Here is a 72,089-nt window from a genome sequence, read left to right as displayed (position 1 = left end):
TGATGACTCCCATTTCAACTGAGAAATAAACGAGGACGAGAGTCGCATCTTTACGACTGTCCCCCTCTATGACCACCATAGAAACAGGATGACTGCTAAAACTGCTTGTCCATCGCCAAGATATCACGAACATCTCTTCATAAAGGCTATATTACAAAGCACTGACTGAGTACTCATAGGCAGTCTTTGCAGTTCACAGGGAAATCCTGCATCAGACCACAACAGTAACTGATACCACAATAGAAACCTCAATCTGATTCCGGCGCAGTCATCCCCCATCCCAAGGACCTCGTAAACTGCCAAATGTGATGAACCGACCAAGATCTTGCAGCCTATCGATGAATGCTGCCTCTTTCCCTTATTAACCAGTTTGTTTGTTATTTGGTTTTTAGGAGCATTAGCAACTATGGCCATATTGCTCCGGGAATATGCGGTGGTCATTCCCTAACCTTTTCGCATCCTCCGTATTTGGTGGTGACGGGCTCCAACCCCGGTCTAATCAAGAAGAGTGTGCTACGCACTGCTGCTCCTTCCCACCTGGCTACGGAGGCGCCGATTATTAACCAGAATATGTGTGTGTGTGTATGTGTATGAGAGATCAAATTGTGGCAGTCACTAAAAATTAGTTGTTCGAAGGTATATATATATATATATATATATATATATATATATATATATATATATATATATTTGTATATCCGGAAAGCTGAAAAAAAAAAAAAAATACATCAAAATGTCAAAAGAAAGTTACGACAGCCTACATCAGATAAAGGCGGGAAAAATTTTGCTAAATACAGTACTCTGAAACGGGGAAGAAAAGAAAATATGAAATTAATAAATAATAGAATCTGATGTCAGTAAAGTGAATATTGATGCTAAATCAGGTATTTCATCGGGGGACTACACCTGACAGCATCAAAGAACTGCGTTTCCATACTTTCCCATAGTTATGCAAGAGAAAATTTATAAATGTAAATAAAAGTAATAATAATATATATATATATATATATATACATATATATATACACACGCACACACACGTTTACCCTCTAGAATTCGATTAATAAGCACAGTATACTCTATGCATGCGTAACATTCACAGAGTATACCTTCTGTTAATTTTATGACTACAGTACTGGCTACAATACTTTAAGCTTAACTGGACCTGCTGTTGTCGTTGTAATTGGGGCTTTTGGCACAAGGGCCACATTGTGCTTGTTTACTGAGAATCATGTTGTGAAATACTGTAATAGTGCTAGTCACGGGCACCTGCATGAAACTAAATTAGAATGTAAAAGTCCCCGCAAAACAGAAAATATTATAGTGCGTTGGGTGCAACTTGAACTTTTCAAAAATACCTCCTCCTGCCTTCCCCTGGTCTTCGGCGGTGGGAAGGAAGCTACCCTAGAACTTTTCCCCACTCAAGTCTGCGCAGTAGCACAGTGGTATCGTCACTGTACTCCCCACAGTGAGTGGAAAAGGCGCGGGTTCGAATCCCGTCGATGATGCAAGGAGCTTTTATGAGTCTTTTTCACAATGTGGCTGAGTTGATTAGTCTCAGGCAAAGATAGCAAGGTTTTTTCTCCAGAAACTTTTTTTTTTTTTCGTCCAGCAAAATAGGCAAATCCACCAGAGAACACACCCAATTTACGGACACAATACACATGGGTATATGAATTAACTTTCGGGATGACACTAATGTAATAATTTTTTTACATTAACATTTTTTACACTCAATACCAGGGGAAGGCAGGAGGGGCTATTTAAATTCATAGAAATTAAATTTGACCTAACTGGTGAAGCAGCGCGTCAGGAACTTTGCTGTCTCCTTCACGAGCAATGTCGATCCAAATATTAAATGAATTTTGTTGGCAGGCCTGCCAATACGTTTATATTGGCAGGCTCGACCCATTGACTGAATTTTAGACGGTGGATGGGGGAATCCCTTTCGGCTCAAAGCGCGATGAGAGACACTGGGGAACCAGATGATTGTTGCTGGAGAGGGTTAAACTATCGTCCTGAGTAAGATGAAACTATTACATTTATTTAGGTACAACCCTCTTCTCTCCTGCTTCCGGTGACCATTCCCGGTTACACATTAACTTATGGTAACTTGTGTAGGTGGTCACTGGTTAAATTTGTCATGAGAGGAAGATCCAGACAACGAGATAACCACAGGGGAAGACAATTTGGAACACTAAATAAATTCACTAACAAATAAAAGAAATAAATAAAAATCAATCCCCCACCTTCTCCCCATTTCTATAGTATTCTGTGATTATACTGGATGGGAGCCTCTCCCGTTTTGACTTGAGGGGAACATAGGGAAAACAATTATTCAACAGAGATATTTCCCAATCCTGATAAGTACCCCATCCTCAGTAATAAATTTCAGCCCCCACCTCTCACCACTGCTCCTTTCCCTCGGTTCCCAGTCTTTCCTAGTGCCTGTGACTAGCCAAGTATGATTGCACAGGGCAGGCGAGCATAAGTGAAAATGATGAGGTGCTTGGTGGCTTGCACACGCTAGGACCCCCCCGCTCTGTGGGCCCCCAAGTATGACAGTAAATAGTGTTTTTAACCTGGTTAAAAAAAAAAAAAAAACAGCGTGTGTACCCTGTACGCACGAAAGATGTTTTATTTTATGTGAAAACATCCTTGGCTTGGACGAGGTTAAAGGGGTTTAGCATGAAAAGAATCCGAACACGTTTAACATTTTAAAGCATTTGTTTCCCCCGACAGTTTCATGAATTTAAGGTAGCAATAGATGCTCAATAGGTAATTTGCTTACAATGGGTTTGTGATAGCTAAAATATGATACATACACATGAGATTTTAAATGTCTTTGAAACACAGCATTAATTATAGTTCCATGATTAGTAATCGATACAGATCTAGAAGTATTTAACATTAGTCTAAATTTATTTTTTTAAGAAATCAGTCAAAGGTTTGGATTGAATATCTGCAAAATTAACGTTGAAATCTCCACTAAGCATCATTGGTATTCGGTCGCATTTCTTGTGAGAAAATCCTTGTAGCAATGCAGCTCCTTCAATAGTGTAAGGAAATAAAACGAAATGGATGAATTCAATGATGTGTTTGACTTTTTGGTTATGTGAAATGTAAATGACTACCGACAATATCATTTGACCATCAGGAAGAAGGCATTCAGCTGCACAAATGTCTCCAACAGGTCTAACACTCACAGATTTGCCAACAGTTTGTCGATAAATCACTTCCATATGAGAAGTAACAACATGAGTACGATTTTCTCTCTTATGATAAACTGCTATACCGCCAGCTTGTTGATCTTCTCGATTGAATTGAACCACACAATCGAAGTTAGGTTGGCTTACTTCTTTGTTATTTTGCCACTTTTCAGAAAGTAGAAGTAAATTGGATTGTTGGGTAACTGCATCAGTGAGATCGTCACTATGAGCACGTAAACTTTGACAATTTAACGTTAGAATGGAAAGATCCTGTCGTTTATTGATGAACTCGTATAAAGTATCTTGCATAGGGGATTACTCGACAACCTGGTCATTTCAGCTTGAAGTGCAAGAGTGGATGTAGCGTTTCTCAGTCCATGATAAAATTTCTTTTCTCCATTTGCAGTAATAATGTAAAGATCACTGATATCGGCAACTCGAGATAATGCAACATAAACTAGTTGTTAGTGACATTTCTCGTATTCATAAACTATGGAATCGAAAGTACCTCCCTGATATTTATGGATGGTAATAGCACAAGCCGGTATTGATATAAAATGATTTCATGTAGCCTAGATCGTTCTGTCGTTATTCAACGAAACACTTACTTCTTGCGATCGGTACGGCTTCTAAACCGATTTCTCTAGTCATACAAACCGACGAACCTTCGTTTTAGCAGGTCCCTCAAAGTCGAAGCTGGTTGTTGCAGTATACTCTGTCTAGACACTTCAGGAATCAATTGAACATCCTCAGGTAATTCATTTAAACTCAAATCTTCTGGATCGAAATCTTCAGGAAGTTCTTGAATATAATTTCGTGATGTCGACGGTCCAGCTTCTTGATGAGAAGTCGATGTAGAAGGTTGACGTTGATCAAAATCTTGAGAAGCAGATTTTATTAAACTCTGCATTTTTTTTTTTTTTTTTCGTTCTCTGTTTTTGAACTTGTTCTTTTGTCGACATGGGAAGCTTCTTCGGTGGCTTTTAAGCTTTTATTCTTGCATATTTCTCTCGATTTCCCTCAGCTGGAGTTTGTCATCTTCGAAATACTTTTATACGTATTTTTACAATTCAATACTTAGCGAAATCCATTTTGTAGATTAGTATGACGTCATAACCAAAACTACTGCTAGAAGTTGCTTGTCTAAGTGATTGTTTTATTGTTCTTGAATCAAAGCTTTAAAATTTTAAGCAATGAAATGGCCTTATGTGAACGAATATTCTTTAATAAAATCTGCAGATTTTATTTCAGTCTGCATTTTTTTCGTTCTCCATATTTTTGAACTCGTTCTTTTTCGACACGAGGTTTCTTCGGTGGCTTTGAAGCTTTAAATTCTTGCATAATAATATTACCCGCTGCTTACTCTACCGAATCAATGTTAGTGACTGAGTTAGTGGCCTTTAGGAAGTGACGGCATTTACGTATCGTAATATGAACTTACTCTAGTGCAGCGATTTCCAAACTGGGAGGCGTGGACTAGTGAAAAAGGAGGCACGAAAAGTTTAACTGAAATGTAATTTTCATAACATATATAGATAAAAAAAATATATATACATATAAATAAACTTTCATAACATAACATTAAATTTTATAACCTATTTTTTAAAGCATTTACCGCCACCTATCTCACTCTAACTTCGATATAAACATTTATTTGGGAAAAAAAAATATATTTTGCTGAAATGGATTGATGACATATGATGTAATGTAATATATATAATTTAGTGCGTACTATGTATGACATATATAGGTAGATTGTATTACCTGCATGGTTGAAAATATGGTTTCAGCGGTGTGCGATTGTATTTTTTATTGTTTTTGGCGTGATTACTTACAGATAATAATCGTTAGTAATTTAGAAGTTGTATTTTTTAATGATTAATGTTTACATTAATATTTTTTAAGAATAAAATAATAATCGGATTATTATTTCACGTATTAATTATTGTATTAAAAATAAGAAATTGCATAATTATGAATGTTTTACTTCACGGGAGGCGCCTGGAAAATTTTACAGGTCAAGGGAGGCGTGGGCTCAGAAAGTTTGAGAAACGCTGCTCTAGTGAATCAACATTAGTGACTGAGTTAGCGTCGTTAGCGCCATTTATGAAGTGAAGTAATTGCGTCATTTAAAATCTAAACGGTCAGTTTTCTTCGTTACCAATCAATTGCGTCATTTCTGTTACAAGAAAATTTTGTTACCAATCGATTTTACTCTAGTGCCTCTATAGACGTTTTCGCATCAAAAATAATAATAATTAAAAAAAGTGTGTGTAGGCTGTCAAATATTCAAAGTGCTGTAAGGGCTGAGCAAATGTTGTTTAAGTGAGAAAGCACCAGAATCTCGTAATTATCTGTTTCGACTGTTCTTGTTTATAGCCCCGCAACCAAGAAGAATGGCACGGGTGCACAGCGTCTGTTAATGAGTGATTTAATAAAGTGATAGAACGATACTATTAACTTTTGTACTAACTTTGTCAGTGCTTGTGATCTTCTAGGAGGTTTCCACATCCACGTTGTGCGGGGTGGGCGACCAGGATTTTCCTGGCCGGCGAAGAGAAACCGGTGCCGTCGAGTACGGCCGAACTGAGGTAAAAAAGGACTTGGGTTTCTGTGTTTTTAACAAGTGAACTAGAGCAGTCAGTGTTTTCGCGGAGTGCGTGTGTTGATCTTGTGAATATTGAGGAGTGTATGTTGGCCCACAAATATATTGAGGTTAGTATTAATTTCTGTTAGAATTTGTGGTGTGCTATTTTGCATTTTTTGGTGTTTATCGGGGTGGACTAGTGCATTATCCGTGTCTTCACGGGGTGCTGACACTTTCTTGCTTGCGAGTCAAGCGAGTAACTTAATAGCACAGGTTGTTATCATATTGTCTGTATTATATTGTTTTATTGTTGTTTTATTTCTGCTGTGACCGTGGCTGTGCTGCCATTGGGTTAGCGGCCTGTGAGCATGTCTGAACCAGAAGTGTTAATTATTGATTCCTCTCCACCTGGAATGGAATCTGTTCCTGTCCAGTCTCAGAGAGATGGAGCAAGCTCATCCATTGAGGGTGAAATGGAGGTTACAGAAAGTATACAGCGTTCTGGAACCAAGCGAATTCGTGTCGAAAGTGATAATGAGGATGAAGTAGGAGAAGTGTTCAGGGAGATTAAGGTTGTTCGGAAGGAGCTTCATGAGTATGTTTAATGACAGTCATAAAGTGAATAGAGCAGCAATGAATGCTATTCTGGAATTTTGGGACGTGTTGGAATCGAAAGCTATTGGACTATATGTGGAGAATCAGGTTCTCAAGGCAAGATTGAAGGAGAATGATTCTACAGTGCAAGTAAAAAAGACATTTGCTGAAGCATTAAAAGTGGTAGGCAAATCGCCAGAAAGAGTGGAAAAGGAAAAACATGTGTTGTTTATTAAGGCTGATTCGGAAAAATTCAAGACAAGTGACGAAGTAAAGACTGAAGTTTTGAAGACAATACGTCCAGAATTGCAGGACATAAAAGTGAGGAACTTTCGGACAATTCGAGATAAGGGAGTGATGATGGAGTTAGACTCCCGTCACGATATGCAGTGTCTGATTAATTGTCAGAAAGTAAAAGATCAAGGAATGAAGGTGGAAATTCCAAAGAAAGCGGGTAGTCGGATTATTATTTATGATGTTGAAACTGATATAGAAAACGAGCAATTTCTTGAGCAATTATATTCCAAAAATGGATATGAAACAGGAATGGACAAGGAGCGGTTCTTAAAGGATATCACAGTGAGGTCTATGGCTAGAGTTTTAGACAAAGAAACTAAGAATTGGATATTGGAGGTTCCAGAGAGACTTAGGAAATTCTTGGTGGAGAGGGGACGAGTATATATTAACTGGTGTTCTTATAAAGTGAGAGAGATAATGTTTTTAACCAAGTGTTTTAGATGTTTGGCGTTTGGACATATTTCACGAAATTGTAAGGCCAAGCTGGTGGGTGTGTCGGCATTGTGCGGGAGAGGGCCATCTTTTCAATGACTGTCCTAAGAAGCGGGATGTACCAACGTGTGTAAATTGTAAGAGGAAAGGTGGGAGCGCTGACCATTCTGTTTGTAGCAAAGAGTGCCCTGAATATTTGAGATATAAAGAACAAGTTAAAAATAAACCAGGAAATGGATAAAAGTTTTGATTATAATAAATATCAAAAGTTGAAATTGGTGCAAATTAATGGTCAGCGCTCTTATCAGGTTGCGTTGCAGCTGGCTGTTAGGACAAGAAAAGAGGGTTGTGACCTGATCCTTGTACAAGAGCCGTACAGAATAAATGAAGTGGTGCGAGGGTATCCACTGGATTATAGGGTGGCACAGCACGGGCATGGTTGTCAGGCTGCTGTGATCGCGTGCAACCCTGACCTCGTGGTAACACAGATCCAAGGATTGACCTTCACGCATGGTGTATGCGTGGAGGTCATAGGTTCTTTTGATAGTGTTTACCTGGTAAGTCTGTATTGTCAGTTCAGGGATGACCTAGGAGTGTACTTGGGGTACATTAATAGAATTTATACAGAGCTCCAAGGTAAGCGAATAGTGTTTGGCATTGACTCCAATGCTAGCTCTGTGCTGTGGTATGCCAATGAGACTGATCCAAGGGGAGTAATGATGGAAGAGTGCTTAACTGCAAATAGGCTCTGGGTCGTGAATCGTCCGATGAACTTAAGTACGTTCTCAACAGTAAATGGTGAGTCGAACATTGATGTGACAGTATGTTCGGAAAATATGTTAGATAAAACTCAGGGTTGGGAAGTGCGAGAGGGATGGACGACAAGCGACCATAGGGCTATAGTATTTGAATTGGTGGACACAGTGCGGAGTGATGTGGATAGTAGATCCAGCAGATTGGTTAGGAAGTCCCTGGACTGTCAAAGGCTGGTTAGCGGTATCCAGAGTAGATTGCGAGGGAGGGATTGTGCGTGGTCCGGCGGCTCAGTTAATGAGAGAGCGGAAATTTTAACAAAGGTTCTGAGGGGAGCCTCGTACGGCTCCATGATAAAACAAAAGAAAAAGTTAAGGTGGAGTGGGAGTCTTGAGGCATCTAGGAGAGAGGTGATTAGGCTAAGACAAGTATCAGCGTGCAAGACGCTTGGGATATGAGGATATGATGGTATACAGGCAACAATATCAGGATAGGAAAAAATAGATATGTGGGGGAGATTCGGAGGGCAAAGTCTCAGACTTGGCAAGATTTTGTTCAGGTAGAAGGGAATAAAGATCCTTGGGGTCTCCCCTACAAGATTATGATGGAAAAGGTACATGTTGAGCAAATAGTGTATTCTATTCAATTAGAAGGATCTGAGACAATGAACTGGGAGGATTCTATGATTAGAATCTTGAATGTCTTATTCCCAGGAGATAATGCTCAAGACGACTCACCGGGCCAGGCATGTACTAGGCAGGCAAATTTGGATTATGTTGCTAATGAAGAGGAGAGCGATTTCACCCTGGAAGAGCTTAGTAACGCCTTGATGTCGGCTAAGAAAGGAAAGGCTCCAGGCGGTGATGAAATCTTTATGGAGGTTTTACAGGAAATGGCAAAAAATTGGTCCTGGCTATTGCTCTCAGTATTTAATTCTTGTTTAAGAGAAGGGATATATCCAGATTGCTGGAAAAAAGCGACCTTGAAGTTGCTATTAAAAAATAGGGATAAAGATGTCTCTAACCCTGGGTCATATATGCCCATAGCCTTGTTGTCGGTGTTAGGAAAGACGCTGGAGAGATTGATGATAGGCAGAATTAATAAAAGATATTGGGAAGCAGGGCTGAATTCTCAAAAACAGTATGGATTTAAGGCTGGCAGGTCGACCGAGGATGCCTTGTCGGAGGCGCTCAGAGTCATTAAAAATAGTGAGAGTCGATATATATTGGAATATTTGTTGACTTTAGGGGCGCCTTTGATTTCTTGTGGTGGGAGAGTATATTGGCAAGACTTAGGCAAATGAGATGCCCAGGAAACTTATATAGGCTGATGCGTAGCTACTTCTCCAACAGAATAGTGGAGGTGCGGAATAAATTTAGAGTGGTAAATAAAGTCATAGAGCGAGGTGCGCCACAGGGCTCGATATTCGGGCCTGTGGTTTGGAATCTCGTGCTTGATGAAATTTTGAATGAGGATTGGGGTGAGGAGGAGATAGTGGCTTACGCAGATGATGTATTAATCATGGTTCAAGGTGATTCCAGGCTTAGTCTGGAAACAAAGGCACAGATAGCTTTGGAAAAGTTGGATGACTGGGCTCTCTTAAATAAGTTAACTATATCAAAAGAGAAGACAGTTTGTATGTTACTTAGGGGCAGATTGAGTGGTAATAGAAATCCCACTGTAAGGGTGAAGGGGCGGTCCCTTAAATATTGTACTCAAACCAAGTATTTGGGGATAATGTTGGATGAGCGACTTAGTTTTCTTCCCCATGCGAAGTACTTGCGTGAGAAGGTGAAAAAAGTATATGGAAGAATCAAAAGAATTGTACGAGTTGAGTGGGGTTTACGAGGGAAGGCTATAAAGTTGTTATATCAATGTATATACAGGCATACCTCGGTTAACGTTACCTCTGATAACGAAGCTTCGATATAATGAAGTCCGCAATTTCAAGCCCCATTTAACATAAAAAATATTCCAGTTTAATCACCTGAAATCTAAACAAACTGAAGAAATTACGGAAACCTTTGGGGCTTCTCGTGGTTGGTTCGAGAAATTTAAAAAACGGGCCAGGATTCATAGTGTAAAATTAACAGGAGAAGTTTCCAGAAAAACTAAAGGAAATAATTGAACGTGAAAAATTTCCACCAAATTTGGTGTTCAATGTTGACGAAAGCGGTTTGTTCTGGAAACGGCTACCAACAAAAAGCTTCATTTCTATTGAAGAAAAATCAGCTGCTGGGTTCAAAGCAGCCAAAGACCGTTTAACGTTACTCTTTGGATCAAATGCCTCTGGCGATTATAAATTAAAATTGTTATTAGTTTACCATTCAGAAAATCCGAGGGCATTAAAAGGTAACATAAAAATGAATTTACCTGTAATATGGAAAGCAAATAGAAAAGCGTGGGTTACCAAGGAGTTATTCACTGATTGGTTTGTTAACCACTTTTGTCCTGAAGTAAAACGGTATTGTCAAAAAAACAACTTTGAAGAAAAAGCTCTTTTGTTGTTAGACAATGCTCCGGAACATCCTACTGATCTTAACACGTTGGACACATGCATTCCTGTCAAAGTTGTGTTTCTTCCAGCAAACACAACTTCCCTGATTCAACCATTGGATCAGGGAGTAATAGCATCATTTAAAGCTTATTATCTGCGTCGAACATTAAGCAGTTTAACTGAACTAGAGGATAAAGAGGAAATGACAGTTAAAACTTTTTGGAAAAACTACACCATTAAAAACGCAATTGAAAACATTGATAGTTCTTGGAAAGAAGTCACTAAGAAATGCTTACATGGAGTTTGGCGCAAAATATGGCCAGAAGTTGTACTAGAAGAAGAAAATAACATCCAAGAAATTAGAAATGAAGTTATCCAGATGGCTCAATCAATAGGTTTCGAAAATGTCGATGAAGAGGATGTTAGAAATTTATTGAATGCAGAAGATGATGGTTTTTCAGTGGAAGATTTAGAAAACCTTTTTAGCGACAAAGATAATGAAGACGAAGTTAAAGTTCCTGCTGAAAAAGTGTTAACAACCAAAGATTTAAAAAGGTGTTTAAATGACATTGAAAACGTTTTAAATTTTTTTTAGTGAAAATGATCCTGATTTAGGAAGAAGTTTTATTGTTAAGCGATCAGTGTTAAATGCAATAACTCCGTATAGGCAATTGTTAAATGAAAGAGAAAAAAAGCATAAGCAATCAACTTGAGACTCATATTTTAAAATGTGATTTCACTTTGTATATAAGTTGACTGTTTATTTAATAAAACTTTTCTTTGTTCGAAAAAAAAAGCTTTTCATTTTCTTTACGTAGGAACGTATCCCTATTCTGGCCATAGTATTTTTACCTCTGAAAACGAAGTTTCGCTTAACGAAGTAATTTCGTGGAATGCATCCTATTCGTTATTCGAGGTATGCCTGTATTTACCAATTGTCAAGTATGCGTGCGGAGCGTGGGGAACGGCTATTGCTCATTTATTTGTTAGAAGACATCTGAGCGCCTCACAAAGACTGGCATTGTTAGCGGTTTCTCGGGCATGCAGAACTGTGTCCACCGAGGCTTTGCAGGTTATTACAGGAAAAATGCCAGTTGATCTGGTGATTGCAAAGCGGTTTTTGATATACCATACAAAGAAGAATTCTCCTGCAGAGTTATGTAGTATTAGGGCTTGTCCTGATGAGGGAAAAACTTATGGATTGCAGGATTTGAAACTGGAACGCAGGCGATTCCAGAGAGAAATAGAAGATGTATGGCGGAGCCGGTGGGCACAGTCTGAGGCCGGTAGGGATACTTACCAGTTTCTTCCTGACCTTGACATTGGTGAATAAAGAGAAGTGGCCTATGTTAGGATTGTTTCCGGCTATGTTGATAACTGGGCATGGACTCGGGGTTAAGTTGCATAAGTTGGGACTGAGGAAGAGCGATAGCTGTGATTGTGGACAGCCAGAGTCTAGTGAGCATATGTTATTGAGATGCCCTCTCTATGAGCAACATAGGGAACGATTAAGACAAAAAGTTGGTGGAGGGATATTGGAGCCGTGCGGGCTCCTTAGGAACTTAGCAATTTACAAAGAATTTTTAGATTTTGTCAATGAAGTGTTTAAAATTAGAAATGTACAACATTATGGATGATGTATAATGTTATAAAGAAATTAGATTTTTAGAGAAATGATTAATGGTGCAGAAGTTGATGTTTTAATGAGAGATTTTATTCTGGAGTTTATGGGCGTATATACAATTGATAGTAGACGACCCACCTCCCCGCGGAAGGGGCGGTAACTGTTCCCACAATGGTTAAATTTTTTAGCTGGTAGGAGCAGGCTAAGTGGTCGATTTTAGTTTTTCTTATGAAAAGTGGTTGTTTTTAAATTTAGTTACTTTTGTTGATGAACGTTTGCTCGTGAAACAAATTAGTATAATATGATGATGATGTTCTTGTTTATACTCCTGCACGACCACTAGTTTACAATAAATCATCAATACAACCGTTAATCGTATTCAGCAGTCACGGGCTTGAACCCCCTTCCACTCAAAGAGCGCGTGCTACTGCACTCGCGCTCCTGACCACTCGTCTATGTGTTGCACTCTGAATACAATTTAAAAAAAAAAATTCTTTAGATACTCCTTTGCAGGTTAAGGTGTATATAACTGTTTCGGCAATGTGTGTAAACTGTGCGATGGCCAAATGAGCGCTTGTGATCTGTTAAAAAGGAAAAAAAAAAAAGGAAAGTGTGTGTGCTGTTCATATTCATTGTTCTGTGATCTCTTCAGTGTGCAAGATAGCTGTTTAGTGAAACAGGGCAAATGTAAGAGTAAATGCTGTGCTTTGTCTTCTTTGCTGCACTCGTGTGTGTGTGTGTGTGTGTGTGTATATATATATATAAAACGAAAAAAAAAATAAAATAAAACGTTCTGTGTACTTGTATAATGATAGGTGTGTGACTGAAGTGTGCTGTGCTGTGTGTCTTGTTGATAGCCACCCAAACATCAGAGCAGTTGGAGAATGTACCCAATTGGATATCCCCCACTGCTTGTGGTGAATGCCATGCTGACCCCGTGGGTGGCATGGTGTAGGATACTCTGCAGCTGGTCTTTAACTTGAAATTTCCCGATAGCGGCCACTCCTCCCACATAGGGCGCCCTGACCCTATAACCCCAAGAATGCCCAGGGCATTTTTCCCCACTCAAACAGTTCGCCGTGGGGCCGCCACACTAAATGCTTTTGCTTCTCTTAATATTCCCCCCGCGGAGGGCGATTCCTCCTCAGGGTGCCCTCTATCCCTTTAACTTCCAAATTCTTGGTGGAAGCCTCCATAACATGCACCTTCTTCACCTATACTCCGTAACTTATATTATCACCTCCACGCTCTCTTCCAACAAAAACTTGTACTTTTTTAGGGGCCTTCCCTTATCAAACCCATGCGACGCCAGGTTTCGCCCCAGACCTTACACCCTACTTCCTGGCCCACCTCCTCGTGGTAGTGGACGGGCAATGGTGGACCTTGGCTTTCTAAAGGCCCACAGCTAAGAGGCCAGATGAACAACATACCAACACAAAACTACGCAGACCAGACAAAACAGCACACTATCTGGCCTTGACAGAGTTAGTTCTGTGACACAAAGTACACAACGCGAAGTTGGGGGAAGGGGGGATCCCCGGTGTCGATTGACCTGTAATAATATAAGTCCATGTGGATATTGGTCTTGCTGTTTCTACGTTGTACTGAGTTGTTAGAGGGGCCACTGTACTGTATCGCTGCTTAATGAGACAAGACACGATTCCTGTGGTGAATCTTACCCCACAATAATTCCACATTCGAAAAAGATCTCGCCGCCGACCCATTCTTCCTCGCAGATACTCAAAAACTGATCATCAAGTGTGCGAACAAAACAATTCACAATAATATAACTCACCTGAAATGAAGCGCTGCGGCTGATTATTAAATAGATAATCAGTGTGAAACTGTGGAAACATCAGCATGAAAAACGTCATTATTCTTAAGCTTCAAAAATTAAAGAATTAACAATAATAACAGCCAAAGTAAGAACACGTCTACTACAAATGGCTGCCAACGTGAAGGCGGAACAGGATGTCGGAAAGCAAGTGGGAAAACCGCAACGCCACTCAGAATTTCTCAAGTCTTTAGATGTCTTGTATTTACAATTCTAACTTCATTTCCTACACTACATTAACCATTTTATAACGGTTTTACAACTGTAAAACAATTAACAAATCCGAAACTCGATTTTGAACTTGAGAAGAAACCTTGGATTTTTAACTTGTTTGAGAAGAAAACTTGTTTCTTAGCCAAAGAGTAGAAGAAAATCTTTATTGTACAGTAAAGATACAATAATGTGCCCGCCACAGCCAGGAGGCCAGGGGCTTGACAATGATATAGAAATATAAAAATATGTACAGTATAAAAATTTGTGCAGTATAAAATATTACATAACAATTAAAAACGTAGCATTAGCCATTCAATAGATATGAGTATGGACATAGTTGTGAGGCAGACAGTACACCAAGGTATGTGCACGTTCATATGTACAAAGCACATATTTAAGCATATTCACACAAGTCAGAAAATTTCACAGTGCCACATTATTGTTCGGTATTGCATTTTCTTGTGAAGACAGTTCATCGATTTGCCTGCGACGTGCCGTTATGCACCTCATAGGAGATAGCAGATGGAGATATCAGTATGAGTCGACATCAGGGGCCAAACAAAAGGGGAACAAGTTCGGCCAACGACTGCCTGTAATTGCGATCAGAAGCGAATTTCTGCAGGTCAACTCCGATCATTAGCAGGGCTTGTACTGTAGGAAGTACTTGTCCAGGTACGAATCTGTCACTGATCTTCAGCCTGTTCCGTTGTAGCTGAAGAAGAGGGGTGGCTCGTAAGGACGGAAGTGGAACATGCCACTGGCATATATCCAGAAGTCAGGGAGTTGATTTTGCCAACCAGCAGTTTGACTGTGGTCACAGTTCTCCTCATGCTGATTATTTGAGGCAGCCGCGGGATTTGGAGTTGGTCGGCCATGCTGGTGGTCCTCTGCTGAGGGGGGGAGTCGATGTTTGTGGGTTGCCCACTTCAATATCCAGTATTCACTGGCGAAGATGGGCTTCATGAGAGAAGGTACTGCGGATGCCCATATTTCAGAGGCATACAGAAAGGTAGGATACACAATGGTTTCCAGATATCTGATTGTGGTTCTTGCGTCTGTGTTATGAAGAAGATGTTGACGGGCAATCCAGCGCATTCGGTTGATCTTGCGTAGAACACATTCGATGTGACAGTTGAACCTAAGGTTTGGGTCGAAGGTTACACCGAGATCTTTGTGTTTAGTAACACTTGGAATAACTGCACCCTGCAGTGAGGGTTGTATGGATGTGGGACACTTCTTCAGAGAAAAAACCATAATAACGGATTTTTGGGGGTTCAGTTTGAGACCGAAATGGTTGAGATGGCTAGAGAAAGCTGTGATCTTATTACAGATTTCCGATGTGATCACTCCCCTGTCGGCTGATGGTGGTAGGCGAGCATTCTGATCTCTTGCCAAAGCTACTGGCCATGACTTCTGTCCATCAATACTTCCACCTCTGTTACAGCTTGATGGTTCTATTACATCGTCAGCTAAAGCAGACTTTTTTTTTTTTTTTGTATGTTCTTGAGTGAGAGTGGCTCCTAGGCAAATGTCCATCTCCACCTTGATCACCTGCGACAGCGTAAAACCTATGTGAAACGGCCTGAAAAAAAGTTGTCAGGCCTCTTCGTACTATGGAGCAGCCAACACCTGGGCAGCTGTGCTGCCTAATGCCCGTCCCAAGCTCGAGGAGCCCGGTCCGGGCCATTATTCGCTGTCAGTGCTCAGCGCACTAAAATCCTGCACCCGCCGGATGTAGTGCAATACCGGCGGGTGCGAGCTAAAGCAGACTTAATGGCGTCGTACGTTTCTTCTAACTCTTGTATCGATGGTCTTGGCAAATCATCTCATACCATACCATTGCACCTGTTTTGTGTCGCCTTTTTAAACTTTATTGTTCCACTGGTGATCTTTCTACAAATTTGTATATGAAAATTCTCACATCAGACCAGTTCATGAAAAAAAAAAAAAGGAAGAAAAAAATCCCAACTTTCCAATTATTGTCCCATTGAGGTTACCTCTACTCTTTCCAAAGTAATGTAGAAAACCTTTCACAGCCAACATTTAATCTGTCACAAAATCTTCCATTTAATTAATGATTGCCAATGTGGGTTCCATCGGTATTGATAAATTAGTGATGGGTTACTGATATGGCTTATGTTACTTATCTTTGGGCAAATTTGATGGAAAAATTTGGAGAAACCCATGCAATCACTCTTGATATTTCTAAGACTTCTGATGGTGTTTGGCATAAAGGTCTTCCAAACAAGCTCCCGCTTTACAGTCTACGGACTGTTTTTAGCAATATCCAGTTTTCTAGTTTTCTCCCGGATCATTCACTGCAGGTGATGGCAGCGTCGCTTTATCTTCCAACTTCTTCACAAATGCTGGTGTTCTTCTCCAAGGTTCAATTCTTTCTCACACACTCTTCCTGTTGTATATTAATAACCTCTTCCCACTGTCTGGAAATCCTGTTCATACTTTTGCCGATGATACAGCACACTACATTCTTCCTCCCACTTTGAGGAACTTCTCTGGGTAAGCAGCTTCAACTTCGCGAATATCCACCGCCGATTCCTTAATTCTGATCTCCACGTAATTCTTTAATGGGGCGAAGAAAATGTAGTTAACTTTCAGTCCTAATACTCAGTCCCGTCTCATTTCTAGCAAAAAGAGACTACTGCTCCTATACTCATCTAACACTTTTTTTGTGTGTGCTTTTTTTTTCACTCCGTGGCTGAGTTAGTCGGTCTCAGGCGCAGATAGCAAAGTTTTTTCGTCCAGAAAAGCAGGCAAATCGACTAGAGAACAAACGCAATTTACAGATACAATACACATGGGTAGTTGAAAGTAATTTTCCAGGTGAAAGTAATTTTCTTGAGCACTCAGCCCTTCCGAAGGGCTGAGTGCTCAAGAATGACAAACTCACTAATTAATAAATAACAGTTTATTTACATATATATATACAACATGATAAAGTGATCAAAACTCAAGCACATACTAATATTATTCAAATTTTCCTATGTCGCATCAGATATATATGCAATTTAGTACATTGGGTTATTTCTTTCTACACAACAAACTTAATATCCTTACAAAAAACTGCTATAGTTTCTTCTTTCTTCACATATGAACAATAAATACTTAAGAGGTTTAGTTAACCCCCTTTCTCCTATGTAAATCAAATTCTTACCTTATAAATTGATTTAGGAATTTCACTCTTAACTTCTGGTTTAGTGCCCCTTTTTGCCTTGGGGAATATAATTTCATAAACTTTCTCTAATCAAGATAAATCGTACATTTGACATCAATTTCTGGACTAATGCTTGTCCCAGGGGTTAGCTACATTAAGAAGACTGTTCCTTTCTCTGTATTTCTCTACCCTTCCCTTACATTCCAAAATATATCATACATATATGTTAGACAATAACTGATAACAAATATCCAATTTCTCTCCTTTGCCTTTCTACATATGTCTAATTATACATTAATCAAAACCCATAACTATCATCTGACTTATCTCTATATATTTATATTTTTGTACATCCTTCCTTTAACATCATTTTTTTACCCTTAACATCTTTCTAAACTTCTACTAATATTATATTAGAGTTTCTACAGTCCTTTATAGGTAAGTGAGAATACCTTATTCTCACTTACCTATAATTAAGTCACTTACTTAATTTTTCGAATCAGACTTCTGTTTTGGGGCCTTCCGCTCCTTGTTTGGGACTGTCATCATCTTTTGCCAAGGGCATTCATCTCAGGACTTCCAGAGGATTTTCGTGCGGGTCACAATTCTGCTGCTCTGCTTAAACTCACTGTTACATCTGGTCTGGGCTGGCTCTTTGCCGTACGGTCCTATTCCGTCGTTACGGGGACTGCTATCTTTCCTTCTTCGGCCTTTCCCACCTGATCGGGCTACTTTCCATTCGCGGCTTCGCTCTGTCTGATCGGGTTACTAATTCCGCTTACGACCTTGCTCCATATTTTTAAAAACTCATTCACAAGAACGAAAATTTTCACAGGGCATCTCTCTCTCATTTCTTCGCTCCACCTGTTCAGAACTCATTTACAAGAAGAAAATTTCACAGGGCGCTTCTCTCAATAACCCCGACAAAAATCTCTACTCTGTCTGTACTAACTCGTTTTAACTAACTCCGACAAATACCTCAACTTTGTCTCACTGCCTAACTCATTAACTAACTCAGACAAAAATCTCAACTTTGTCTCACCTAACCGATTTCCACAAACACCAACAAAAACCTAAACTTTGTCTCACTCTAAACCATTTTTACTAACACCGACAAAAACTCAACTCTGTGTGTGTTTTTCTCTCCCCCGGTTCTCTCTTTTTGTTCATCTCAATCCCGTACCGCCTTCATGTATCAGGCGCACCTCAGTTCCGGGTCTTAACCAATCTTCTCATTTTATCAAATCTTTCTCTCTGTTCTATTCTCCCATGTTATCCTTTCCCAAGCTGTCCCTTCGGTGCTTGATCCAACCTCTCATTTTAATAAATTTGAGAATTTCTCAGGCTGCCTGCCTCTTTGAAGTCCTCCGCCATTTCCGCAACCCCTTGGTTCAACTTAGCACCTTTTCTTCATAAGATCCACAAAACTTGCCATTACAGACAGCCAGACGCCAGTTTTAATTCTAATCCGAGTATTTGTCAAGTATCCACTTCCGTCTCGTCTCCTGGTGTTACCGATCAAAGGAATGTACTGACAAACTCTGTCCTCTGCCCTTCCCTTCCAGAGCTACCCTTTTCACACCTATTTACCAACAGCCGTTGCTACCTTTCCTGTTGTTTTGGTTTATTCCCGTGTGCTCGGAGCTGAAGTGTACCCCCGTTTGCTACTAGCCTTTTCTCATGCTTACCCCTCCCTTCTTGTAACCTTGTCTAATTTAATCCCTAGCGAGTGACCCATTATATTTATAATTCTTATTATTGAAATCAGACGATATTACTATCTTATTCAACTAGCGACAAGAATTCCTCAATTAATAAAACCAGCTTCTCCGCATTACTTCTAATCTGTAATATTTTGTATCTTACAAGGCGTTTACAATTAATCATTTCGTCAATGCATGCAATCGTTAACCGTATTAGCAGTCACGGATATTGAAAAACAATCCACTCAAGCGCGTGTGCTGTACACTTTGCAAAAGTAATAGTAGTGGCATGTGATGCAAGAAAGCAAGTGTATGAGCTTATGCAGCATCAGCCAAAAAAAAAACACCATTCCCTCCAAATGCCTGTCCAGTTCCTCCTTAAATTTATTCAACCTATCAACTTCCACAACGACAGATGGAAGTTTGTTCCAGCAATTAACCACCCGCTGGCTAAAGGCAAAATTCCGCCCATCTATTCTACATCTGTCCTTTCTTAATTTGAATTTATGCCCCCTTAGGTTCGTAAACTGAACAAGTGGAAGGATCCCATCAGAATTCAGCGTGCTCAACCCATTCAAGGCCTTATACACCTCAATCAGATCACCGCGCAGGTGCCTAGTCTCCAGCCACTGCAATTTCCAGAACTTAAGCCTCTCTTGGTAAGAGGATCCCTTCATTCCCCTCACCAATCTTGTTGCCCTTCTCTGTACACGCTAAAGTAAATCTACATCCGCAGACTGGCTGAGAAAAATTTCCAATAAAGCAAAACGAATCAATGACAAGTGTTTTTCGCAGAACCACTCCACGGAACAGTACTGATCTCTCAAACGCAATGCTATGAAGAGAAATACGCTATTGCGAAGTGATATCGCTATTTATACTACATATCAATTCTTTCTGAAAGTCTAAACTGTAAATGTAAAATAAAAGTTCGCGTTCTATATCTGTTTTTAATCCTTTTCTTTCCTTTTTTCCAGAAATGACAGGTTCTCTGGCAATAACCTCAGGATTGGTCCTTATGTCACTTCAGGTAAGCAACCCTAAACTTGATCGAAAGTCAGGATTATTAGTTTAGTATTTTTGGAGGATCACATATTGCAGTGTGTCTTAAACTCTCGTAGTTCTATGGGAGTTGAGACAAACACTACTTTTATTGCAGCCCTGCGAAAATATGATTCACGTTTACCGCAAAACTTGCTTGGTTTCATTCGAGGTTATGCGTACGCGATAGTTCCCCCCCCCCCTATTCAAATCCTGCTCGGAAATAAGAGTTTGTAATTAAGATGTGTGGGAGGAGTTTCGTTTTCAAATTTTAATAAAGATCTGATATCATTTCTGAAAAATAAATAGTTATACTGAAAGAGCTATTGATTTATAAAATAGCTGGTGCTAAAAATGCCAGAATACATTTATTGGTTTTTTTTTTTCATAATCAATGTTTCACGAAGCATCTCAACGGAAAAACTGAAAACGGATAAATCGCAAATGCATGTAATTTAAAATATCTCCGCCTGAGATGCATGACTCTGAAATTGCAAGGCATAAGAAAACATGGCAACTTAACCGGGGAGATCGACAGTACTTTTGGAACATTTCTGTAGATATTGGAATGAATTTTCAACCGTTTAATACCATAGGTGAAACACAATGCTGCACATCTAAAGGAATGATAACTAGCAGTGTTGTATCCCATTTCATTAAGATGTGTTTGCACACAAGTTTTCAATAGCAGCTGACAGCAGAGGTACGCGATTTGAACTACCCAAACGTCAGCCTTGTTTTTAGATATGGTTTTCACATTTGTTTGTTCCCAAATCTGAAGAAACATGTCCTCGACAGTTTCTTCAGTTCAGAAGGTACTATGCTTGCTGCGAATGCCTAACTTATCACTCATACATAGCAAAAAAAAAGTCTGTTTGTTTTCAAACTTTGACCACCTAGTCCCTCCGTAATTAGTCCTTTTCCCTCTTAACCTTTTGGCCAGTGTGCATACATTAATGCCCTTTAAATGTACTTCACTTGAAAGCCTGTCACAAATTAAAACTATTATTACTACGAAGCCTTTCATTCTCAGAATATTAGCCAGTCGTCATATGTAGAAATCTGAAAGTTAAAGCTACTGAATGTTTGAATCGAGATTCATAATTCGTTTTCTCAGCAAAATTCTAATGCGCTAAAATCATGAATATTGGGTTAACTATTTATATGGAGTAATCGGAGAAGTAGCTACCACAGTAAAGAATTAGCAAGGTCACAAAGACGTAGTGCTCACCAGTCATCCCAATGAATGAATGTTTTGTTTATTTTTATAATTAAACATAAATATGAGTAATTATTATTAATCGATAAAACAACATGGTTATTAAAAATAAGAATTAGCAATACTTTCACGCACAGTGCTTGAATTGTAGATTATCTTGATTAACACTGGCCAACGCGATTTTTACCTTCATTAATGTATACACACTGGCCAAAGAAAAAAAATACAAACCTTTATTCAGTAGGTCACACTTTATTTCGAATAACAGCAAGTATGCGACGTGGCATGGATTCTATAAGTTGTTTAATGCGTTTTGGTCTAATTGTAACTAACTATTCTATCATCAAATTATCGCGTAGCTGCGACAAAGTTGAACGAAGAGGACTTCGTTGTCGAATAGCTCTCTAAAGTATATCGCACACTTTCTCAATAGGATTGAGATCAGACGAATGTGGGGACCAGGGAAGTTGGCGGAAATCCAGGTTACGTTCTCCGAACCATCCTTCCACGATTCTGGCACAATGCGCTGTTGCATTGTCATCCATAAAGTGGCCACCATCTTCGGAAAAAAAAAACCATAGCATTGAAGGATTCAGTAGAAGTTGTTATTGGGTTTTAGGAGCATTAGCGACTAGGGCCATATGCTCCGTATATATTGTCTGTAAATTGCGTGTGTTCTGTGGTCAATTTTCTGTTTGATGGACAAAAAACCGGAGTTTACAGGAGAAAAAATCATGTTACCCTCGCCTGAGACCGACTAACTCAGCCACGTTGTGAAAAAGGCCCGTAAAAATTCCTCTCGTCATTGACGGGACTCGAACCCAGGTCTTTTCCACCTGGTGTGGGGGAGGACGGCGATTGTACCAACTGTTACCCACGAGGACAGGATTCAGTAGATCTGATACTCACTGGATGACATTCCACCGGTGTCAACAAAACATTACCCATACCATGATATCACCTCCAGATGTTTGAGTTATCTTAACAAAGCAATCAAGGTCCATTACTTTGTGTGGTTCTCGCCACACTCTCTGCCTACCATCAGTGCACAACAAAGAGTAGCGGGATTCGTCTGGCCGCATGACTTTCTTCCATTGTCTCACTGTACAAGCACGACTCTCTCGGCACTGCTGCCAGCGGATTTTTGTTTTTCTTTGAAAAAAGTGGCTTCAGAATAGGCAGTCGACTGCCAATACCCAATTTCTTCAGTTCCCTGGGCATGGTATAGGTTGAAATAGGCAGTTCGCAGTTTCGGACATGGTTGAATTTAGATGTTATTTGCTGCAAACTGAATGTTCTATTTTCCCGTACAGTTTTCCTTGACGACGGCTTCGCTTTTGAAGCATTGTGTTTGTGCCACATTTACGCCTTTGAGGTGGTGGAAGAACCGCTTGCTTTCCAGTCATTAAAAACATCTGAGATGGTTGCTTTTGAGAAACCAATTATGTCTTTCGTTTCTTGAATCGTGGCTCTTGCTAAATATGCATCTACGATATGACTTTTTTCAAAGTCTAATGCGCATTTATCCTATTTCGGTTTGAGATTACTGCAGTCGAGCAGCTTATGCAGTCTTTATACTCAATATTACCCCACATCACAACTTTTTCTTTTTATCTATTTGCATTTCTTCTGTCTGTAACTGTCTTAATAAAAAGGTTTGTATTTTTTTTGGCCAGTGTATGTATGAGTATTTGTTATGCATAGATTTCGAAAATAATACTTCAAATTTCACATCACTATTTCTATATACAGAGAGGTTTTTTTATGTTTACTCCTAATACGTATAGCTCACTATAATTTAGGCAATTAGCTACGAAGCTGATCTGTTGCTAGTCGACAAAAAAAAAAAAAAAAAAAAAAAAAAATTTTCACTCCATGTTAAAATTCAGGGTATTCTTATAAATTTGACGTTACTGAATTCAATTATGGCAACAATACTGCTGTAACACCCACCAATTTTAAGGGAGAAGGGATTAAAGTAAAAACTAAGTTTCTAGTAAAAAAAATATTTCATATATTTTATGAAAAATGTTACCTACAGTATAAATATTGAACAATGGGTCTATCTATTAACCTTATTCTATTTACAAAAATGTTTATCTGATAACAAAAACACTTATTTTGCCTTTTATAATCGTCCATTGGCATCTCCCAGACGAGATTCCAACAGCAGTGTGCCAATATATTTAGGCTCCACTTTCCCTGGTATCTTTTTTTCCATTTGAGAAATATCTTTGTGAAACCTTTCACCATGTTCATTGGAGACCGCTACCAAGTTTCCAGGAAAAAGTCTAAATGGGAATGCAGGAAATTAAGCTTTAACGACATAAATGTTGCATCCCAACTCTCTAAAATTAGTTTATCCACAATTCAACTGTAATTTTGTGTTTTATCACTGCCCAAAAAGTTCCGGAGGACTTTTTCGAATGCCTTCCAGACTTATTTTTGTAGCATTTAAATTTTTGGCGAATTCCTCATCTTGGAACAGCAGTTTGATTTGAGGACTCACAAAAATTCCCTGTTTTATCTTGGCCTCAGATTCGAGGAAGCTTTTGCCTCAAACAGGAAAGTCCTTTTTTTGTTCATCGCTTTCACAAATATATATATACAGGGTGTTTCAGTTAAACGTTTCAGAACTTCTAAGCGGGGTAGGGTACATCCTGACAACTCGAAATCATATAGCAATGTGGGGTCGGAAATGCTTTCCTGAAGCGGTGTTGTACACAGAAGCACCATAAAGAAAAGAGACCGTAAGTGAGAAATCGTTTTAATAATACATGAAAAGAAGCAAAAGGGACATGGATTAAAGTAAGTGTTCGAAGTTTCTTCCACGAGCTACAATGCACGCCTCACATCTCCGACGCATGGACATCCGAACATTCTGGAATACTCCAGGCGAATTTCGAATTTCTTGAACGAGAACGCCAAGTTAGTAGGATGGATGATTACACGAACGCAGAGTTAGCCGATATGCATTTGGCGTACGGGGCTGCAAATTGTAGTGGGCCAGCCGCACAGCGTTTGTACGCGGAACGATATCCGACGAGGCGTATTCCCAGTCATAATTTCTTTGCAAGACTGCACCAGAGGTTAGCTGAGAGAGGTTCATTTGAAAGTGCTGACAGGGACAGGGTAAGAACAGCACGGACTCCAGCCGTCGAACAGAATGTGCTGCAGCATGTACAGGGGAATCCAAGAACGAGTACACGAAGTCTAGCAAACGCAGTCGGGGTTTCCCATTGCAGCGTCTGGAGGATTCTCCGAGAACAAGACATGCATCCGTTTCACGTGCAGCGTGTCCAGACACAGCAACCGGAGGATTATGCACCTCGTATTGCTTTCGCACAGTGGTACCTTGGAAAATGTGCTACAAATCCCCTTTTTCCTGCTGAAGTGTTGTTTTCCGATGAGGCATCCTTCACAAGGGAAGGAATTTTCAACACGCATAACGACCATATCTGGGCGGTCGAGAACCCGCATGCAATACGACGTCGTGCAGCACAGATTCGATTTTCGGTCAATGTATGGGCCGGTATTATGGGAGATCACCTCATCGGACCTTACCTGTTACCGTGTCGTCTAACCGGACCTATCTACTTGATCTTTCTGCAGCAAGTATTGCCACAACTTTTGAGAGATGAACAGATTTCTGCATCGACGCAACAGACAATGTGGTTCCAACACGATGGAGCCCCTGCCCATTATAGCGGAGATGTTCGTAACTACCTGGATGTCACATTTGGTCAACAGTGGATCGGACGTGGTGGTCCCGTGCGTTGGCCTGCTCGGTCACCCGACCTATCATGTCTTGATTTTTATTTCTGGGGTCATATGAAATCGCTAGTTTATGACACCCCTGTTGACAATGCTGAGGAGCTGGTTGCAAGAATCGCAGTAGCTGCCGAAGAAATTCAAAATTTGCCTGGAGTATTCCAGAATGTTCGGATGTCCATGCGTCGGAGATGTGAGGCGTGCATTGTAGCCCGTGGAAGAAACTTCGAACACTTACTTTAATCCATGTACCTTTTGCTTCTTTTCATGTATTATTAAAACGATTTCTCACTTACGGTCTCTTTTCTTTATGGTGCTTCTGTGTACAACACCGCTTCAGGAAAGCATTTCCGACCCCACATTGCTATATGATTTCGAGTTGTCAGGATGTACCCTACCCCTCTTAGAAGTTCTGAAACGTTTAACTGAAACACCCTGTATATATATATATATATATTTTTTTTTTTTTTTTTTTAAATCAAACCTAGCTTGATTTGCAAATGGAGATAAACAGATTTTTGACTTATCCACCAAATGAGGATGTGCTGCATTTTCTGAATTGGTGAACTTTCTAAGCGTTCTGGCCATTTTTTACCCTATGGTGGCAATTCTTCGCTCGGCTGTCCCATTCACATAAAAAAAGCAGCAGTATTTAGTGTTATCCACCTTGCAATCCAGTCAGCAAAGCTACCATTTTTAGGTCAGCACATATATTCCATTTGTATTCTTGATAGCATATTTTTTGCAAAAGAACCAGTGAGTTCTCGTACGTTTCCCTCATGTGAACCGCATGGGCCAATGGTATGTGGATACTTATTTCCATTATGGAGCACAACTGCTTTCAAACTGACCTTGGATGAATCAGTGAAAAGCCTCCACTTCTCGGGGGCACGCTCCAGATGTAACTCTTTCATTAATTCCTGGAAATTGTTACAATAAACCAAAGCACCATCCATGGTGTAATGGGTTATGTTAGATTGCCTCTTCCTATAACAAGACACCTTGACAAAATTTTCAAGAAGATTCCACTGCTGAAGCAATGGAATCTTCCTGGAAATTTCCAGGAAAATTCCTGGTAATTGAGCCTTGGTTTGGGAGAGATCCAAATCTCTGACTAAATCGTTCAATTCTGCCTGAGTAATTAGATGCGGCTTTGCAGCATCAAGAGTTGAAGAGTCTGGATCAGCACTCTGTCTGGGTTCTGCCTCTTCTAGAGATTCCTTTTCCGATCCTGTCAAGTCCATAAGTTTCTGGTGACTTTGGCACTGTATCATCGTGAGGAAATGGCCTTAGAACAGAAGGTATGTTGGATACTCTACTTTATGCTTGGATTTCCCAGAAAAACCAGAAATATTGGTCGTGCAAAAAATAACAATCGTTTATGCGGTCTCGACGTTCCCGCCATATCACCGGAACAGCAAAAGACATCGATTTATGACTACCTCTAAGCTAGATTATCCTTGAAACATATGAGCTACAGGAAATCTCTGGAGCCCATACTTCATCTTGATCTCCGACCTTACATCCAAAATAGAGTTCATAGGCTTTTCTCACAAGTTGTGATAATGGCTTCCGCTGCGATTTTAATGCCACTTCTCCAAGTGGCATTAAAATCAAGTGTAGCAAAAGCTATCAGACTTATTTCAGCAACTATTTCATTTACGGTTGAGATCCGCACACATAAGAACAAAATAGAAATTGTAGATTTTTATTTCTAATTTAAACACAGTTCACGATTTACACTTATGCGCACAACACTTGTTTACAAACACTAATTCACAAAACACTTTATCACCACTCGCTTTCTAAACTTTTTTAAATACGAAAATGCTTGTTTGGTGTGCAACGCAATCTTATATATACAGGTACAGAAGTTTCTAGATGGCTCACAATGTTTCTAGAGAACTCCATCGAAAGTTCTAGAACCTTCCAGAAACATCCCGACCTTTCTTCCGCAAGTAAAAATATTCTGGAACTGTTCGGAACGTTCGCGACTGTTGCAGAAAGCTCCGGAATTCTAGAAAAAAATAATAATAAATAGACAAAATAGCTGGAAAAGATAATTAAACCAACTACAGGTCTTGGTTTTCGGTCATTAACCTACCGTATTTGAAAATCGAGGATGAGAACGTTTTAAGCACATGAGTTTTTGAACATATTTCCTACGGAATTTGTTGAAATTATTACACGGAGGACATTGATGCCGACTAGTATTACATGCAAATAATAATGCTTGCATTATTATTTGCTCACTGACGGAAATTATTATTATTAGCCATATGGTGCAGGGAAGCCTGAGGCTTATATTGCACCAGCCAAAAAAAAAAAAAAATTCCCGAGTTACCCTGTGAGAGAGAGAGAGAGAGAGAGAGAGAGAGAGAGAGAGAGAGAGAGAGAGAGAGAGAGAGAGAGAGAGAGAGAGAACTAGAAAGGAATCACCAAGAAAGAAGAATGATGATATCCACCTCGGGACCCTGAGTGTGCCAAGCCCATACTCACCAGATATGAGCCCATTGGGATAAATGTTTGAGATGTTTAGCCTTGTAGTGAAGCGTTACTTATTCGAGGTAATGCAATACATGGCAACTCGTAAAGTAGGTGCACAATATGAGATACAGATAAAATGATGCCTTTTTACACTACTATCGTAGTTTTTCGTTTAAGAATTATCTATGGTGTATTTACACAGATATTACCGGTATATAGATAATTTATACTCTTGAACATATGATGCGGTGTTGCTTTTAGTTTGACTTAAACATTGTCATTTACACCTTTTGGCATCTCTCATATTGTGGGATTATCTTGTCTGCAATATCAGATTACCTGCCCACCCACCGATGACAGGCCAACTGGTCTTGAAACGGTCACCACGGGAGCCTGATATTCAAGGAGTTTCTGAAAATAGGTAACAACAGTCTTCTCTACTGGGGAATCGTTCCCTATTCGAGGAATTTATGGGTTTTTGAGTGGTGTGAGTTGGAGTTACTGTCCGTTTCATTCTTCTACACCGTTTCTTTTCTTCTTCCACACCTACTATAACTTTCCCTCTACTTTTTGCTTTTCTAAGTCTAATAGAGACAAGTGGATATTAGAATTATTATCCCACACATATACAAACTACGCTTGAAACGGTGCCGTCTGGGTGGTGGTGCCCACTGAGAATAAGTAACAATAGTCTTCTCTTTTAGTGAAGCGTTACTTATTAGAGTTAGTGCAATACATGGCAACTCGTTGTGAAGGAGGTCACAATATGAGATACAGATAAAATTATGCCTTTTTACACTACTATCGTAGTTTTTTCGTTTAAGAGTTATCTATGGTGTATTTACACCGATATTATATAGATAATTTATACTCTTGAACATATGATGCCTTGCTGCATTTAGTTTGACTTAAACATAAGAGGACATAAATTTAAATTGAAAAGGATGGCTGCATGGATAAATGTGCTAAAATTTATTTTCAGCCAGGGTAATTGATTGTTGGACAAAAATACCAATTGGTGTTGTGGGAGTTGGTAATTTGGTGAAATTTAAGGAAGAATAAGACAAATTATTAGAGGCAATGGGCAGATAAGTTGAGCAGGTTTTTTTTTTTTTTTATGCTGTATAAGCTTGCTTCCTTGCATCATTTGCACACACTACTACTAAAACTAAATCAACTGCTGGCCCGTAACATTTACTTGAAGGAGTAACGGTGATTCCCTAACATTCTGCATACACTTTCGAATCTGAGACGTTTTACACAACTTTCGAGGAAGATTTAACTTTTTTCTCCCCTCTTACTTCTTCCCCATATTCATGACATTTCCGTCAAACTGATCTTACCAGTTTAGCTTTGCTGTCGTCCTTGAAGTGGGTCACGTGCTTTGCTGCGACTAAGTTCAGGTCACTGGGTGACGCTGCCACTCAGAATGCTCTGCCTTCCCTTGAGGTTGTCATCTCCCAAAGCATTTATTTTTTTTTCTCAAGATGACCCAATGCACGTAAAAAGCAACTGTCGTAGCTTATTCTTCCTGTTTACTTTTGTTCTCGGAATGTCAGATTTCTAATGATGCAAACGAGATAAATATAATAGTTCAAATATTTGGAAACTCGCTGTTTCTACCATAACTTAATTTCACTACTGAAAATGTTCATTTTCCGCCAAAACTTCATAATACAGAACCAGATTCTTTTATGGTTCTGTTCATAACTAACCGCGTCTGTTTTCTCAGTTGACTATCAAGAATTGCTGGTTGATTAAATGTAGGAAGTAAATCTTTACTACTCAACCTGCGAATTTGCAAATTCCTCCTTATGAGAGCAAAATATTTATTTAATATCATACAAACAATGCCAAAATATACAGATAGTCCCAACTTACGTAAGGGTTAGGATCCTCCTATACGAAAGTTGGAGTTCAGTAAAATCAAGCACATTGCACTGGTAGTGTTAGTAGGATCGCTTATTTTTCACTTTCTGGCATAGTTATTTGGACTGACGCGTGGACAGCAAGGTTCACTCCCCTTCCCCCGAAAACTCAGGTTTTCATTCCATAAAAATAGGCAAATTAAAGACCGCACTCGCAATTTACAAAGGGTACTAGGAAAGTTTTGCAATACAGCTTTGTTTATTTAATTTTTTCAAAGTAATTTCCTCTACATTCAATACACCTCTCCATCCTCCGAAACCAATCTTTAAACCAGTTCTGCCAAGTTTCACTAGGGAGTAAAGCACACTCGTTGTCCCAAGCCCGTAGAAGGTCCTCATCACTGGAAAACCGCCTCCCTTTTAGCTTCATTTTCACATGCGGGAACAGTGCAAAGTCGCAGGAAGCAAGGTCTGAACTGTAGGGATGGTGCTCGAGAAGTTTCAGTCCTGTCGTGGTCAAATATTCGTTGCAGGCTTTGGCGCGGTGAGCTGCAGCATTATCGGGATGGAGGTACCAGGTGTCCATTCTTGACTTTGGCCGCAGGTTCTTCATAGATCCAATGACTTTAGGCAGGCATTGTTCAGTATACCACTTAGCTGTGACTGTCTTCTGCGTGTCCAAAACGACACGTTCCACAATTCCACTCGATTTGAAAAATACAGCTATCATTTTCTTCTTTACAGATCGGGATTTTCTGACAATTACGGGTGTGTCGTCGTCATCAAAGACCCAAACTTTGTTTTGAGCCTTGGTCGGCAGATCGTAATAGTACAGCCAAGTCTCGTCACCTGTCACGATGTTGTTCACATACCGAGATTGTCCCTTATCAAACTTTTTTAACATCTCCCGGCACCAAGTCACACGTCGTGTCATCTGCTCTTCAGTCAGTTGATGCGGCACCCAGAGAGAACAAAGTTTCTTCACGTGCAAATGATCTTGCAGAATCGAACGAATTGCTGGTGCATTTAGGCCCAAAGTATCCTCTATCTGTTGGTAGGTCACTCGCCTGTTTTCGTCAAGCATTTTCCTCACAGCAGTAACGTTTTCCTCCGTAACTGACGTTCGTGGCCTTCCCGGCCTCTCAGAATCCTCCAGAGTGAAATTTCCCCTTTGGAATTCTCTATACCACCTGAATATCGTTGTACGATGTGGACAATCATCATCTAGTGCAAGAGTCATTTCTTCTAAGCACTGGTCTATGGTTAAACCACGCACGAAATTATACCGCAAAACTGTCCTTATCTCATTTCGTGACCACGATGCCATCGCAAGCACTTTACACTCTCACTACTAATGAGGCGCCTCCGTAGCCAGGTGGGAAGGAGCAGCAGCAGTGCGTAGCACACGCTTCTTGATTAGACCGGGGTTCAAGCCCGTCACCACCAAATACGGAGGATGAGGAAAAGTCAGGGAATGACCACCGCATATCCCGGAGCAATATGGCCTTAGTTGCTAATGCTCCTAAAAACTAAATAACAAACAAACAACTACTAATGAATAACTGAGCCCATCGACTTGGCGTGGCGGCTACTATGCACGTATGAACATGTCTCAACATGCAGCAACAAGCAGCTTCCTGTGATTCATTGTTGCGTCATATTGCAAAACTTTCCTAGTACCCTTTGTATGGACATATTATACACGGGCAGATGTGTTGGTTCTCGAGTGGCCCTAATATGACAGTTTTTTTTTTTTTTTTTTTGGTGGTGGTGTTTGTTTTTTAATACAGCACTTAATGGCTGGCGTAGCATTATTCATGCTTCTTCACAGACAGACATTCAGTGGGTTTGTGAGAAACTCTTGGCACTATCCAGACAAGTAAAACGTCATGTGGTAGTTCTGTTTTGGCTATCCTCTACAACGTTGAGCCTCCAGCTCTATTAATTCTCCATTTGTCAACTGCTTACAATATAAACTGACTGTCAGCATCTTCAGCATCACATTTAATGTCCATCTTCTGAGCAAATTCGACGGTCTCTTCCCCAAACCTTGGAAAGCCGTTGACAAATTGAGGACCCGAGGCCGACTAACTCAGCCATGGAGTGAAAAAAGGCCATTAAAGTTCCTCGCGTCATCGACGGGATTCGAACTCTGGCCTTTTCCACCCGGTGTGTGGAGGACGGTGACAATACCACTGTGCTATCCGCGCAGACAACCTATCCATACAGTGTGTTAGTTGTCTGACGGAACTAGGGGGTTCCATCTCCGCAATTTATCCATACAAAAATAAAAAAATTAAATTATTATATTAGGGCCACCCGTAATTTCTTACGTATACCCATTTATGTAATGGGTCTGTAAATTGTGTGTTCTCTGGTCGATTTGCCTGTTTTTCTGAAAAAAACGCAGTTTCTTGGGGGAAAAAACCCTTGCTATCTACGCCTGAGACCGACTAACTCAGCCACGGAGTGATAAAAGCCCATTAAAGTTTCTCGCATCATTGACGGGATTCGAACCCTTTTCCACCCGGTGTGGGGAAGACGGTGACGATACCACCGTGCTACCACGCAGACAATCTATATATATATACAGATTGTCTCAAAAATATTGGTACAAACGTTTAGGGGAGGTAGGTAACATCTAAAGGAATGTGAATCGCATAGGAACCCATAACCGGAAACGTCACGGGAAAGTAGTAGCAGAGGCACAAGAAGCAGAAATGACACAAGACAGTAATTAGTGGCAAACATTTATTTGACATAATATTAACAACGGAGTACGAGATGGATGCATTTCATGATGTTACAACAGATGCTCGAAGGTTCCACCATGAGACGCGATGCATGCGTGACACCGACACAGCATGGAATGGCGGACACGGTCGAACACACCTGGAGTTTCTTTGACAGTAGCAGCAGCGCAGACGAGTCTCGCCACGATCCATTTCAGTCTCCACAGGCGATTTATACACGATAGATTTGAGGGCTCCCCGCAGAAAGAAATCAAGGCTCGATAAATCAGGTGAGTGTTGGGGCCAGACAACGGGTCCATCTCGGCCAATCCATCGACGCCCAAAACGCCTGTTCAAATGGTCACGAACACACCTTCCATAATGGGCAGGCGCCCCGTCATGTTGAAACCAAATGTTGCGTCTCACATTTGCTGGAACATCGTCAAGTAACCCTGGTAGAACTTGTTCAAGAAAGATCCGATATTTAACGGAGTTCATGCGGGATGGTAACAGGTATGGGCCGACTAAGCAGTCACCGACCATACCTGCCCACACATTTATTGCGAAGCGATGTTGTGCCGCATAGGGGCGCACACCGTGTGGGTTGTCGTGAGCCCACACATGAGTATTGTGCTGATTGAATAAGCCTCATCCGTTAACAAAACATAGGCTGGAAAATTCAAGTCTTGAACACTTTCTTGGAGAAACTACTGCGCAAAAGCCACACGTGCAGGATGATCTTGGGAGAGCAGTAACTGAACCCTTTGGAGAAGAAAGGAATCGTCGTGCCAGACACGCTGTACACTGCAACGAGACACTCCTAAGGCAGAGGCAACGGTACGTGTGCTGGTAGTAGGATTACCAGCACACGTACCTATTATTATCCAGGAAAGCTTTTCACACTGTTGCGCATGGAAGACTATTGTACAAATTGGAGCAGAATGGTATTAAGGGTAAGTCGCTACAATGGATAAAAGGATGGTTAAGTGGGAGGAGACAGAGGGTGGTAATCAATGGGTGCTGCTCTTCTTGGACTAATGTTATTAGTGGAGTCCCACAGGGTTGGGTGTTAGGTCCACTGTTGTTTTGTATATTTATCAATGATATTGATGAAGGTATATCAGGCTTAGTGTCGAAGTTTGCAGATGATGCAAAGGTTGGCAGGGTTGTTAATGACAGTGTGCTACTGCAACAGGATCTAGATAATTTGGGCAGATGGGCTAAGAAGTGGCAACTGAAGTTTAACCTTGACAAATGCAAAGTACTGCATATGGGTAGAAGTAACCCCAGAGAAACGTACCAATTGTGTGGTATTACACTTAAGGTGGTAGAAAATGAAAGACCTGAGAGTAATTGTGCAGTCAGATATGAAGTTCTCTGAGCAATGTAGACAGGCTGCCAGGGCAGGTCATGGGGTTTTGTCAATGATATATAGGAATTTTGCTAGCAGGGAAAAGGAGGTGATTATCCCTCTGTATAAGGCAATGGTCAGGCCACGCCTTGAGTACTGCGTACAGGTCTAGAGGCCTCATTTTAGGAAGGATGTAGATTTACTTGAGCGTGTACAGAGAAGGGCAACAAGATTGGTGAGGGGAATGAAGGGATCCTCTTACCAAGAGAGGCTTAAGTTCTGCAAATTGCAGTGGCTGGAGACTAGGCACCTGCGCGGTGATCTGATTGAGGTGTATAAGGCCTTGAATGGGTTGAGCACGCTGAATTCTGATGGAATCCTTCCACTTATTCAGATTACGAACCTAAGGGGGCATAAATTCAAATTAAGAAAAGACAGATGTAGAATAGATGTGCGGAAATTTGCCTTTAGCCAGCCGGTGGTTAATTGCTGGAACAAACTTCCATCTGTCGTTGTGGAAGTTGATAGGTTGAATAAATTTAAGGAGGAACTGGACAGGCATTTGGAGGGAATGGTGTGATTTTTTTTTTTTTTTTGCTGATGCTGCATAAGCTCATACATTTGCTTTCTTGCATCACATGCCTCTACTACTACTACTATTATTCTGGACGGCATTCAACACACTTTCTTCCGTGGTGGGGGTTCGCGTCGAACGTGGTCTGCCCGCACTACTCCTGTTACCTCTGAATGACCCATAATCACAAAAATTTTAATGCGCATGCGCAACCAGACGGTGGTCCGGTACCTGTCTGTCTGGGAAGAGTTCTCCATAAATTCGTTGAGCGGCTCGTCCATTGCCCTCTGCTAATCCATACACTAGATGCATGTCTACCACCAGCTCACAGTTTGTATATCGATGCATGCTCTTTGTGCGGCGACTACTGCTTGAATGAGTGAACCAGAAATTTTCCCTCTTGTGAACTGATGAACAGCGCCGTGTACCGACTTACGGTGACGTTTCCGTTATGGGTTCCTATGCGATTCACATTCCTTTAGATGTTACCTACCTTCCCTAAACGTTTGTACCAATATTTTTGAGACACCCTGTATATATAGCGCCTCCGTAGCCGGGTGGGGAGGAGTAGCAGTGCGTAGCACACGCTTCTTGATTAGACCGGGGTTCAAACCCGTCACCACCAAATACGGAGAATGAGGAAAGGTCAAGGGAATGACGACCGCATATTCTAGGAGCAATATGGTCTTAGTTGTTAATGCTCCGAAAAACCAAATAACAAACAAACAGACAATCTATCCCTGCGTTACAATGGGAAAAGATCACTTTTTAATGTGCTTCAATACTTATTTTCCCTGTTGTACACGAATAGTGGTCTCAATTTACAATCTTCCACCACATTACCCCCTAAGGAGCACAGTCAAACGATAATTGGACAAAACCTGTAGATTTTTCATTCTTTAGCAATGTACGTAGGGTTCGGCATTATTTTCTAAAATAAAACGGTTTCATCAATATTTCAAATATTAAAAACTTACTCCACCAAATAACTACCCTCCTTAAATGCTCAACAAATTTAGAGACAAGGCCTCACAGTACGAGAGAACTATAAAAGAATTGTAAAACTACAGACGTTACTGAGCAAACTAAATTTGCAAGGAAATTCTTATATTCTGGAGGCTCTTCGCTACGAACTTTATTAATACTGCACTACACACTTTAAATATACTGCTCCAATGGCAATGTACATATTGTTATATACTTAAAGTGTAGAGATTTAAATAAATGACCTAACTGTCCCATTTGAGCAATTGTCTTCAGCTTGCTCACAACATGAAACCCTATATTCGATTTGGTAAAGTCGTTACTGTCTGTATAGCCTTATTTACTAGTATGAACCAGAGCTATAATGTTCAATAGGTTCTATGTTGATATCAATATTGGAAAAAAGAATAAGAGCAGTTTACCTCAATATGATACGTAGAACACTTCCGCATGATACTCTCCAGAACTTAAAACGAAAACAATTAAAAAAAAAAAAAAAAAAAAAACTTACATTACAGTAAGAAATAATTAACAATAATTAAAAATCAAACGAACACAATTAAAATTCAAATGAACACAAAAATCAATTTTTTACTTAATTTTTAAATTTCATTGATTTTTAAAATTGAAATTGTTCATTTGATTTTTAATTGTATTCATTTGATTTTTAATTATTGTTAATTATTTCTTACTATAATGTAAGATTTTTTTAAATTGTTTTCGTTTTAATTTTTTTTTTTTTTTTTTTTTTTTTATGAGAACCCCAAACACGAGAGGTATTAAACCTATAGTACTTAGTACCGTGCTTGGGTTGGAGGTTGAGAAGACGAAAGAAGATATTTGTTGATATTGGACTTGAACTTCTGTAGATTGTAATTTTCAGGAAATACGTATGAAGGAAGGTTGTTCCAGAAAACGGCAGTTGAATGAATAAATGAGGAAGATGAAAAGTTGGTTCTGTGGGTTTGAAGTTGGACAGTAAATGGATGTTGGCTGGTGGCGGCACGTGTTCGGACTGTTTTGAAAGAGAGAGCGGGAATTATAGAAGCCAATTCAGAAGAACAGTGCCCATGGAAGTATCTGTAGAAGAGGCATGCAGCAGAAACAGTGCGTCTATGAGACAGCGAGTGGAGAGACTCTGTTAGAGATGAATCATTAATTAACCGAATTGCCCTCTTCTGAATGGAATCAAGAAGCCTGAGAGGTTTTGGGGGCACCACCCCAGATGTGGGAACAATATTCCATGGCAGGGCGGATTTGCGATTTATACAGAGTGAGCAGCTGTTTGGGAGAAAAGTAACGCCGAGAGCGAAAGAGAAAACCAAGTTTTTTAGATGCAGAGGAAGCAATATTTGTAATGTGCTTGTGCCAAGAGAGATTAGAAGTCAGGGTAATCCCCAAAAGAGATATATCATTTTGCCTAGAAATCGGAGTGTCACTAAAGATAAGCATAGGAGCAGAAGAATCCTTTTTGCGAGATATAAGACAAGATTGAGTTTTAGAAGGGTTGAAATCAACTAAGTTGTCTTTGCCCCACTGGAGAATTACCTGAAGATCGGCATTTAAGGAATTGGCAGCAGATTTTCGAGAACTTAAAGCTGATTGAGCTGGACAAGGTTTCTCAAAATGGAAAGTTGAATGCAACGTGCTATCATCGGCAAAACTATGGATAGGATTTCCAGTCAATGGAAGAAGGTCATTGATATACAAGAGGAAAAGAGTGGGAGAAAGAACTGAACCTTGGGGGACACCGGCATTAGTGGAGAAGTTAGAAGACAGAGAGCCATCTACCATCACCCTCAGTGAGCGATCAGAGAGAAAACTGGATAACCAATTACTAAAAACAGTTGGCAAACCATAAGATGGAAGCTTGTTTAGAAGACCTTTATGCCAAACACGATCAAAAGCCTTTGAGATGTCAAGAGCAACTACTTGTGTTTCACCGAACCTTTCCATTGAATTAGTCCATAAATGGGTAACATAAGCCAGAATATCACCAGTGGATCGACACTGACGGAATCCATACTGGCGATCGTTGATCAGACGGAAAGTTTCTAGGTAGTTTAAGAGTTGGCGGTTAATTGATTTCTCCATTACTTTAGAAAGAGTAGAAGTAATTGCAATGGGACGATAATTGGATGGGAGGGATTTGTCACCCTTTTTAGGAACTGACTGGATATGAGCAAATTTCCAAGCAGAAGGAAAAACACCTTTGGAATAAGAAAGTGAAAAAAGGCGGCAAAGAATAGGAGTAAGTTCGGGAGCACAGGTTTTGAGAACAAGTGGAGAAATACCATCAGGACCTGGAGCTTTCTTAGCATCAAGATTCATCAAAATCCTTCTGATATCCTTTTGACGGAAGACCACAGGAGGCATTGAATGGAGCGTGTTAGGAATGGTGGGAGGTGTTTTACCAAGATCATTAATACATGAGCTCAAAGAAAAATGGGATGCTAGCAGGTCAGCTTTATCCTTGGCTGAAGTGACAACAGAACCATCTGGTTTGGACAGAGGTGGGAGCAGAGATGGGCAAAAGTTGCGGCCAATAGCTTTGGCAAGAGACCAGAATGCTCGGCTACCATTAGGGCAAGAAGCAAGTTTTCTACTCTTAGCCTGTTCAAACTCTAGTTTGGACTGATTAATAACTGCTTTACAATTGTTGCGAGCTTTGGTGTAGGCAGAAAATGAAACTGAAGAATTAGAAACAAGCCAATTACGATATGCAACGTTCTTCTCTTGGACAGCCTTAGCACATTTATTGGAAAACCAAGGTTTAGATAAAGGACGAGATTTTAAAGTGGAGTGTGGGATAAAGGATTCCATTCCTGCAAGAATAATTTCACTGACACGATCTGAGCAAACGTTGACATCAGAAGTTTTGAAACAGTAATCGGACCAAGGAAAAGAAGTCTCGCAGGTCATCCCATTTTGCATTCTTGTAATGCCAAACACTACGAGGTTGGGAATAGCCATGAGATAAAGGTTCCATTGGAGAAGAGGCAATCACCAAGTTGTGATCTGAAGTGCCTAAAGGACCTCTCACTTCAACCTTGTACTTAGAAGGGTTGTTTGTGAGAAAAAGATCAAGCGTATTGGCTGTATGATTAGGATTGTCCAGTATTCTTGTTGGTAAATGAACAATCTGTGCTAGGTCATTAGTAATTGCAAAAGCCTCAGCATCTCGACCTGCTGGGTCGGTGTGACTAGAAAACGGAAGCCAGCTGGAGTTGTGAACGTTAAAATCACCAAGGAAAATTATCTCACTGTTAGGAAAGTTGGACTGGAGAAAGTCAAGTTGCAAAGAGAGGAAGTCAAAGAGCTCCAAGTGATTAGTGGAGTTGGGAGAACGGTAGAGACAACAGATGAATTTTACACAATGAGGTAGAGAGATTTTAAGCCAGAGAAGATCAAAGAGAGGAGATTCCAAATTGCCAAGTCTCTGACAGGGAATATCAGAACGGACATATGCACAAGTACCACCTTTGAGGCGAAAGGAATCATACAGCAAATAATTTGGACATCTGAGATGAGCAGTAGTTGAATCAACTGATAATTGATATTCAATCAGAAAAAGTACATGGGGTTTGGAAGACTGCAAGTGGAAATGGACATCGTTGAGATTAGAATTGAGACCACGTATATTTGTGAAATGAATTAGGAAGTCCTTGGGAGGTTTAGATCTTTTCGCAGATAAGCTTGCTCTATTATTTTGACAATTCATGGTGTATTCAATGGTAAGAAAAAGTGGCTGGGACATGCTGTATGAAGTAATGAAATTTTTGGATATGGCGTACATGTGGTAAGAATATACCCAGATCCTTGACATAACGTGGCCTCGACAATGCTCCCCGCATACACACTACTCGGACTCCCTCCAGTCACTATCTGGCAGAGTAGAGGTAGCAAGATTATACACTAGCTGATCCGGAAGCTTCCTAGAGAGTTACCAATAGGTTCAGTCCGGTGTACTAACTAGCGGCCGGCCTGCGAACACCGTTTTAGAGCTGTACCCTCGAAATGTAAGGAATATTGGATCTCGCCACGACATTCATCATAACCTCAAAAATCATCAATCATACTGCATGATGGAAGAGATAGGGAAGGGTTGGCCGGAACTTAGCTCTAGAGACTAAACATGGGTTCCACCACTTCAAGCCTCCAATAAGCAAAGTGGTGGTATTTCACCGGTTGATGAGAGTCATCTACCACCTAGTACTGCCTGGTAACATAGAGGGGCGGCGTTCCTCCATGTGGTGTGGGCGCCACACCTCGACCCCTGCTTACGTTGGTTCACACCTGGGTGGTCACCCACCATGTACTTGTGCATGAAGGTTATACCCAGGATTACTAACAGTCCCACCATCGTGAAGGTGCAAGCAGAGGATTTGGCTGTCATAGACCGTCCGGACTTCGCCGAAATTGGGTCCACTTTGACTTGAGTGTCACCCGAATATCAGTTCCATCAGCGTTTTAGACTCACAGGTAGCAAGAACAGCTTGTCTGGCATATCTGAGAGAATGATATCTGGAGATTAATTTCTAGAGAGTATCATACGGTAGTGTTCTACGTATCATATTGAGGTAAACTTCTCTTATTCTTTTACAAGCTTTATTTACTGGCGAAATGCCAATTTTGATAATTTTACATCACCTCCCCAAAATGGAAAGCGGCCTTGTGAGATCACTGTCAGTTCTCTACATCTCCCCCCCCCCCACACACACAACGATAGCTTTGTATTTACAGTCCAATCAAAGCAAAATTTACAATATATTTCAGGGGAGGGGTGTAGAGAATCCTGAAGGGGTATTTTTTCGATCTGCAATACTGAGACAAGACGAAACAGGCTCCATTATTTACTACATTAAAAGGAAAAGCAACCTTCATTCGTCATAATTAGAATTTCTTGTTGTAAATCCCATTGTTCCAAAAAGAAACGATGCCAGCTTTTATTTATTACCAGTTGATGATGCTAAATTACTCCCGCAACTAAAAACCTTAGTGGATGGAATGGCATCACATAGGAATTTATAGAAAAAACACTGCACAGTTCAAACTTCGCAACAAGGCAGTCTTAAGGTCTGGAAGCGACCTCCGTTGCCAGCTCTCAGGTTGTTGTTATTGGGTTTTAGGAGCATCGGCAACTGAGGCCATGTTGCTCCGTGTATATTGTTTGTAAATTGCGTGTGTTCTGAGGTCAATTTTCTGTTTGCTGAACGAAAAACCCGAGTTTCTGGGAGAAACAAAACCACGCTACCACGGCCTCCGTAGCCGAGTGGGCAGGAGCGGGAGTGCAATAGCACACGCTCTTTGAGTAGACCGGGGTTCAAGCCCCTGACTGCTGAATACGGTCGATCTGCCAACCCGCACTGGACCAGCGTGGCAGATTATGGTCCATTTCCCTTAACATGAATTGTTGAGGAGGCTTCCATCCTGCAGTGGGTTAATAATGGCTGCACTTTACTTTTTTTTTACCCTCGCCTGAGACCGACTAACTTAGCCAGGTTGTGAAAAAGATCCATAAAATTTTCTCCCGTCATCGAAGAGATTCGCATTCAAGTCTTTTCCACTCGGTGTGGGGAGGACGGCGATCCTACCAACTGTGCTATCCAAGAGGGCTCCAGTTCTCAGGAACAGCAAAATAAATGGAACATGACGAGCGAAATTTTATGGACTTTTTTTTTTTACAACGTCACTCAGCTAATCGGTCTCATGCGAGGGTTCTCCCACCTAGCGCCCCTCGAACTAGGGTTTTTCCCCAGCAAAAAAGCAAATCAACCACAGAATACACAATTTACAGACACGATATAATATATATTGACGCTTCATAGCCTTAGCTGCTTAAGGCAATGACACACAAACGTGTCCATGGGGCGTTTCGATATAGTGGAGTTGGGGGACAAATTGAGTTGGTAGCAAACTTAATTTTTGCTATGTATGTGGCGCCTCCGTAGCCAGGTAGGTGGGAAGGAGCAACAGTGCGTAGCACACGCTTCTTGATTAGACCGGGGTTCGAGCCCGTCATCACCAAATACGGAGAATGCGGAAAAGGTCAGGGAATGACCACCGCATATGTCCTTAGTTGCTAATGCTCCTAAAAAACCGAATAACAAGCTGCTATGTATGTAACAGGCTTTTTCAATCCTTGTACAATAAGAAATTAATGAACAGTAAATATACATTTCTGATATTTCAGCATAGATTCCAAAAATTCTAGTTATGCTAGTAGTCAAACGAAATTCAGTATTCTTTAATGTACTCTTTAAAAAGAGTAGTGAGCATGTACTATTTTTCTTGGTTGCTACTTTTTTACTCCACACTTTCTAGTTACTAGTACGAAATTCGTCAATATATAAAAAAGTAGACAATCACCTGATGTTTGTCTTTTAGTACGGGATGAATTAGTAATCTCGAAGAATCTTTGTTTTCACCGTTTGTAATACTGTATTATGTTTTCAGAGTTCTTATAAAGGATGGGGTGTTCATTTTACACCTTCGCTGCATTAAAAAAATACTGCAAATCGTTTTTAAGACTACTGTATTATATACAGTATATATAAAAAAAAAAGCGCTACCCACCTCAGTTTGTTAAATATATTTACTCAGTGATCACTGAATTGTGGGCGGGAGCAGCAGTGCGTAGCACACGCTTCTTGATTAGACCGGGGTTCGAGCCAGTGACCACCAAATACGAAGGATGCTGAAAGGTCAGGAAATAACCACCACATATCCACGGAGCAATATGGCCTTAGTTGCTAATGCTCCTAAAAACCAAATAACAACTGGATTGTGACCATCTTGGCTTTCCGTATCGATAGCCGCCGTAGCCAAGTGACCAGGCACAAGGATGCATAAGTATACGTGCTTTGAGTCACCAAGGTTCAAAGCCCATGACTGCTAAATACGGTGCTGTTTCTCGTATTCTCTGTATCTTGTGAACTCCTCTAACCGTGTGGTCGTCTTGGAGTATAAACAGAAATTTTATTTATTTATAATACCGAGTTGTGTCACGGTTGCACGGATAACAGCCACTACTCGTTTAGGTATTGATTCTAATAGATATTTGTAGAGGCCTGCAGACCATACTGCCTACAACACTTTACAGAGTGTCGGAACAGAGGGCAGATGCTTATCCATACGCCTCACTTCCGTTCCAAAACATCCCATAGGTGTTCAGTTGAATTGAAGTCAGTCAAGATGGGTGATATCTTCACTGTGTTCCTCGAACCCCTCGTGAACAATGCGGGCCCGCTGACATGACGCATTACCGTCTTGGAAGATCACGTTTCTGTACGGGAAAAAAGTGCCACATAGCAGGATGCACATGGTCTCCAAGGCGCTGCCGGTAGAACTCACCAGTGAAACGTTTGTTCATACGCACCAGGAGTTCTTGCCAGCAAAACATGTCCCATATTAATTAAGCAACCACCGCGACCAGCTGCGAGCTATGCGACATAATCCATTAGGGAACTGCACGGGCCGAAATCTTTGAATTTTACCCGACCCGGTCAGATCCGAACGCTATTGTTTCTCTCCGATCCGTACACGGCCTCCGACTGAGTGGGGCCAAAACATGAAGATCAGGTCCACTGCGCCCGTCCAGACCTCTTAACTTGGCTTTCCAGTGTTTTCCGTACAAATCGCCAATTTCGTTAAGATTTCCTACGTCACAGCTATATTGTGTGATTAATCAAATTATAACTCCCCTGATGTTTGTTGTTAGAAGTAATAACAATTCCTATTCTTCCCCCCCCCCCAGTTTTTTTTTTTTTTTTTTTTTTTTGCGTGCTTTAAGGACCTAACGTATAAATGAAACTGGTATCGATTCATTTCACTTTTGTGCTAAAGGTTTAGCAGATACATATTACATGGCCGCACTTGTCTATCAAGTGCGGCCATGTAATCTAGATCAAAACTGGCATACGTTAATTTACGGAATTTTGTAGGATTATTCCACATACCACGAAACTTCTGCGTCAGCTTATCTGATGTTTCCGCATTTATAAGGTGCTGTTAAGTTTTGCGTATTTATAACACGTGACGATGTATGCTGGGCCGCACTGTGGAATTAAAAACATTAGGTACCCATTCTGAACACTGACCGTGACTATAAATACAAATGCAGAAGTGACACGGAGATATACTAATGATTAGGAAAGAACACACTAACCTATATTTCATTTGTTTTAAGTCCTTAGAAAAACAGAGAACATTAATTTATAAAATGCGAGCTATTTGTATGTGCAATGTAAATAAACAAATATTAATCTAATACAGACTGAAGGAAAAAAGCATTTCTACTGGGGAACTACACAAACTAATCCAAAGCTACAATATACTGTATACGTTAACTTACTAAATTGCGTAGGGTTTGGCGCATTATAGCCATAGCTGCTGATGCGCCAATAAAAACTCAATCAAACCAAACCAAACTAAATTGCGTCTGACCGAAGTAAAGTGGTGAGAAATACAGTTCAGTGACGTTGGGATTTCCAAGTGGATTATCTGTAACACTGGTGAACACGTAAAATGTTACGAAAACAAAAAATACTCAACCTCGACTAATTTTATGCTGCTGAAAAAGAAAATCACGTTAAAATTTGTCGATAGGCTCTTGTTTTCGAATTACAGTTGGGGTCTCATATTGGCGCGTTCTCTACATTATTATTATTATTATTATCTGTTTATTTATCTTTCGAGACACCCATAGACAGCACGTGGCTAGAGGGTGTGGTTACATTATAGTATTTACAAGCATGTTTACATGAACTTATTTACAAAATTTGGAGATGCAAAAACACAGAATATGTGGTTAATGAATTAATTGTTAAGTTGGTTTAATTAATTGCAAATGGTTGTTAAATGCTAAATATTATTATATAAATTATTAAATTAGTCTTCTTATTATATTTATACTTGCCGATACACATTACCAAAGATTTCTGTCCTATACATTTTGTCTGTACATAGTTTCTCTGGATCTATGTTTAAATTATTAAAATAATTCACAGTATTTGCTGGGAAAAATCTCCCCAGAGAGTCCAATTGAGTCAGTTGGCACTTGAGACTTGGTTCTTCCCTCTTTATTCTCGGTCGTATCATCCGGGGGCGAGTGATCACGTTTCCCACTTTCGGCGAATCTATTCTCTCCGTTGGTAGCTTTGCCAGAGTTAAGATGTTTCTGGTTGTGATGATATACTTCCAGGGTGTGATGTCCAGATTGGCAGACAAGACCGCTCTTGAGATGGTAAACGGTTTCCCGGCAATCTTGTTTAGCCATCTCAGGAGCCAGTATTCTACTCCTAAGAAGGCCTTGATGTTGCTCTCAGGGGCTGATGACCAGATAGTCGATGCGTACAGTGGAATCGGTGTAACGCATTTAAGGATGTATTGAATTATAAGATGAGGGCGTCGGAGACCGGTGAGTTCTTGTCTAGTGCTCCACAGTGCTGCGTATGTCTTTTTCTTAATGTGTTCGAAGTGAGGTATGAGGTATATTATCAACTACGGTTCTCGATAAAACACATGGCAACACCGCAGTTTCAGTAGCACCACGCTCTTATCACGGCATCGGAAACTGTCGCCTCACTCTGGATCACGTGATAAGTTGTCGCTTCAAATGCGTTGCAGTAATCCTCGAATACGGCTGGGTACTGAGCGAATGATTTGTTCTCAGTTAACGGTTGTCTTCTGTGAGATTCCTACTTTTTGCTCAATATTTGAGTCGTCTAAGATTAATATGCCCCGTAACTGCGTGAATAAGCCGGATGACTTAGTATTAGTATTAGTAACGGCCGCATGGTGCAAGAAAGCTTATGCTGCACCAGCCAAAAAAAAAAAAAAAAAAAAAAAAATCCGAACAAAACAATGATAAAAACAAAAAATAAATAAATAAATAAATAAATAACTAAATAATAATAATTAATAAATAAAAAAAATAATAATAAAATAAAAAATAAATAAAAAGGAAATTAAACCTATCATCCTATGCGCTTCCCTTACCCGAAAGTACTATCCAGTGACCTTTGAATTTCCCCAAACTGTCGGCCTCTACCACCCATGAAGGCAACTTATTCCAGTAATTTATAACTCGCTGGCTAGCTAAAATAGAACTTCCTGCAGTCCAATCTAAACATTTCCCCCCGTAACTTGAATTTATGTCCCCTAGTTCTAGCATCATTTATAATCTTGAAAATTTCGTCCTCATTCATTTTACTGATGCCTCTCAGAGCCTTAAACACCTCAATCAAATCTCCTCTAAGGTGTCTAGTTTCCAAACTCTGCAACCCACATATTCGAAGTCTTTCTTCATAAGGACGCCCTTTTGCCGATCTCACCAGGCGAGTTACCCTTTTTTGCACCCTTTCAAGAAGCTCGATGTCTTTCTTCAGGTGCGGTCTCCATACTTGAACACAGTATTCCAAGTGTGGTCTAACATAAGCCTTATATAATGGGATTATCACGTCCCTATCTCTACTTGCAAAAGTTCGATAGATCATCGATAGGACACCATGGGCCTTCCTTGCAACCTGTTTACAATGCTCAGAGAATTTCATGTCTGACCGTATCGTAACACCCAAGTCCCTTTCCTCCAGTACTGGGTTTAGTTGAACTCCACCAAGTGAATAAGTTTTTTTGGGATTACTGTTTCCCAGGTGTAATACCTTACACTTTGTTGGATTAAAGCACAGCTGCCATTTTTCTGACAATTCCTGAAGTCTATCTAGGTCTCTCTGAAGAAGCTCAGCTTGACAGTGATCATTAACTACTCTTCCAATTTTAACATCATCTGCAAATTTAGACATCACGCCCTCTATCCCTTCATCAATGTCGTTTATGAAAATTAAAAACAACAGTGGTCCTAATACTGATCCTTGGGGAACCCCACTTCTTACCTCAACCCAATCTGAGGAATAGCCATTTATCACAACCCTCTGCCTCCTGCCCTGAAGCCATCCTTCTATCCATCTAAGGATTTTCCCAGTGATTCCAACCTGTTCCAGCTTATAAAGCAACCGCTCATGTGGGACTGAGTCAAAAGCTTTGCTGAAATCTAAATAAACAATGTCGAAATTATTCCCTAAATCCAGCTCGTGAGTGACCCTTTCGAAATAGCGAACCAGATTTGTTAAACATGATTTTCCCTTTACGAAACCATGCTGAGTATCCTTGAGAATTTCAATTCGATCCAAATGATCCTGAATTCCACCCTTGATCATTGCCTCCATGATTTTCTCTACTACTGAAGTCAGACTGACAGGTCGATAATTTCCAACTTCACTTTTAGAGACTTCTATTACGTATGCGGAGAAGTCATGTTAGCTTCAAGAAAGCGTCCCTTAACTTGAGCCATAAAAAATGCATACTTCTTGTACTTTGGGTGTAAAGTAGGTGACTAGGACAAGAACTGGGTCCCGCACACATATGCTGCACTACCTGTTCATCAAAACTCAATGCGTGGATGAATCGAAATGGACGTTTTATGCCTTTTGCAGTGCCCATGATAGGGAGGGAGCCAAGAAATCAAGTCAGACTGTTACTTCTGTATGGTGCCTCATATTAGAAAAGGGATGACAGTGAAGAAAAGGTGGACAGTGACGTACCCAAATATACCATCTGCAATTCGTCCCGTGCCTCACGGCGAAGTACTACCTATTCCTGAACCACCCGACCATTTTTCTAAACAATCTGATGAGGATACTGATGAACATCAACTTGATATACACAAAGCACACTGAGAGGACAGGATTCATGGGATAGCTGGTTCCTGGGCAAAGCGACGCTGTCACTCCGCTAGTGGACGAACTCATCGCTTTGTAGGTATACAGATACACTGCGTTCACGTAGACGGTAATTCGATGTCAGTATAGATAAACATCGAGAGTTAACTTTAAAAGAGGAATGAGAGTGGGCGCCCAACGTATGGGTCACTCTATCGCGGAGGTAGTACAGAAATTGCACTATCCCCGTTCGACAATATCAAGAGTGTATCGGGAATACACCATTTACGGAATAACATCTCATCGTGGACAACGCTGTGGACAGAGAAAGGGTGGATGAACGTAGCTGTTGATGTCTGAAACAATGCGTCCGTCTTGCATTGTTTCAGCCAAGCAGAGAGCGACAGTAGTACAAATCACTGCCGACTTCAACGAGTGAGGTGCCAGAAACGTCTCCATCAAGACCATCAGGCGATCATTAGCTGCAATAGGTTATGGGAGCCGCAGATCCACTAGAGTCCCATTGCTAACACCGCGACACAGGATTCTACGCCTCAACTGGGCGAAAAAACATCGGAACTAGACCTTGGATGATTGGAGACGCGTCTCCTAGTCCAATGGGTACCGTTTCCAGTTATTTCAAGCGAGCGGGAGGGTGCGTATCTGATGGAAACTACACGAAGTTACACACTCGTCATGTGAACAAGGAACTGTTTAGGCAGGTGGACGATCGGTAATAGCCTGGGGTGTGTTCAACTGGCACATGTTGGGACCTCTGGTACATCTAGATGCATCCCTGAGCGGTACAGGTTATGTGTTCATCCTTGCAGACCATCTGCATCCTTTCATGGTCATCGTGCACCCACAGGGCAATGAACTCTTCCAGCAAAACAATGCGCCTCCCCACAGAGCCGTGGTGACTAGAACATGGTTCGAAGAGCGACTTTATCACCATGGAATAGCTTACCCGTTGACAGGACATGAACCCTGTGGAGCATTTTTGGTATGCTGTGGAAAGGTCCGTTCGAGCTTTGGATCCTCCACCACGAATGTGAAGGAATTATGGATAGCGGTGCAGCAAGCATGGGTGGAAATACCCGTGGAACGCTTTCGTGAACTAGTGGACTCAATACCTCGCTGTGTGACTGCCCTTATCGTAGCGAAAGATGGACCTACTCGTTGCTAGGTAGATATCCCATGATTTCTGTCCACTCCGTGTATAGCAGCTGTCTACGTCAAGGGAGCCACCATTTTGTCCAAACCTTTATCCTTCTGAACCACATAAAATCACAGAAGGGGAGCTTAATAACCTCAGCAGGGATCTCGAACTGCCGAAGAATAAGACATAGCTTTTGGCCTCGAGGCTACAACAGTGGAATCTTCTAGATCATTCTGTGAAAGTGAAAACATTTCGTACTCGAAATAAAGACTATGATAAATTCTATCAAACTCATATTCCTATCAAATTCTCTCAAACCATAAATTCTATCAAACTCATATTCCATTTCCTCTACTCATATAGATGTTCACACCGACAACCCCATATTTCACTCGGATCATTCACCAATTACTTTTGACATCACAGTGACTTCTCATAACTTCAAATGCAGCTCTCGTACTCCTCGATTCAATTTCAGAAAGGCTGACTGGCCTCTGCTCAAACTAGCTCTAAGAAACGTAGACAAGCAGCTCGCTGACGCTATGGATGACATCGATGTGCTCACCAACAACCTGATTAACTGTGTCCATTCAGTTATATCTGACATTGTTCCTCAATCCCATCTTACCGCACGCTCTACCTACCCGCACTGGTATAATAGTGAACTAATACGTAAAATTAAATCCAAAGAATTCTACAGAAACAAGTATAAGCAAACAGGTGACAGTCAATACTATGAAATATTCAGCCAACTCCGCAAAGAAGTGAAAACTCATATTAAACTCCTACAACATGTATACAGAGTCAGTTCAGGATAGTCTGCTTACTCACAGAGATATCAAACCATTCTGGAATTTCATGAAGCATAAGAACATAACCAGTAGAAAGTTACAACTCCGTAACGCAGATGGAATTATCTTATCTGACGAATTCAGTATTGCTCAAGAGTTTGCCAAACACTTTTCTAGAATTCAAACAAATGATACATTGAGACCTGCCTCATTTCCTGACTTCACACCTGTTAAAGATGATATCCCCATTAATCTCTTTATCACTGATGAATATTTAAATTCGGCATTAAAAAGCACGAAAAATGACTATACTAGAGGCCCAGATGACATTCCAGGCTTATTTTGGAAAAGGACTGTCACTACATTGAAACCCCTCATACTACGGATCTTCAACCTGTCTCTCAGGCTGGGGAAGTATCCTAAGCACTTTAAGCAGGTCAATATAGTTCCTATTTTCAAAAAAGGTGATAAAAATGACGTATGCGATTACAGACCCATAACTTTGCAAAACAGCCTGGCTAAACTCTTCGACACAGCAGTGCACAAACATCTCTTCGAATTCTTCAAGCCTTTTATCGATAAGAATCAACATGGTTTCTGCAGTGGCAAGTCAGTAGTCACAAATTTACTTCCTTTCTGGCAATACACCTCTGAAGCTCTTGATAACCACCTACAAGTTGATGCAGTCTACACAGACATATCTAAGGCATTTGATAAAGTCCCGCACGAACAACTTCTGGAAAAACTTAAGCTATATGGTATCCGTGACCCTTTGCTCTCATGGCTACGCAGCTATATTACGCATCGTTCCTTGAGCGTTATCATCGATCAAGAGAACTCAGACTGTTTTATACCACTAAGCGGAGTACCACAAGGCTCTCCCTTAGGTCCTCTTCTCTTCATTGTTTTCGTAAATGATCTTCCTTCTTTCATCTACACCTCCAATGTTCAAGTTGCTCTCTATGCAGATGATCTTAAGATCTACTCAGCAGTGAAGGAGACTACCGATTCTCAACAACTTCAATGTGCTCTCAATAAATTCTCTCTGTGGCTATCTCTGAATGGCTTGTCTGCTAACCCCTCGAAGTGCAAAGTTATCTCTTTCTCATCTTGCAGATCTCCACAACTAATGAATACGGAGTATAGTATTAACTCTGTGATCATCGAAAGGTGTGACCAAGTTAACGACTTAGGGATTCTCTTTTCCAGCAGTGCTAAATTCGATGCCCATGTCCTTAAAATCACCAGCAAAGAGCATTAAAAACACTGGGATTCATCAAACGGAACACATACAAGTTCAAAAACTACAGATATGCGGTTATCCTTTATAAAACTATTGTTCTGCCAATCCTTGAATTCAGTTCACCCATCTGGAATCCTCACACAAAGACTTTAACTAACAAAATTGAAGCAGTCCAAAAAAAACTTTGTCCGTTACCTTACGTACCGCAATCCTCTATTCTATCACTCAGTGTATTATGAATCGCTGTGTAATTACTTTCATCTGAGGCCTCTGTGCACTAGAAGAGTTACTGCTGACATCGCCTTTCTAGCCAAAGTAATCACTGGAATTTACGAAGCATCTGATATCCTGAGTAAAATAAACTTCAATGCTCCTTGTTGACAAGTCAGGAACCTTACACCGTTTCGCCTTGACTCTGCCAACACGGACTTAATGAAGTTCAGTCCACTGAACAGAATCAGCAAATGACTCTCGCATTGACTTCTTTGACAACTCCCAATCACTGATGAACTCCATCCACAAGTTTGCCTCTTCACTTAAACTGCAAAGTGACTAGCTCACATCTAATTATTGTAGCTTTTTATTTGTTATATTATTTTTCTATTCTCTAACGGATTAATTATTACTTGTTTTACCGGTAACTTAACTTAATACAATCCTCTTTTGTACATATGCTTTTATTGTTTGAATCTATATCAATGTTTATCGTCCTGTAGGATTTCACATTATTGTTATTATGTTTATTGATCTGATCTCAGATACACTGTTGTTGATACACTGGTTACCTGTTGTGTATCTTGTTATTAATAAAATAAAATAAAATAAAAACAGAAGGTGAACCTCATTGTTTGTAAGGATGTTGATGGTCTAATGGCAGCAATGAACATGAGACATTCCCGCAGAATGGCAATTATTTATAAGTGCTTTTAAGGTTAGTCTTAAGGCTGTGTCATTAGACAATGGAACTATGCTGCCTTCAATACCTCTTGCGTATGCCATCCAAAAAACAGAAACATACGCAAACATGGAGAACATCCTCTTAGGTGTACACTATCAGAAGTATGAGTGGCAGATGTGTGGTGATTTAAAGATAGTCGCCATTTTATTAGGACTACAAAAGTGTTACACTAAGTATTGTTGCTTTCTCTTAGAGTGGGATAGCCGTGCCACTACGAGAAGAGGAGTTGGCCTCAACGAAAATCTAACACCTCAATTGAAGAACGTAGCATTTAAACCTGTGGTAGATCCAAATAAAGTTTTTCTTTCACCACTCCATATCAAACTGGAGATCATGAAAAATTTCGTGAAGGCTTTGGAACTGAACTGTCCTGTATTCACATACCGGTATTTGCAAGAGAAATTCCCAAGACTTAGTACAGAGAAGATTAAGGCAGGCGTTTTCATTGGTCCCCAAATAAGACAAATTTTCAAAGACGAACAGTTCGAATGTGTCCTTAGTGATAGAGAGAAATCAGCGTGGAAAGCCATTCGAAATGTTTCGAATGGTTTTCTAAGAAATGTTAAAGCCAGGAACTACAGGCAGCTTGTGGAAGATCTCATTACTTCTTACGAAAAACTGGGGTGCAACATTTCACTGAAGATGCATTTCTTGCACTCACACCTGGATTTCTTCCCTCCAAACTGTGGTGCCGTCAGTGACGAACATGGTGAGCGTTTCGATCAAGACATCGCAGCGATGGAACAAAGATACAAAAGCACTGGAGTGTCGCCGTGTTAGCCGATTATTGTGGGATGGTGAAAAGGGACGCTCCCGACGCGGAGTACAAGCGAAAGGGTCCCGTGTTTGATACAGGTATGTTCGTAGCTACATCTTACTGCCATATATATATATATATATATAAAAAAAAAAAAAAAAAGTTGTATAAATATACAAAAGCTACTTTTTTCCAAATCAGGAGCCAATCTGCCATTTCAAGCACCATTTCCGTGTTTAGCACCGCAAAATCTATAAAGTAAACTTACTTTCATGCCCGTAACAAGATATGATCCAAAATTTGTTGTTCAGTTTAATCATTATGTACAAAGCTTACTGTTAACGAATAGACTATTAAAATCGCATGTATGTATTCTGCAATTCTTTTAGATTAGAGTATTTGAGAGAGGGAGAAAAATCCATAAAAAAATTATTTAAAAATAGAGTCGCAAACATTTAAAAGCAAATCAATGAAAGGTTAAATTCTCAACTTATCGCATTTCACGCTCAACGTCCTTCGGGTGTATTTTGTTCCGTATTGGAGAGTAAAAACAAAATGGAATCAACAATTTCACTACCTAGAGCAGCGTTTCCCAAACTTTTTTAGTCACGGAACACTTTTCATCTCACAATATATTGACGGAACACTTACAAAACAAGTTTAGCGGGAGCCAAAGAACTGTTTGTAATATTTTATTACATACGACACACTGTGCATCAGGAGCATCTTTATTTCCAAACATGCAAAGCCGAAATTCAAATAATCGTCATCATACTTTCGTTTTGGTCTTTTATTAGTTGGTTCCTGTTTTTTTCACTTCAGATTTTTGGGGAGCAAAAGGCTGCGATTGTTCATCCTCACTTTGAAGTGTGACAATATTGTGTTTCCTTTTCATTGACCACAGTTCCAATACTAGAAGTACTTGCTTCTCGTTTTAAAGTTCCTTTTTTTCAACCGCAAATCCATGGTCACATATTTTAATAATAATATTTCGAAATACTAATAATTATAAAAAAAATTATACAAGGAAGTGAGTTTAGTTATATCGGTTCGCTTCCCTCTCTCCTTAAACACGTGTACTCCAGGCCAAATCACATACGAATAGCATATTAGATAACTACGCCTCAACGCATACTTCTCTATGCAAAAGCCCGCCAAAATAAAGTGTTCCGCGGTCTATTTGATTATTAGTCTATGCCAGCATATTAATAAGAGAAAAAAATAATGTTAACATTCATAATGATACAAAAGTGGTGTCCGCACAAACATTTATTTTATTTTTTTAATTATTATTTGGCCACAAGAACAAAGCGAGTGGTGCAATTTATGCGCTTTGGATTTTTTATTTAGTCATACGAGCGCCATTTTTTAATTCAGCCGGTTCATGAGTGTACAAAACTAACACAAGTGATTTAGTAAATTAAATCTTATTGGCAGAACAAGCGGAAGTGTTGCAAACATATCTGCTTCAAATTGCAGTGAAGCTCGCAATTGCTTCGGACGAGGTACGCCCTGGAAGTTCAGAAAGGTCCTCAGGTCTGAACCGTTTTAACGCATTGGCGCACCCGGCGAACGCCAGGGGCTTCGGCCTATTAGGGGCCTCACTTGTTGATCATAAATAATTTTTTAAAAGACTCTCTGTTCCATATGTTACGTTGCAGTCGAAAGCGCCGCAAACACGGAACATAATGATATACGAATAATGTTTTTGGCTTTCTTTAAATAAACTCATATGCAACGCGAAAACATTTTCAATGCATTTCCAAATATTGCAATGAGAATTTTTTTTTTCAGCATGATGGCGACAAACGAAGGCGGTGAACGTTCATTTTCAAAGTTAGTTTAAAAAGAATTAATATAGAAATAATATGAACCAGTCGCGTTAAAATCATTTGTTTAATGGCAATAGAGAATGAGCTTTTACAATACATCGATTTTAATGATGTCATCCAGGAGTTTTCCACTTTGAAATGTCGAAAACCACTTTTATAATTTTTGTAAAAAAACCTTTTCTTAAAGTTGTTCATAGGTATTTTCTTCATATTTCGAACAAATTTCATATGAATTAAAGATTTCAAAAAATATAAAAATAAATTTAAAATAAAAAAAAAATCGGTCAACTACTGAGTGCGACTGGCAGGTGAGGGTCGTGCAAGACTCCGCGCAGGCGCGGAGTCTTTCACCACCGCCGCCTCAACACTGGCTCTGAGTACCTCCTTGCCTACAGCTTTGAAAATTGTTAAAAAACTTCTAGTCGCAAAATTTATAAATGGCCTTTATAGAATTATTAACAACTATTTAGCAACCTTTTTGTCACCAAAAGGAGAGTTACTTAGTACAAAGAAGCGCGCCATCGAAGTACAATAAAATTTGGTTTTTTAATTTTAGCACAAAGTAAATGATAGATTTCAATCGGAATAGTTTTCCCTTGATAAGCATCGAATAACGCATAGCTAATAGGTATAGGTATGTTGAGGGTCTGACGGCTCCGGGTATTTTCTATGTATCGAGTGACAGTATCCTGTCTATGCCAGAGGTTTAAAAATAATGTATGGGTCATGTGGTACGTAGTTTGTTGTGCCCATTGTTCATCCGGCCTGTTGGCCGCCGGGCCCCCAGTGGTACCCGGCGTTACCATACCTAGCGACGGGAACGCCGGCCGGGTGTACCAAGAGACTAATTATACTCTGGCAGGTCCTGCCAGAGTATATAATTAGTCTCTTTCCGAAATCCCAGGAAAGTCATTACTTTCCTGGGATTTCGGTGACTAGGACCTAAAATCGCATAGCTAATGTGATTTTTAAATTTTTAGCTCCATTAGCGAGGGAATTAGAGGGAAGGGGCACGAAAATTACTCACATTTTCGTGTTTGATGCCGCCATTTTTTAATTTTAAAAAATATTTTAAAATTACACTGCAAATTGCAGTGGCTGGAGACTAGGCACCTGCGCGGTGATCTGATTGAGGTGTATAAGGCCTTGAATGGGTTGAGCACGCTGAATTCTGATGGGATCCTTCCACTTGTTCAGATTACGAACCTAAGGGGGCATAAATTCAAATTAAGAAAAGACAGATGTGCGGAAATTTGCCTTTTGCCAGCGAGTGGTTAATTGCTGGAACAACCATCAATTGCTGGAACAACTTCCATCTGTCGTTGTGGAAGTTGATAGGTTAAATAAATTTAAGGAGGAACTGGGCAGGCATTTGGAGGGACTGGTGTGATTTTTTTTTTTTTTTTTTGCTGATGCTGCATAAGCTCATACACTTTCTTTCTTGCATCGCATGCCACTACTACTATATTTTAAACCTACTCGTTCAGCTCTTTCCAACGGTGTATAATAAGCTATAGATTGTCCACAACATTTTTGTTCTCCTCATTTCTCAGACAAATTTTTGTCAACAACGATCAATATGGCGTTATGTTGGCCCACGTGATGTACAACCCACGCAAATTTAAGTCAATAGGTTGAGTGATTCCAGAGATACAATGCTGTGAAAGACGGACAGACAGATAACCGAGTGACATTACAAAGGTCCTTCGTTAGACTACGGACCCTAAAAAGGGAAGAAAGTTTAAAAAAGAGAAACAAGAAAAAAAAATTATAAAAAAAAAACAAGTTTAAAAAGAAAAAAAACTTTAAAAAAGAAAAGAAAACTCCATCTGGTTTCCACCTTGACATGGTGATGGAGCATAGTTTCCAGTAGCTCTTAATATATACGGTTAGGAATGCGACTAAGAGAGAGACCCAGAAAAAAATTAACAAAATTTAAACTGAATAGGGGCCACATTTGGAAATTCGCCAGTGAGCCCAAGAGTTCTTAAAACGGCCCTGCCTCAGGTACCGTCTTAGATTACTGTAGTTATAGAGCACTAAGAAAGAGGCGTTTTTCGGTTTTTTTGCATGTGTATACTGTATTATAGTGAAACATAAAAATAATAGCTACTCTTAAAATTTTAAACTAAAAAAGGTAAGTATTATTAAGACTTCAAATTAAAAAAAAAAAAAAAAAAAGACTTACTCGATTAATCTAATGAGAGACCTGCTGCGCCAGATTTTCAGTGAATTTCTGAAATTAGTGTCAAAACTGATAACTGATAGCAAATGTCTTCTGGAGCGTCAAATGTTTCTCTTTTTTTTTTCCTTATTTGTGTCACACTATTTAACAAACCACGTTCATATAAATAAATCGTCACAAATGGTAAAAGTTTACGAACTGATTTGTCTGCTATATTAGGGAAAGAGCTCAACAAACTTGTGGCTCTGGCTTTACGATCAGTAAGCAACATCACAATTTCAGAGCGTAATTTAGAGGATTTCATCAGCACCTTACCTCGGCTCAGCCAACATGCTTCGGTGTAAAAAAAAAAAAAATAAAATAATAAAATAATATTTTATTATTTATATCTTCATATACCTCACTTACATATTTTTTATGCCTTGGACTCGGCCCAAAAATTCAAATCAAATCTTTATCAACTCCAAGGGGTCTGAATACACTTTGTAAAAATAATTTTAATAAACAGTAAAATATGAAAATGCAGACGATTTTTTTCTTTGTATGATCATAAGCTACTTAAATTATACAGGAATTTTGAATTTCCAGCGATAAATGCAATCCCAAAAATTTGATGTTCAAAAAATTTTAAGCAGCAACTTTTGGGAAACCTTTAAATGTTTTTCTTTCACTTCTGAACTGAAAGATTTCATTTTTAGTGTTGATTCAATTTATAATTCTGGGGAATTGGATGCAAACTTCATAATCAGAAGCGGCAATATGGCCTTAGATGCTAATGCACTATATAAAACAATAACTTCATAGTCGGAGTTAATTCGGAAATCGAAAATGGGCGTCTTTTCTTTTATTTATTTGTTTATTATTTTCTCCCCTACTTTTCGCGTCTGGAAACGCGATACTGAGGAGAGAGAAAGAGGATAAAAACAATAGCATTAAATCTAGAAAACTAATCATACCTCGTAACTAATCGTAAAGATATCAGTGGTGGAGAAGTGTTGTGTGCAATTCAAATTACACACAATTATACTCCACCACTGATATCTGCGTTGTGGGTAATTCAAATTACACACAATACCCGGCGTAGACCTGATAATTTAGCAAATAATGTACGTAGAAAAAACTAATATATAACTTAATGTGACATTGGTTCAACTGCATCTTTCTACACTAAAATTATTTAAAAATTTGTAAATAATTTAATATAAAGTACTGTATTAAATTATTTACTTTCAAAAACTGCAAACACCAACCAGCGAAGTGTAAAATTACTGATAACGTGACCCGATACAGGAGCAGCAGTAAACCACACACTAGCTCCGAACAGCAGAATTTTGTTAAAGAAAGTCGGCTGGAACAATCACAGAATAACTCGGGCTTGATGCTTTTGGAATGCTGAGCATTTACGTCTCTATAATACAAAATAACCGAGCGCGAGTTTGATATCGGCTTGATAACTTGAAAATTTGTGTTCTCAGGGGCGGTCCCAGTATTTTACAGAAAGGGGGAACTAAAGCTGTGTTCCAGGGAATCATTAAGTTTTAATTATTATATAGCAGTAATAAAATTTCACATTATTTTCATCATTGGGGAACTATAATCCCTTAGCTCCTATTTGGGACCGCTCCTCTGTGCCTTCCTAATGATTTACAATACATGTGAACAAACAAACACAAATTAATAAGAAACTGGTCCTACCTCAGAATAGCAAAAATTAATCCTTCGTAACCTGGAGCTCCAAGACGTGACAGATGATATTCTGCTCCTGTACTTCACTGTTTGAAATGTTCCTTCGCTTATGTAACGCCGACTGCCATCACAACGTATTGTTCTTGCACCTAAAATTTAGTCATGTTTTCTCTAAAACACAATCATTCCATGCGAATTTGAATATCACTCATTTCGGCCAACGGACTACATTCTTGCTTAAAATTTAATAACTCCGGCCGTATAAGAAAATAGTCATTAGTATAGCCTCTACCACGCCTATACTTACTCGCAATCCAAGAATAATTTCAAAGTATGGTAAGAAAACAAAATGCCTAACGAAAATATATAACTAAAGCTGCCCGTGATTCCAAAGCAATCACAGAAATTTTTTTTCATAACGCTTATTTATCCGGTTACTTAACACAAGGTTTTACCTTCCGTTCGCCTGCTTCACTCTTCTCAAACTAAATTCAGTGCTTAGTTATCGTCTGGCAAATAAACAAATACTCCTATTCGTCACAATTTCTAATAGGTGCACGCACTCACGTATCAAAGTGCCACTTTCAAGACGCGGTAAAAAATGTTAAAAGTTATTCATTTATTTACAAATTATGGACCAATAAACGTCATACAATTTAATCAGTGAATCTTATAGCATACAAATCATGTTTTTGTCTTTATTGTATCAGTCTTTATTTTGTCTGAAATATTCTATCAGTCGGGTATAAAATAAGGTTTATACCTTATTTTATTCCCGACTGATAGAATATTTAATTACTCAAACAACTACTTCTAATGTATGATAATTAAGTATGTTTATAATGATATGAGATTAGTCATGCACTGGTATATGTCAGCGGTTTTCCAACAGGAGTGCTGCAACAACATTCCAAGTGCGCCGTGTAATTTGAGTTTAAGTTATGTTTTTAAATTTTTTTTTCCGAAATTTATATATTTATTTCATTATAAAAAGGTGTACGGTATCTTTTTAATTTTGTGGTGATCTATAATTTATGTTTATTTAGTACCTCTATATAAATAATAAAATTATTATTTAAGTATATATAATTTTTATTATGAATTGTAATTTTTTTATTATTATATTATAATAATAACTATCATACAACATATATTTTTAATATTATATATATATATAGTTGATAGATAAAAATAGGGATGATATGCACTATTATCATACCCGTTAATTCCCACATGCATATACAGTATATATAAACCTCGATGAGCCAAAACATTATGACCAGCGAGTCGTTATGCAAATCGAAGCAACTGCAGGTGAACTACGGCGGGTTACGGGAGTAATGTGTCACAACACACAGTACATCGAACCTTGCTGAAAATGGGGCTGCGTAGCCGCAGGCCGCTCCGAGTGCCCAAGCTAACCACTATTCACCGGCGACAGCGCCTAAACTGGGCACGCGGGCATCGAAATTGGACCTTGAGTGATTGGAAGAAGGTCGTCTGGTCCGATGAATCACGTTTCCTGTTACACTATGTGGACGGCTGGAGAAGTGTGCGTCGTTTAACTGGGGAAGTGATGGCGCCTGGATGCACCGTGGGACGAAAACAAGCCGGTGGCGGCGGTGTCATGCTTTGGGCGATGTTCTGCTGGGCTAAACTGGGTCCAGTCATCCATGTGTCAGGCACTCTGACAACTACCACCTACCTAATCTAGTGCTCTGGAACGTGGTCCTGGACGGATTCCTCAACCTCAACCTCGGAAATGCAGCCTCCCAGGCGTATGCGGATGACCTTGTCCTGCACACTAGCAGAAAACTCCAGGGCACAGCTGTAAAACACAGCAAACCGGGCGCTCGCCACTCTACAACAATGGGCTGACGAAAATAACCTGAAGATATCACCACTAAGACAAGCTCCATCCTACTTCGGGGAACCCTGGACACCAGGAGACCCCCCCCAAATAAAAGTACAAGGAACCACCGTCAAGCTGACCACAGAAATGAAATTTTTCGGGGTTGTCCTTGATAGAAACCTATTCTTTACTCCCCACCTTAACTATCTCAGAAATAAAATCAGAAATTACTCGTCACTATTTGCAAGAATCACCCGCAAGGACTGGGGCATAAAGAAGAAAAGTCTTGCTCTTTTTCACAAAACTGTGTTCCTGCCAGTCATCCTCTATGCCTCGGGTGTCTGGTACAAGAAAGCAACCACTGCAACTAATAAAAGAAAACTAGAAACCATACAGAGGTACATCTTGCTGACTATCTCACGAGCTTGCAACACAGTGAGTACACACGCGCTTCAGGTGCTCACGGGTGCCCTCCCCTTGGACCTGGATGTGATACGCAGTGGACTCCTCTACAGCCTTTCCAGAGGCATACATGCCTAAATTTCACATTAAATGTAGCCAGCGAACCGAAAATAGAGAAAGAAGACTAACTGTACATCTCCAGCAAACCTGGCAAACACGGTGGCAAAACTCAACAAAAGGGCAAATAACGCGAAAATTCCTCCCAACTGTCTCAGCCGTATACCCAAAATACCCAAGCTGGCTCTCCCCAGGATTGCTGTCCACGTACCTCCTAACTGGCCACGGCGCCATCAGATTCAAACTGATGACCTTTGGACTGAGCAACACTGCCCTCTGTCATTGTGGCTGAGTGGGAACGTGGGAGCATTTAATGTACCACTGCAAGCTTTATGAAGACCTCCGATGCCGACTAATTACAGAATTACATTATGTACCAGAGAATCAAGAGGAACGCTTACTGGAGGAGGAGCACAGCTACAAAGCACTGGCAAACTTTGCACAAGATCTTTTTGACAGAAGGCATACTCTTCCGCCCCCACAGCCACAATAGCGATTCTCAGGCCCACAATATATGACTTTGCAAACAACCATATAAGGTGCATGGACAGTCACCATCAAGACAATCCACAAAGAGATTGCATCCCAGGAAGAAACAGCATAAACTGAAGAAATCACGTACTGGACCAAACACCCGCAACCACAGATCTGACTAATGGACCTTTCCTGGTGCTAAGTGACAACTACGGACAGGAACCTACACTCGGACTTGACAAACTCGGATCCAACAAATGGACCCAGAATCCAATAACTAACGACCATGACTCCAGACAGAGACATAAGTAACCACAGACTGGACTAAATACCCACAACTATGGACCTGACTAAGGCACCTGTCCGGCTGCCAAGTGACAACCACAGACAGGAACCTACACCCGGATTGGACAACTAGGACCCAACCAAGGACCTGACTCAAGCAGACATGCAGCCGCCAGGCCATACGGCGACCTGTGTCGGCTCCTTGCCGGGCACACATTCCTCCCCCCTGCCATCCCACATCTTTCTCTCTGGTGGGGCATGGGCATGCCCCACTGGCACATGCTGGGGTCGTCTACTCTATTGACCCCAGTCTTTCCTAGCTATTCCCCCCTAGCTTTCAGTCTCCTTCCCTCTCTATCTCTATGCCAGCGCAAGACCCACACCAAAATTCTAGCTTCTTTAAATTATTTCGCCCTCTCCTCGGCATTAAATTTTCAAACGCAATCCCTTCAAACCGGGAAACATGTATGTGATCAACATACAACGTGCAAATTTTTTTTTTTTTTTTTTTAGGTCCTTGCCATTGAAATCTCAGGAAAATAGGTGGCAGGACCTGCCAGAGTAAATGCAAATTACTAGGTACCTGGTCTGCCTCCACGAGGCTAAGTGTGGACAACGTTGGGCTCCAGCAGGGGTCTAGCGGCCAAATGGCCAGAAGAACAACGGTACATGACACCACACATTTCAAGATCCATACACTTTTAAATCTCTGGCCTTTACAGTGAACTGTATGACCACACAAAGTAAACTAAGCGGAGATGGGGGAAGCCCCTGGTGCCGTTTGACCCTAGATACACTTTACACTTTACCTAAGCTAGTAGGAAGGAGGTCGCAAATAGAAGGAAACAATTCCAAAGAGCCCGCAGGTCTTGGCCGCAGGTTGAGGTGGAGGCCTTAAGACAACGCTATAGGGAGGCAAGAAATACAGACAAAATCCAAAAGAGTAAAAGAAAATCCTGGAAGTTCCTTGTCTCCACAGCTGGAAACGCGGATCCCTGGGGGGTTATATGCAAAGTAACCACGAACAAACTCCCAAGGGGAGAAGGTCCTCACGACGACTCAATCTCCACAAAGCACTCTAACAACAACGTGGGAGGAATCTGTCAACAACCTCCTAAACGCAATACTGAAGGAACCAGCACAGCCATCCAGTGAACAACAACTCAAGCTGTGCAAAGAAAACGAAGAATACCTCACAGAACAGAGGGAACAACCATTTAACAATGGAGGAACTCCAAGAAGCGGCTGCCCGGATCAGTCCCAAAAGATGCCCCGGAAGAGATATGCTTGAACCTGAAATCATAAAGAAGGTTGCTGACCTAGAACCCCAACTTCTCTTAAGGTTGTACAATTGAACGGCTCCTTCATAGACGGATACAACACTACTACTCCACTGCCAACCTTGAGGCAAAAAACCAGTTCGGATTCAAGCCAGGTCACTCGACTGTCGATGCGATGAGAAACCTACTGATATCAGTGAATGATTGCCAACAGAAGTACTTTCTCCCTATTGCAATGGATTTTGCCGGGGCGTTCGACTCACTTTGGTGGCCGAGCGTCCTGGGTAGGCTCAGAATGACACAGGTCCCAAGCAACCTTTATAATAATATCAAACGCTACCTCTCACACCGAAAAATAGAAGTGAAAGTACCATACCAACGGATCAGCAGGAACATCCACAGGGGATGCCGGGGGTTCCGTGCTCGGACCACTGCCGTGGAATATAGTATTTTATGATTTTCTGAACACCGGCCTTGGGGAGGTGGTAACCCAAGCATTTGTGGATGATTTAATTCTCACTGTGACGGCAGATAATAGGGCACAACTTGAGACTCGAGAAAATCAAGCTCTGTATACTCTATAGCGGTGGGCTACGGAGAACCTTCTACAGATCAGATCTCGCTTGCCAAAATGACTTCCATCTTGCTTAAGGGAACATTGGACATAAGGAGGCCACCGCAAATTAAAATAAATCGCGCTAAAATCAAATTCGCCCAACAAATGAAATACCTCGAGATCATTTTTGAAAGCAAGCTCACATTCCAACCGCATCTAAAGCAACTCAGGACCAAGATTAGGAACTACTCGGGCCTGATTGCGCGAGTCTCCCACAGGGACTGGGGGCTGAGTAAACAAACCATGTTGCTGCACTACAAGACGACTTTTCTCCCGGCGATCACATGCGATGCACCAATATGGTACCACAGAACCAGACTGACCACCAACAAAAGAATACTGGACTCGGCACAACGAACAATATTGCTCAAAACCACCCGAGCCTCCAATATTGTGAGCACGGAGGCGCTCCAGGTTCTTACTGGATCCTGACCACTGGATCTCGAAGTGGTCAGATGCGGACTAGCATACTATGCATCAAAAGGAATCTCTGTGGCCTACTCGGGCTTTAGATTGAACCCACAAACAATATAAAAATGGAAAATGCTCGGCTCTTGTCACACTTAATACACGAATGGCAAAACAGGTGGACAGACTCACCCAAAGGGAGGTAACACGACGCTTTATACCTGATGTAGCCAGGGTTTTCCCGAAACTACCTGTATGGTTCCACCAACGCCTATATGCCACCTACTTATTGACTGGTCATGGCCCCTTCAACGAGAAACTAACATCTCTGGGCCTCCTCCAAGATCTCAACTGTTCATGTGGGAACCGGAAAGCTGGACCCACCTCATGCACGAATGTACAAACTACGAGGACCTACGTGGAAACCTAATTACAAGATTGACCTACCTGCCACGTGCATCATCTCTTGGACACAAGCGAAGAATATAAGAACCGCACCAGATTTGCACAGGAACTCTTTGCCAGAAGAACCTGTTCTGCGATCAGGAACTAAGGGCACAGCATGCCTTGTAGCAGACATTAAACTTCGACAACAACCGGACTATGAGCAAATACACCAGCACTGAAACCCAAATTGTCTGACCCAACCAACCTACTTGAATAGGACGCACACCACAGAAACGATGGGCTCACTGGGTGGAAAAGGCACTGGTCCGCTCTCTCTGATGACGGAAACAGGGTCAACAGACCAGACCCATCCGGGATGCAAAAGAGACACTCTACGATATACTACCCTGGTCGGGTATATAACCCATAAACGTGACTGACCTCAACCTACCTGGATGGACACATGGCCCATGAATGATATGAGGACACTGGTTCCGACTGCTTCGTTGGACTCATATCTTTTCCCCACCTTGAACAGCAGATTTGCTGCCAGTGCGCCAATTGACGACCGAGCTGGGCACTCTTTCCTGGCTTTCTTTCCCCTCCACTTCCCTGGAAGGGGGAGGTGACTGTCCTCTTGTCTCCTCTCCTCCTTTCCAACCCCATTTTTCCTTCTGGTGGGGCATGAGCATGCCCTACTGACACCTATTGGGGTCGCCTTCCCTATTGACTCCATATTTCTGTCTCTCCCTCCGAGTCTTTAGTCTCCCTCCCCTACTCTTTCTGTACACAAGCGATTGCCCTACACGTCCAAATTTAATCATGTCCAAATTACTGTTTGCCAATAGTTTCGGCCTTTCAAATCCTAGCGCTCTTAACCTCCCCCCACGCGAAAGATCAATTTTTTTTTTTTTAAGGTCCTAGCCACTGAAATCTCAGGAAATTAGGTGGCAGGACTTGCCAGGGTAAATAATTATAATGCTGGTATAGTTGGCCTGCCTCCACGGGGCTGAGTGCGAACAACTTGGGCCTCAGCAGGGGTCCAGCGGCTAAATGGCCAGAAGAACAACGGTATATAACACTATACGTATATAATATCCACACACTTTTAAATCTCTGGCCTTTCCAGTGAACTGGCACACCTACAATGAAAGCAATGCGGATATGGGGGAAACCCCTGGTGCCACTTGACACTAAATACACTCTACACTCTACCTAAGCTAGTGAAAATGAGAGACAAACTTAACTCCATCCAGCGAAGCATGCTTTTGTCTACCCATAGAATTTGCCCGACAGTGTCCACAGCTGCCATTCAAGTGATCGCCGGAACATTACCACTGGATTTGGACGTCATCTATCGAGGTCTAAACTTCACGATCAAGAAGGAAATTCCAACTAAAATCTTGAAATTGAACTGGATCTAAACAGCAACCCCAAAAGCGAAAGACTCAGGTGCTACAATGAACTAATAAACATTTGGCAGACCAGATGGGATACCCCTGTAACAGGCGCCGTCACTAGAAAATTCCTTCCAGAGGCCTCATTTACTGCAACGAAAACTGTTGTCCTGGCTCTCGCTGACCTTGGAATCCTCCTTCTTGGTCACTGGATATGTCTACAACAGATAGCTGTTTCTGCGGAGAACTGGAAGTCACTGGATATGTCTACAACAGATAGCTGTTTCTGCGGAGAAAAGGAGAACTGGAAGCATCTGCTATTTGAATGTCCGTTGTATGAAGACATAGCATCGCTGAGCATCAACCGGACCTCCTACTCCGAACACCAGAAAACCTCTCAGCGCTGCAGACTTATGCTGCACAAGTCTTCGAGAGTAGAGGGCAAACCCATGCTGAAGCAAGACACATTAGAAATACTCATGCAGCGAAGTGCAAGGCCACAGTGAAAAACTTTTTTTTTTCCTTTTTTATCTATTTATTTATTATTATTATTTTTTATGTCGCGTTCTGCCTGGAGTTAATTATTCTGGTGCAGCTGTTTTTTTTTTTCCCTCAAACGCACCAAATTTTTTTATTATTATTTTTTTTCTGCTTTTTATTATTTTTTATTATTATTTTTTTATTATTATTTTTTTTCTGCTTAATTTGCCATTTAGATATGGCCTTCTTGAAATTTAATGTCTACTTATTTTTATTAATTACTTTTTTTTCTTATTTATTTATTTTTATTAATTTTTTTCTCTTTTTTATTTATTTATTTTCTTTATATATATATATTTTTTTTTTCCTCCATAACCTGCACTGCGGATGACTTTTCCTTTTTTTCCCTTCTTCTCTCCCTTCCCCCCCCCCTCCCCTTCTGTAACGGGCCCCCAGAGGATCCTGGCCCACCTTCTGGTAACACTAGATGAATCAGCGTCTCTTTTGAGACAGTACGTGTTTTACTGGGACTGGCCCACTTTCCCGTGGTGTGGACGAGTACCTAAAATCATGTGTCCAGGTAACTGATGCTTCTGGGTAGCCAAGCTGCCAGACACAACAAGAACACACAAACCCACGTCACACACATCTGGCCCATTTGTAGTGATACTGTTCTTCACAGAGATACGAGGCGAAGTTGAACAGACGTTCTAGGTGCCGCCCATTACATATACACATGTCCACCTAAACATCATTTTTGACCAGGTACACCCTTTCATGGCAACGGTCTTCCCCTCTGACGGTGCCGTCTATCAGCAGGACAATGCGCCATGCCACACCGCCCGGATTGTTCGAGACTGGTTCGCGGAACATGAAGACTTCCAGGTATTGCCCTGGCCTCCAAATTCCCCAGACATCAATCTCATCGAGCATCTGTGGTTTGTGTTGGAACAGCAACTCCGATCTGCGGCGTCTCAACCACGGACCTTACAGTAGTTAAAGGATCTGCTGGTTACGTGTTGGTACCTGACACCATAAGATACATTTAGAAATCTTGTATCGTCCATGCCTCGTGGGGTACGAGCCGTTTTGGCTGCACGAAGGACCAACGTCATATTAGATAAGTGTCATAATGTTTTGGCTCATCGGTGTATATATATATATATATATATATATATATATACACACACACACAGAATCGGATTATTAAAAGGTGGAAAACCACTGTGTTAGGTATTTCTTTTGGCCAAGGGGAGTAGTGAAAAATTTACTGGGACACTAAGGGCGCTGTGGGAACCTCTGGTATATGTAATCAAAATCCCTAACTCGAAGTTGACCAGTATTATTGGGGGGGGAGGCAAATAGTGAAAGTAGTGCAGATTTTTTTTTCCTTAAGTAAAATATATTTTTTTCAATTGCTTTGCAACTAAAAAAATAAGTTATTTATTACGAAAAAAATCATTGCAAGGACTTCTTTTGCGGTAACTAATTACGGAACGGATAGATTTCTAAATACGGACCTTATCAACTCCATCGTTAAAACACTGATACAAGACACGTGATATTAATACTATTAGTACAGTATTAGTTTTTAAGTTGCTAACATTCGGTGGCAAAAAAAGGGTATATAATAATAACACTACATTTGCCTTAATGCATAATGGAAATTTCATTTTGTCTCTACAATTCTATGAGAGTAAGACCTGGAGAACTAACAAGAAAACACGGAACACGAGTGTACTCAACCAATGTACACTTAGAAACTAACTGTTAACACATAAAATATTCTGTCTTTGAGATAAATCTTCAAATTATTTCGCTACCTAAAAAAGAATACAAAAAAAAACTATTGGGAGAAATGTTCTCGCGTATGATATTTGTATACACTGGTGTACAAAGAAAGTGCATCACCTAGGAATTTCACATTTCTAACCCTTTTTCGCGATGGTACGTTACATTAATGACTAGCATCACAAATAGAAATATAAACAAAAGATATTTATTAATAGTTAAGGCAAAGCTAAGTAATATTTAACAGGTGCTCTCAAAATATTCCAAAACGAGCATTTGCAACCTTTATACAACAGTTTTGGTAAACACGACAATTATGGCTGAAATTTATCAGAAGGCCTCAATTTGCTTCAGTTTATCATTTTAAATGGAAAACAAAATGAAAAGTTCACCAGGTGCAAACTAATATTTAGTTGAACCGCCTCTGGCTCTGATAACAGCAGCACACCGTTGAGGCATTGACAAGATCAATTTCTGAAGATAATCAACTGATAGTTCGTGGGTCTAAACATGAATTATGGCTTCTTGAAGTTCACATGGGTCTTTGGTTTCTTTCTGGCAACTGCAGATTCCACAGGATGCCAACAGTTAAAATAAAATAAATTTTCTGTTTATACTCCGGCACGACAACCAAGTCAGTAGAGGTTACAATAAATCGTCAATACAAATATTTAACATTCAGATCCGGGCTGTTTGCTGGCCAGTTAATAGTTGTAATGGACCATTTTTCCAACCATTTTTTCACCCATAACAAATGTAAACACATTACTGTCGAACCTCTAACGGAGAAATGAAGCTAAAGTAACTACAGAAGTGCCTACTTACACTTTTCTACCGATGACAAGGAGCAAGGTCGTCCTGAAAGATGTTGATTTGTTAATTTTTTTTTTAGGAGCATTAGCAACTAAGGCCATATTGCTCCGGGAATATGCGGTGGTCATTCCCTGACCTTTCCGCATCCTCCGTATTTGGTGGTGACGGGCTCGAACCCCGGTCTAATCAAGAAGCGTGTGCTACGCACTGCTGCTCCTTCCCACCTGGCTACAGAGGCGCCCTGAAAGATTCAGTTACTTGGCAAGTTGAAATGGTCTCTAATGGTTGGCAGAAATTTGCCTTTCAATATATTCAGGTATCCACTGGCATTTACGGAACCTTTTATAAACTGCAGGTAACCTACTCCGCGATACGAAATGCACCCCCATATCATTTGGCTGGTAGGAAATTTCACTGTAGACACCATACAGTCTGGATGGTGTCTTCACCACGTCTAAGGAGAATCGTTTGTCTCCCATCAGAGCCATGCAGGTTGAATTTCTTCTCATCCGAAAAAAAAAAAAAAAACTGACTTCCGCTGCTCGGGGGTACATTTGACATGCTCCTTACACCAAATTAATCGGGCCTGTTTCATTTTTTGTGTGAGGAGGGGCTTCTTAGGTCGACGGGCTACAAGTCCATTTTTGAAGAGGGGTCTTCTGACTATTACTGCACTTGCTACCAGAGCCAGAACTAGGCAATTCTACGCCTGGGGCAAAAGTGTTATAATTTATTTATTTTTGTTACACAGAGCATTAAAACTATGATAAATGAATTAGCTTTCGGCTGGGTGGCAGCCTTCATCAGATTAAAATACTTTGAATGGCAGTTAGAATAGAGATGCACTGCCAGGATGGTACGTGAGACACGTGGTTAATTGTTTGTTGATGTTTGTGGCTGTGACGTATGGTGGTGACGTGGCCAGCGTTTGTCTATGGACAGAATTACTGTTTCTGTGATGGGGTTAAGTTGACAACCACTGTTCCTGTTCAACGAGGTATCCGAGCATTTTATACTTAACGATTCCAACCAGGTGCGCCTTAGGTAATGGTGGGACTTGTCTACAACCACGACATCGCGGTGTGGGTCGATGTCGTGGTGGGTTGTCCAGACATGCTCGGCAATAGCTGAGTGTTCTACATCCGCCAAACGGATCGCCCTTTTATGTTCTGAGAGGCGTTTCTCGAGACGACGACCAGTCTCTCCAAAGTAGCAGCTCGTGCAGTCACGGCAAGAGATGCGATAGACCACACCACTCTGTAGAAGGGTGGGGACAGGTGTTTTTATGTTGGAAAGGAGAGAACGCAGTTTCTTGCCTGGGAGTTGGATGCACTTTACCCCATGCGATCTTAGGATTCTACCGATCTGCTGTGACAGGTTGGGGTAGTGTGGGATGAATGCCCTCGTGGAAGACTCGTCACTGTTGGCGTTGCTGTTGGTCGTCACGTTGTCGCGTGCTTGTAGATCACATCTGTTAAGAACATCGATGGGGTAGCCACACCTCGTAAGGTCTACTTTGACTCTGGTGATCTCTTTGCGCCTTTCATCTGCAGAGCTGGAGTGTGTCCAGGCGCGAGTTAGCAAGGTTCGGGCGGTTGAGAGGAGGTGGCCCCGTGTGTGTGTGCTGACTGGAAGTTGGTAAATTGGCCAGCACACATAGGCTTACGATAAACCGTCGTCTTCAAGCATGTGTCTTCGCGCCGGACAAGTGTATCTAGGTATGGTATAGAGTTGTTCGACTCCAGCTCAACCGTGAATTTTATGAAGGGCGACAGTGAGTTGAGGTGGATTAGGAGTCGCTGACTTGAGTCTCTAGGGATCACTACGAACACATCGTCTACGTAGCGACACCAAAAGGCGATGTGATCCGGTGCGTGTGTAAACACACGTCCCTCTAACTCCTCCATCACGATGTTTGCTGTGACCGAGCTGACAGGTCGGTTCTGCAAACCTTATGAATTTATAAAAATTACTATTGCAACGGTCTACGATTTGCATATCTTCATTAATAAAATAATATAAATAATACAACGAATAACAAAACAAAAATATCAAAGAAAAAGAAACTTTCAAATATTCGTTTATATCTACAGAGAATTTGATTCTATATAAACTACAAAGAAAGTACGGAAAAACTCCAGAACACGGTGCCCCTTTGACAATTACGTCGAGAAGAGGGGGAAAAGCAGTGACGTACGGTTCGTAACTTCGCCCACTCACTGAGTTCCCCCTCTTCTTCTCGACAACTGCACGTGGCGAATGTCACGCGACATAACAGTATGGCGGAACCGAAAAATAACGAAATTATCGGCAACAGTAATTTTTTTGGAGCAGCAGCCAAAATAATTGCAAATTAAACACACTAATTTCGTTCTTCAAAATGAAAAAAAAAAAAAAAAAAATAATAATGAGACGCAACAAACGACCAATTTTCGACAAATAACTGGCGAAGTCCCGCAAAAAGGTAACCTACCATTTTTAATTAAACACAAACGAAAGACAATTAAAAACGTAATTCCCAATATACATTTTTTTTTTTTTCGTCTAACGACTGGTTTTTGCTTGAATCCTTCCCGAAGTCGCGTAAAACTTAACCAATTTTCACTAAACACAAATGAAAATAAATTAAAACGTAACTCGCATTCTATTTTTTTTTTTTTTTTTTTCGTCCAACGACTGCTTTTTGCTTGAATCCTTCCCGAAGTCGCATGAAAATCTAACCTTTTCTGGCTAAACAGAAACGAAAGTCAATTAACACGTGCAACGAACAATAAAATTGCTCTTTGCATAAGCACAAAACGGCAACATAGAATTTTTTTCTTTTTTTTTTTTTTTTTTTTTTTGATTTGGTAGTTGTTGGCGCATCGGCTTCTGCGGCCATATTGCACCTCCCAAGGCCCCCGCAGTACTTTGATCCAAGCCCGAGGCGAGAATCGAACCCGCGACCTTGGGGTTGCCGGGCAGGTACTTTACCCACTCGGCTAGCCCGGCGGCTTTTTTTTTTTTTTTTTTTTTTTTTTTTTTTTTTAAAAAAAAAAAAAAAAAAAACGCAACGGACACAATACTAAGTTAATAATACGTGAAAATAACACAGAAATACAAGACAAACTAAACTCACCTCACAGCAGCAAAAAACAAAGAAACAGTTTACCAGCAGGATGGAACGGGATAACGACAAACTGAAAACCACGAGGCAATAACCAGAAAAGCAAGAAGTAACAGCTCAGCACCATACTCACTAAAAACCAACATTCAAAAGAAAGAATACGCAATGAATTTCGCATTTAGCGCTCCAGTGACGTCGTGTCACGTGGTATCCACGTGACACGAAGAGGGGACACAGTCAGTAGGCGGGATCAAAACCTGTCAATCACTGCTTTCCCCCGTTCTGACAGCCAATTACAAGGGGGCATCGTATATTGGAGTATGGCCGAAAGTACATATAATTACAAAGAAATTAGAAAACCAGGTAGTTTGTTTACATATCTAGTATAAAATCATAGAAACAAAATATTACGAAATATGGTACTTTTAACATTATAACATAAACGAAAAATATGCAATGAAGGTGTATTATTTTAATTGAATTTTTCTCGCTTTGATGGACCCTTCACAAGAAGCTACTGTTTCAGGCAGGGTAAGAAAAATTCATAGCGCTATTTCTATATTTAGATAAGATTCTATTAGACAATACTCATGAACGAATTGGAGAAGTTGTAAAGGGGTTATAGATTTTATATTCTGGTTTTTCAAATATCTGTTGAAATATCAACAGATATTTGAAAAATTGTTTGTCTTCCAGTGGTTAGCACGGGAGGACAAACCAAAAAGATCAGAGGTGTGACGTCACAAAACGGGCCATACTTTATAGAAATTTGTAATTGGATTTCTCTGTTATTTTCGAAATTTGTAAAACACTGTTCCTCCCTGATATTTTTTTCAGTAAGTGAAAAAAAAAAAAAAAAATCACAAAACCAAGTAGCACGTACAAAGATAATGAAGTATTTCTTTTAATAAAATTTTTATTTTGAACAAAGAACACAAGTTGACCAGAAGCTATTATCCGTGTCTGTAATACGAGTTAATCTTTTGACTTGCTATAGAAAGCAGTTGACTAGCATGACTTCTCGTTATGTGGGATAGGTGGTTGCATACGTCTTACGTTCCACTTACATTGTGAAACGGTAATCCCTTTAACCCTTAATTTAAATAAATAAATTCTGTTTATACTCCGGGACGACCAAACGGTCAGAGGAGTTCACAAGATAAACAGAATATCAAAAACAGCACCATATTCAGCAGTGACGGGCTTGAACCCCGTTCACTCAAGGCACGTGTACTTATGCACCCGCGCGCCTGACTAGGCTACGGCGGCTGCGCTTTATAATTGCTTAAATTGCCTAAAGACCAGAGGTGGAAACAAAGCATACAAATTTAAGTTTCTCGTAATCCGTTCGTTAACTTATATGGAAATTTTCTTCATTCTACAGAAACTCTTAAATGTAATTACCAAAAGG

This window comes from Mastigoproctus giganteus, chromosome 9 (assembly GCF_048544385.1).
Source record: "Mastigoproctus giganteus isolate SK-2022 chromosome 9, ASM4854438v1, whole genome shotgun sequence".
NCBI lineage: Eukaryota > Metazoa > Arthropoda > Arachnida > Uropygi > Thelyphonidae > Mastigoproctus > Mastigoproctus giganteus.
The sequence above is the reverse complement of the archived record's forward strand: the minus strand, read 5'-3'. Positions refer to the sequence as shown.